This window comes from Cajanus cajan, chromosome 4, assembly GCF_000230855.2.
Source record: "Cajanus cajan strain Asha chromosome 4, NIPB_CcT2T_4, whole genome shotgun sequence".
NCBI lineage: Eukaryota > Viridiplantae > Streptophyta > Magnoliopsida > Fabales > Fabaceae > Cajanus > Cajanus cajan.
Genome location: NC_138520.1, coordinates 52,875,172 through 52,947,260, shown reverse-complemented (window position 1 = coordinate 52,947,260; position 72,089 = coordinate 52,875,172). Strand labels below are relative to the sequence as shown.

Genomic DNA, 72,089 nt, shown 5'->3' with positions numbered 1-72,089 from the left:
CTTTGTTACAGTGAAATTAATTTGAGATCAACCAATAATAATTATCAAAGTAGAGTTTGTTGTTGGTTAATCACGAGACTTAATGGTTGAGAACCTCTTTGCAAATATTCTGTGGTTGAGAACCACTTTGCAAATATTTTGCTAGGAATATAAAATTTTAAAAATGTGTGATATAGCAATTGCTTAAAAAATATTTAAAATTATTATGTGTAGTCAATAATAGATTTGGTCGATCCTTTGACTTTAAACTCCCTAGGAAGATATTATTTATGAAACATTGAGAGTTAGTTATAAACATCGAAGGGAATTAGATTTTATTTAAGCCACTTGAAACAAATAGTGATGGTAACCCAACTTTTGTGATTAGTGGTCCCATGAAGATTCAATGAGAAAAATAAGTCACTTGTTAGTTCTTCCAGTACTAAAATTTATTTTAATCAAATTAATTTTTTAAACTTTTCCTGTGGCGTGAGAAAGTGCTAAAGCTTCATTAATGAAAGGATAATCTTTATTATTGAGCTTTACATGATTATCAGAAAGCTTAACCTCTTATAAAGATTTTAATAATTTTTATACCCCTTGTACTATCCGTACCGCTATGCCCAACAAAACCCTAATACACACAAAGGTACATGCATTACTTATACGAGACTCATACACCCACAAACACTAACTTTAGCATCAGAGTCTCTTTTGCAGGTACCACCCCCATCTTGGAACACCAACGTACCCGCGAAGGAGGCTCACCAATCTTACTCGGCGGATCACCTCTACGGCAAATCTCCGGTAAGAACATTTGGCGCCCACCGTGGGGCCGATCAAGACAGCTCTTATCGGCCACGCTTATGGTATTCACCAGAAGCCATAGTAGACGCGCAACAGACAATGCAGATCCCACAACTACCATGGATAACGAAGCCACATTGAGGAGACTGATCGACCAGGTCGAACAGATGCGGCAACAACATGACGCTGATCTGCGAAACATGCGTGCCCAGCACGAAACTGACCTAGCGGCGATGAGGACCTCCAATGAAGCTGACCTAGCGGCACTACATGCCGAAAACGAGCGTATTCACGCTCAACTCCCTCGGCGTCCCTCTGATCAACCCCCTCAACAAAGCAACCTGCATGAGGAAGAAGGGCACTCGGTTTCTCAACCGCCAACAGCGGCTAGGGCACCAACCCCCAGGCCTGCCACACATCGGTCTCACATACCGACCAACAGGTCGGCACATGACGTAAGCAACGCTCCTGCCCACGTCACGGGAAATCAGGCGACCTTCCGCCGTCATCCTTTTGTGGACGGCATCATGGAAACACCTCTCCCTTTCGGGTGGAAGCCTCTCCACATCGACCGTTACGATGGCACCACGGATCCGGACGAGCACATCGATCTGTATACCACACAGGTAAATCTTTACACTAATGAGGATGCTATCCTGTGTAGGGTTTTTCCGACCTCGCTCAAAGGGGCCGCGCTCAACTGGTACACCCAGCTACTTGTCGAGTCAATTGACAACTTCAGCACCCTGGTCAGACGGTTCACAGCACAGTATGCGACGAGCCGACCTCATCACATAACATCAGCTGCCCTGGCCAGTCTCAGACAAAGTGACGATAAGCCACTCCGGACGTTCATGGAACGATTCGCCGCCATCTCGGTAAAGATCCGAAATCTGAATCTCGAGGTCGCTCTGCACTCCATGCTCATGGCATTGAAGCCAGGACCTTTCGTTGATAGCCTTTACCGACGACCTCCTCCCGACATGGACGAGCTCCGAGCTCGCGCTGCTGGGTACATCCAGATGGAGGAGCATGCCGAGTTCCGCAAGGCAATTCGCGAAAAACCACAAGGAAAGCAAGACCAAGGTCAGGCCACGAACATTTAAAGTTGGCGACCTTGTTTGGCGATTACGGGGAGAAGCAAGAACAGACCCCTCCAAAGGAAAATTTGGAACTTGGAATTCCACACACCTCAAAATTTATTTCTCTTAACTTGTAAATTCAGGTGATGTACTCTTTTTTCCTCCTCGGCCTTTTTTCCCACTAAAGAAAAGGGTTTTTGGCCAAGGAAGGTTTTAACGAGGCACACCTTAGAAATAAATCAACAAAGCAACTTCATTCCCATACATTTTCGGTATTGGCACATTAACCATGACGACTTGCCAAGGTCGAGTTCGAACCTTGATGTTAAAGTCGGGTTCGAACCTTCAAATACAAATTACGTTGACAAGGTCGAATCCGAACCTTGATGCCAAGGTCAAGTTCGAACCTTGAGATCACATTTTCTTAACCAAGGTCGAGTTCGAACCTTGATATGCCAAGGTCGAGTCCGAACCTTGAGATCACATTTTCTTAACCAAGGTCGAGTTCGAACCTTGATATGCCAAGGTCGAGTCCGAACCTTGAGATCACATTTTCTTAACCAAGGTCGAGTTCGAACCTTGATATGCCAAGGTCAAACCTTGAGATCACATCTACTTAACAAGGTCGAATTTGAACCTTCAAACAACAAATTTGGGAACTCCTCAGAAGCCCCTTTGCTCTTACATCGCTTGGGGGGCAAGTGTACTGGCCAGCCGAGTTGCCGACTTGTCCCTCACCAATCTACTGACTCGGTCAAAGGTTTACCAGCCTAACCAAGCAGTAAGCTCATTATTGCCGAGCTCCTCAGCCCGACCATGAAACATGGACATCGAAACACCACATCGGCCCAAAGAGGCCACGTCATCAAACAAATAAAAATACAATCTTGTCACCGCGCCGCCCACGCGTTATGGGAACGAGGTGACAGTTATGACACATGGCGTCATGACAAATAGGCATACGCGAAAAGTCACGACCCCTTGTCGAGCTCGGTCTTAACTCCTCGACCTACGGTCTTCGGAGCTCGGGGGGCTAGTGTACTATTCGTACCGCTATGCCGAGCTCGAGCTCGGCATCACAACGCGGAGTGACCTCGGACACGCGCTAGGAGACATCGGCTCGCTATCCAATTAGGTCATAAACTGATCTCGGGCCCAAGGCCCAACAAAACCCTAATACACACAAAGGTACGTGCATTACTTATACGAGACTCATACACCCACAAACACTAACTTTAGCATCTGAGTCTCTTTTGCGGGTATCACCCCCATATTGGAACACCAATGTACCCGCGAAGGAGGCTCACCAATCTTACTCGGCGGATCACCTCTACGGCAAATCTCCGGTAAGAACACCCCTTATGAGTGATGTATGATTTGCAACATACACTTAATAAAATCACCTATATGAGTGTAAAGTCAGGCTACTTGCATGGGATCTTGGAGAGATCTCTAGAACACTCAATAATACTAGATGTGTGAATGGCCTGAAAGCCCAACACAACGATAACAACAAGGATTTTCGGGGTGTATTATGATTGGTTAACCTCTAATACACACAAGGTGTTTTGGGTTCAATAGCTTGTTACACTCACTAGATTGTGTGTTAAGTTTTATTAATCTAGGTTTGATTCAATAGCTTACTACACAAAATTTGATACATTATATCCTATATGAGAACCTAAAATGACTTTCTAAACTTTTTAAAATATGTGAGAGATTGTTGTATATTTTGAGATATTTTAAACGGTTAATTAATTCGTGAAATTATTTTAAATTTAAATTTAAGTTCAAAATAATTATTTTATTAATTACAAGTTTTAAAACAAAATTAATATTGATTTTACTTAGATATAATAACTTGACCGCTGTAGTTTTAATTAATTTTAATTATCAAAAATTTTAAAAATTAATTGGTTTTAATTCTCATAATTAATTATAGTCACAACGGTCAGTATCTCCTTAATATAAATATTAAGAATCAAAATGAGTCAGATGTACTAAGCATTATTCTCTTCTCTAAGTTAAGAACTTGCTAGTCACATATCCTTATAAATGTAAATTTTATCGATCTAACCATTAAATTATAATTACATATCACATTGTATGTCTATGTTAAATTTTGTTAAAATTGAACAATAATTTGAAAGGTAATCAAAATGTTCATATTTTTGTATATTTTGAAATGAATATATTACTTCAATTTTGATCTATAAGAATGAGGTATCAAATCATCTTGGATTAATATAAAATCTTGTATATATGATCTTGGAGTTACAAACTATTAATCTAACGACAAATTTTAAAAAATTCACATTTAACATAAAGTTATTGAGTAGAATAATAGTTGATAAAAGTTACGTTGGTATCGGTTGAACCATCCTTATATATATGTGTGTGTGTGTGTGTTTGTATATATATGTATGTAGTATATGCATGTATGTATGTATTTGTTTGAATTCATTGAAACTTACAAAATTGAGTCTCGGAGATTATTTATTAAATTCATCAATTTTGTACTTTTAAATAATTTTTAATTAATATTTTATATTTTATAATAATTTTAGCCTATAAATATATGTGTTATTAAATGTCAGAATGTTTAAATCAAAGTGCAGTAAAAAATTATTGCACTATGGCAACAATGTTTTACTTTTCCTTTAAGTAATTGTTCCACTCTCATTTCATTCCTTAAGTATTAAGTTTATATTTTTCTATTAATATTATATTAGGTTTCTTTGCCTATAAAAGGGTCATACATGCATACAATGTTTTGTATTTAATGAGAGAGGAATCAAGTAAATGAATTGATTGAGTTTTAGACTCTTCCTCCTTCTCTCTTGTTCCCACGATATATATGATATTTATTTGTTTGAGTGATAACAATTGGTATTAAAGCCTATGAGAATAGATATAGTTGTTATTTCTTTGAGAGAGAGATATGGCCATCAGTTACAATATTACTTGGTCTGGTCCTAAGTTAGATGGGAAATTAGATTTTAGCTATCGGGAGACTTTGATGGCTACACATTTAAGAGCTCACAATATTTGGAGCTTTGTTGATCTGGGATTAGTAGAAGGAATTGATGATATTGATAAGAGGAGAGACCAATTGGTGTTGTCACAAATTTATCGAGGAGTAGATTATTCTATTTTTGGCAAAATTTCAAATACCAAAATTGCTAAAGAAACATGGAATATTTTGAAGCTGGCATATAAAGGAGTAGAGAAAGCTCAAAAATCTAAGTTGCAATCTCTGCAAAGGGAATACGAAAGATATGAAATGACGAATTCTAAATTTGTTGAACAATATTTTTCATGAGTTACCTCATCAACAAAATAAGAGTATATGGAGAAGATATTCATGATAGCAAAGTGGTGGAGAAAATTCTTCAAACAATGTCGATGAAGTTTGATCATGTGGTGACTACAATAATTAAGTCTCATGATATAGACACCATGACTGTAGCAGAGTTGTAGGGAAGCATTGAAAGTCATGTGAGCAGAATCTTATAGAAGACAAAAAAAGTAAATGAAGAAGCTTTAAAAAGTCAAGCAAATCTCACAATGTAGCTAAAACCAATCAAAGTGCAGAAAGTATAAGTTGTGATATTACAATAATGGAGGAAGAGGAAGTTACAAATGAAGTGGTTGAATAAATTATAAAGGTAGAGGACGTGGAAATTTCAATCAAGGATGGTATCATAATTTTGGATCATTTAACCAAGGAAGATAAGGAAATATTTTTGGTGTTGCCAACCATGGAAAAGGACGTGGTAACAATTACCAATAAAGAGCAAATTTTAATTGCTTCTACTATGAAAAGTTCGGACACAAAGCTACAAAGTGTAGATTTATACAATAGGCAAACGTGGCAGAAAGTTATCAAAATATTGGTGAGAATTCTTATAATCCACAAAGTTTATTTTTGAAAAACAGTACATTTAGGATGAAAATATTTGGTATCTGGATACTATATGTAGCAATCATATGCGTAGGAAAAAAGAGTTATTTTCATCTCTAGATGAAACAGTAGAATTTACCATGAGATTTGGAAACAACATAAATATTCGTATTTTAGGGAAAGGCAAAATTAATATCAGATTGAAAGATGGTTCGCAAAATTTTCTCTCTAATGTTTTCTATGCTCCTGATCTTCATCACAATTTGTTAAATATGGGACAACTATTAGAGAAAGGTTACAACATGTAGATTCATCATGGATACTGCATGTTGATAGACAAAAGTGGAAGATTTATAGCTAAGGTAAAAATGACCCCCAATTGCTTTTTCCCTTTGCAAATTTGTCATGAAAAGTTTTCTTGTTTAAGTTCTATTATTTCCAATGATTATTGGTTGTGGCATATGTGCTTTGGACACTTTCACTTTTCTGGTTTAAATTATCTATCAAGAAAAGAATATGTTTCTAGTTTGCCTATTGTGAACATTCCTAATGGTGTATGTGAGACATGTGAGATTGGGAAGAAGCATAGAGAATCATTCCCAACTAGAGTGCCTTGGAGGGCAAAGAAGCTATTGGAGATAGTTCATTCATATTTGTGCACAGTTGAGATCCCAACTCATGGTGGTAGTGGATATTTTATTACTTTCATTGATGACTTTAGCAGAAAGACATGGTACACTTCTTGAAGCAAAAATCAGAAGCATGTGATGCCTTTAAGATGTTTAAGGCATTTATAAAGAAGCAAAGTGGTTGTAGAATCAAAGTATTGAGAACAAACAGAGGCCAAAATTATCTTGCTTGTTCAAATTTCTTTGAACAACATGAAATTCAACACCAACTAACTAGATACATGCCTTAACAAAATGGAGTCAGTGAAAGAAATAACAGAATAATCATGGACATGGTGAGATGTATCCTAAAGGCCAAACAAATGCCTAGAAAGTTTTGGGTAGAAGCAGTTGCTACCATTACAAAAAATGAAGTCAATTTAGCTACCGAATTTACCAACCAATTTTTTTCGTCGCTAATAGCAACATAATTAGCTACCAAATTTGATTTGGTTGCGATTTTTACTTAGGGACCGAATTAGCAGCTAAATATTTTCAATGGCAATTTATCCATCGCTAATTTCGTCGCTATTTAGTTTGTAAATTGCATATCCTTTAGTAACTGAATAGTCACTAAATTATATGCTGATTTGCAACCGAATTGTTTTCGGTGGCTAAAGTAGTGACGAAAAAGTTTCAGTCGCTAAAAACAATACAAAAATATTATTATTTATAATAATGGTAGCAACCAAATGAAAATCAGTCGCTAAATGTAAACTTTTTTAAAAAAATTAAGAATATATTTTTTAAAAGAAAGAAAATATTAAAATATATAATATTATTTTTATAATGATAAAAAAAATAATGATAAGAAATAAAAATCATGACCTCCCAATAAAATTATTTTATTTTTTAAAATAATACATATTATATAATTTAAAATAGATAATATATGATGATGTATTAAAAATGAGAAACATAATGCTATAAAAGAAATTTAAGTAATAAACTTTTTAATTGAATCTTTTAAAAGACTTGGACTAATTTGAATAATAATTTATCTATCAAATTTATTTATTTTTCTTTTTAAAATTTTATTTCTATTTTATCATACTTAATATTTTATTTTATTAGATAATATGAAAATACACAATTTATCGTACTTTTCAATTTTCTTAAGGTAAAAAAAATTATTTTTATAAATCTTATTTTATTTTCAATTATTGTTTTAAAAATTAGACTTAAACATCTAGTTCACTTGATATAAACGTGTTAGTTCCATCAACTTAAAAATAATTGATTTATATAAGGATTAATAAGAATTTATCAAATAAATCTAAAATCGATCAAAAAATTATATTGTTTTTAAAACAATTATTGTGTTAACTTAACAATAACTATCATAAGATTTTCAAATATATTTATAATTTAATTATTTATAAAAATACTTTTAAATTAAGTATTCACCAAAAAAGATACTTTTAATTAAAATATATATTTTTTAATTTTATTAATTCATTGTCATTCTCTCAATCGATTAAAAAGTGATAAAATATAATTAATATTCAATTAGCTTAATAAATGAAATTATAAAATAAATTATATATAAATATACACACCAATAATACATGAGATCAATTACTTAAAATACACTACCATCTATCTTCGATTATGGTTGTACTACTTTGAGGTGGATATTGCTCCTTTAAGGAGACATGATTTTACTATTATATATGAATATGATCCTTTTCAACAACAGCTATATATTTTGAAATATTTTTATTTTGTTTAATGATAAATTTTTAATATAAAAATATTTATTTAAAAATAAATTCATTTAAATATTATAAAATATTTTATTTGAAACATCAATTAACATATTTTATTATCTTTTCATTTTAATTTATTGTAAAATGTTTAGAATATTTAAGTTAACATCATTAAAAAAATAACCATTATAGGATTGTAAAAAAAAAAATATATATATATATATATATATATTAATTTTAAATATAACTTATATATTTAAATATAATATTTATTTGTATATAATATATTATTTATTATAAATTTTAATTATATATAATGAATATAGAATGCATTTAACAAGTTTGTCAACTATTTTGTTTCTTGGGAAGAGGCGTGGGCCTTTATTAATTTTTTGGCCAGGTCACTACTATAACTTTAGGTTCATGATGGATTCAAAATTGAAATACATAATAAACAACATTTACTTTATTGTATAAGTTGCTGTCATCAAACCAAATATCATATACTTTTATTTTGGATGCTTTATATTAGTTATGGTTTAGAATACTTTATATGATTTTTACTATTAGTTATTAGTTATATGTCATTTTTATTTTGAATTCTTTTTATTAGTTGTGATTTTGAATATTATATCATATATTATATTTGTTAATTACTTTTATTGTGATATTAGTACTATATATGCATTAACAATTTTAGTGTTATTGTTTATGACTATTAAACAGGTTCAAAATGGAAATTAAAATAAAACCAAATAAATAGTGCTTTAGGTAAAAACTTAGCGACCGATTTTTCTATCTCTAAAAATAAAACAAATTTAGTGACCAAATTTGGGACGAAATAAAACTTATAGCGACTAAATTTGCGACAGAATATAACTCATAGTGATTGAAAAATGTGTCACTAATAATTTAGTGACAAGAACAGCAACTGAATTCGCAACGTCTATAAAATTTAATAAAATAAATATTTATCGACTGATTTAGAGACTAAACTGAAAATCATTTTTATTTTATTTAAAAAATAAAAACATACTTAGTGACCGATTTAGTGACGTCTCATTCGGTCACCAATTTGGTCTCCATATACAACAACGACCAAAATGATAGTGACCATTTTCCAACTGAAAGTTTCGATCGCTAAATAGAAACCTGTGATATTTCCCTCATTATATAGCTTTGCGACCAGGATTTTTGCAACTACTTAAATTCGATCTAAGGTAAATAACAACAATTTAGTGACCGATTTTGGTGGTCGCTAAATGCCTTTTGTTTTTGTAGTATACTGCTATCTATATCTTGAACAAGTGTCTCACAAAGAGTGTTCATTACAAGATACCAAAAGAAGCTTGGAGTGGAAGGAGACCATCGATTAGACATCTCAAAATTTTTGGATGCATATCATATGCACATGTCCTAGACCAACTCAGAAAGAAATTGGATGACAAAGGAAAAAGATGTGTTTTCATTGGCTATAGCTCAAATTCAAAGACATATAAAATTTACAATTCAAAGACAAAGGTGATTATTAGTAGAAATGTGACGTTTAATGAGAAAGGCATGTGGGATTGGTCTCCTAAATCCCAAAAGGAGATAATGGTGATCTCTAACAACTACGAATATTCTGAAGGACAACCAAATCTAGTTGTTGATGAATCAAAATCTTTTAACAAACCAAGGAGGCATCATCAACTACCAGCTAGGTTGGAAGACTATGTTATGGGTAATGATAATGACCTATCTGATGAAAAGATTATCAATTTTGCTTTATTTGCATATTGTGAGCTTGTGAATTTTGAAGAAGCCTCAAGTGTTAAGAAATGGAGAAAAGCAATGGATGATGAAATTCATGCCATTGAGAAGAATGAAACGTGGGAATTAACATATTTGCCAATAGATAAAAGGCCTATTGGAGTAAAATGGGTGTACAAGATCAAGTACAATCCCAAAGGAGAAGTTGATCACTTTAAAGCAAGGTTGGTGGCTAAAGGGTATAAACAAAAACTAGGTATTGATTACTTTGAAGTATTTGCACCTATTGCAAGGTTAGATACAATTCATATGATTATTTCTCTTTAGGCTCAAAATAATTGGAAGATATATCAAATGGATGTTAAGTATTCATTTTTGAATAGTATTTTGGAAGAAGAAGTATATGTCGAGCATCCTACGAGATATGTAGTAAAAAATGGAGAAGATGATAAAGTGTATAGATTGAAGAAAGCTTTATATAGATTGAAGCAAGCACCAAGAGTGTGGTACAAGAAAATTGATTCTTACTTTATGCAACATGGTTTTTAGATATGTCCTCTTGAGCACACTCTATATGTTTTGTTGGTACTGGAGATATTCTTATTATGCGCCTATATGTTGATGATCTAATATTTGCTAGCAACAATTCAAAGATGATTGCAAAATTTAGGGAGGCTATGATCAAATGTTTTGAGATGACAAATTTATGCCTGATGTCCTATTTTCTTATCATTGAGGTCATTCAACAAAAAGATGCGATTTTTATCTCTTAAAAGAAATACGCAAGTGATATTTTGAAGAAATTCAAGATGGAGAATTCAAGATGGAACTTTCCACGCCGATTGAAGAAAAGTTAAAGCTAACAAAAAAAATGAAGGCAAAAAGGTGGATGCAACCTTTATAAAAAAAGTTTGATTAGAAGTTTGAGATATTTGACTACAACTAGACCAAATAAAATATTTGGAGTCAGGTTGGTTAGTAGATTTATGGAGGAGCCACGTGCTTGTCATTTGCAAGGAGCAAAGAGAATTCTTTGTTTCATCAAAGGTACTCTAACTTATGGAGTTTTTTTTACGCTAGTAATGATGATGTGAAACTTGTTGGATACACAGATAGTGATTAGGCATGAGACGTGAAAACAAAAAAAAAGCACGTCAGGATATGCATTTCATTTAGGTATTGGTGCAGTTTCATGGTCTTTAAAGAAACTATTGGTTGTTGCATTTTCTACCGCTGAAGTTGAATACATTGCAGCAACCAATTGTGCTACACAAGCAGTATGGTTGAGAAGAATTCTAAAGTTGATGCACCAAAAGCAAAATACTCCCGCATAAATATCGTGATAATAAGTCTACAATTGCATTAAGAAAAAAATCTAATTTTTCATGGACGATCAAAACATATTGATATTCGATTCCACAAGATACAAGAACTAATAGTATATAAAGAAGTGGAGATTAATTATTGTCCAGCTGAAGAGCAAGTTGTAGATTTTTTACCAAGTCATTGAAGATTGATTTATTTTATAAATTGAAGAAAATACTCGAAATGATACAAGTTTGATTTAAAGGGAGGCAATCTCAGAATGTTCAAATCAAAGTGCAGTAAAAAATTAATGCACCATGGCAACAATGTTTTACTTTCCCTTTAAGTAATTATTCCATCACCATTTCTTTCCTTAAGCATTAAGTTTAGATTTTTTTATTAGTATTCTATTAGGTTTCTTTTCCTATAAAAGTGGCATACATGCATACAATGTTTTGTATTCAATGAGAGAGGAAATCAAGTTAATGAATTGATTGAGTTTCAGACTCTTCCTTTGTGTCTCTCGTTCCCATTGTATGCATGATATTTATTTGTTTGAGTGATAACATTAAAGAATAGTGCATAGATCATTCTATTGATGCATGTGATTACAAACTTCCATTTACAAATGGGTGTTCACGGGTCCAAATAACTCATGAACTCGAATAAAACCAAATTAACTCAATTATTTTGATCTAAAATTTTTAAGTGTCTAAATCAAATTCAATCTAACCCATTATGTATGGATTGGATAACATATTATGATTTTTAAATTTAAGTCAATCTAATCCAATTTGTAAACATAACATATTATTAAATAATATATATATATATATATTAAACTAAAAAATACAAAAGTGTTTAATCTAACCTCAAATTATCTTTATCTCACATGATATGATGCATGAAAATATATAATTTATTTTTCATAAATTATAGTAATGGGTAACATTTAATTTAGAGTTTTTCTTTTATTGTTAATTTTTGTGAATTTAGTCATTGTTGAAAGTTTTCTTTAGCTAGATTCAAATGACGTATACATGACTACTTTTTTATGAAGGTTTTTGGATGAGTTTTTCTTTTTTGAAAAAAATAGATGAATTTTAGAATAAGTCAAATACATATATACATTGATTCAGATCGCATATATACACTTTATTTAAATAAAAATAAATAAATTTTAAAAAATATTATTTATCATATTATTTATATTACTAATGTATTTGATAGAAATATTTTATATTAATACAAATAAAAGCTTGTATATGTAAAATCTACTTAATTTTTAAAAATAAAAATTATAATTTTTAAAAATTTAAATAATTTTAAATAATTAAATTTTTTATCCAACTCAATTTAATTCATTCATTATCAGGTTAATTTCCTTTGAATTTGAAAAAAAAAATACACAATTTCATCCATAAAATTTTGATTAAATTAAATAATGAGTCTAAATCTAACTCAACTCAAACTCAATCTAACTCAATCCATATTTACCCTTTACTTTTTATTACACATCAACTTCCTTGATCATAGTCTTTGAGTTTCTCCCATATGTCTTCTCTTATTTATTTATTTATTTATTCATAATTTCCTCACTCATTTCATTCAAATCATTTTCATATCTCCTTTTATCATCCAGTCCTCACCAATATCATTGTATTGTGTAACAGCTCGATTTTCACAAATTGTTTGAGGGCCCAAAGACCCAATAGGGGTGATTTAGTAGCCCAGAACGGGTCGTTCCTAAATTGGAACGGGTCATTCCAATCTACTAAAATGAGAGTGATTTTGTAGTTCAGAACGGACCGTTCCCAAACTGGAACGGGTCGTTCCAAAATACAAAAATTGTCTACAAGGTTTAGATGGGAACGGGGCGTTCCCAAATTGGAACAAGGCATTCCAAATCACCAAAAATGTCTATAACCCTAATTGAGAACGGGTCGTCCCAGATATGGGCGTTGTGAGTTTAGTGCAACCCTAGAACAGGTCGTTCTGGTTTGAAAACAGGCCGTTCTGGATGTGAATTTTACACATGTCGTCAGAGTCCAGAATAGGTCGTTCCGGATTTGAAACGGGTCATTCCGACGATGCCTAATGCTTATAAATAGAGAGTTCTGGCACTCCCAAAAATCACACCTTTCAGTTCTGACTTTTTTCTTCTACATTCTCTTCTTTTCCTTCTACACTCTCTGAAGGTCGAGGGGCACTCAAAGGAGGAGACTAAGGAGATCTCTGTTTTAGTTCCAGCTACTGTTTATCCAGGTACGGGAGAAAAGGAGATTATTTTTATGCAAAGTTACATGAGGGAATTGGGTAGAGGAGGATTATGGGTAATTTTATAATTAATTTTGTTTGAGAAATTGATGATCCCTTTAGATTTTGTATGTGTTAAGGATTGTGAATATATGAATAGTTTGTACAAATGATGATCTGGGAGAGAGAACGAAATCGTAGAAAAGTGGATGTGAGTTAGGTTTTGGAAAAATTGGGATTTTTATTGTTTGGGTTAAGATTATATTAAATTAGTGATTTAATCTGGTTTTATATTAATTTATAAATATTATTATTACATGATTTGGTAAAATTGATGATCTAGACGAGGATTCATGGTGAATTACTTGAGGGGTATGTGAACCACTATTTTGTGTGGATTGTGTATGTATTGTGGAAATGTAGATGTGGATGTGGATGTGGATGTGGATGTGAATGTGGATGTGAATGTGAATGTGATTGTGGTTTCTCACACTTGTGACCAGGGGTGGCATGACCTTAGGCAAGAGATGCTACAGGCGTGACCTTGGCATAGTATGGGATGGGTGATTCCTCATGCTTATGTCGGGGGTGGCACGACCTCGAGCAAGAGATGTTGCAGGCGTGACCTTGGCATAGTGTAAGAGTGTGATTTTTCATGCTTATATCGAGGGTGGCACGACCTTGGGCAAGAGATGCTACAAGCGTGACCTTGGCATAGGGTGGGATGTGAGGCAATTAATGCTTATGTCGGGGGTGGCACGACCTCGAGCAAGAGATGCTACAGGCGTGACCTTAGCATAGGGTTAGTTGCAAGATTTGTGTGGATTGTGATGTGATTGTGGTTCCTCACATCAATGACTAGGGATGGCACGACCCCTGGGTAAGTGATGCTACAGGGAGGGCGTGACCCTGGCATGGTGTGAGATAAGTGAGACAATTAACACGTATCACTTATATCAGTTGTGGCGTGGCCTTGGCATAGTGTTAATTGTAAGATTTTGTGTGGATTATGAGTGTGAAAATGATAATGTTAATTACAAGATTTGTGATGAATTGGTGTGATTGCGAATTATGATGTGAAGATGATGCATGATTGATAGAGTTATGATGAGATTATGTTGTGACTTTTCCCTTATGTGCTTTACATATAGATGTTTTCTTTTCTCACCGTACAATTTGTGGATGTTTTAGGTGAAGAAGATCTGGCTATGAGTGGCATCTAGAATGCCAACAGTTGAACTATGGGTATACTCTGATATTGTGACATCGGGACAGAGAATTTAGAGGACATGGATTTTATTTGCATATGGAGTTGTACTTATTATTTTGAAAACATTTTGTAATCTCTTATGTTTTATTTTTCAAGTTTCATTTTCAAATTATTTTGGATATTGAAGAATGTTTCTAAAACTTTTTATGTGAACCCTTTTACCGATGTTAAAAAGATTATTTCCTTAGTTTGTTTATATTATTATAATATATGTGTTGGGATAGTAAGGGTGTCACATATTGCACTTAGCACTACTAGAAATTTTTTCTTATTACATGTAAATTTTTTTGCAAATTGTGCATAAAAAAATTACAAGAAACACATTTCTTGCAAATTTTCCTACAAAGTAAAATATGCAAGTAATCCCTTTGTAGATAATAGACTCCAACAAATATTAAATTCGTAGTAAATTTTCCTACAAAATAAATCTACACAAAACTTTCTTGCAGAAAAAATCGCAAGTAATTTCTTACTGATTATAAATTCATAAGAAATTTTGCATTAAATTTTGTGACACCCTTCTACCCCATAATAGATAAGTAACAACAATAAGAATAATTCAATAAATATAACATCAAGAAGGGTTCACATATTTTAATAAAAACTCATAGGTTCACAAGTCTTGAAATAAATAGAAATAATAATAATAATAATAATAAAGTTTTACTCTTAAAAGAAAATTATCAAGGTCTCTAAAGAAAAATGAAAGGGATCCAGAATTTACAAATATAAGGTGAATATAAAACTCCTAAAAATAAGTCTCCTCAAACGACAAATAACAATTCATAACTAAAGCATCCTAAATTCATGCCCCAATGTCACATCCTATCAGAGCAGAACCCTTTCCTTTTAGAACTCAACACTATGAGTGTCTTCATCTTCACCTAAAAGAAAACCACATAAAAACAGGACGGTGAGAGATAGATAACATCATATATGAACATAGAGCTACCCAATTCCCACCCCACACCGTGCACCAAAATATCATCATTAACTATAAACAACAAATACATCTCATATAATTACCAAACATCATTTTTTTTCAATCATACAAGCTTTCATACACATGCTCACTATATGCTCATACACATCTCCTCTCCTAAGAGTCTCAACTTGGCACTCCGCACAATGGGCGTACCTCGTCAATTCCCTTAGTTGTTGCCAATGCGGGCATACCGTTCTCACACCCTCCCAGGGCCGGTATGTTGCACGGTTAAACACCCAGCGGCCCGTGCAAAGGCAATTCACCCACCGTTAAACCCTCTATGGCCAGTGAGCTGCGCAGTTAAACACCCAACGGCCCACGCATGGAATGCCTCCCGTCATGGTCCCCCCTGTCTCAACCCCTCTCTGGGCCCAGGGTCTAATGCAATATAGCCACGTCTGGCTTCTCAAGCACCACATGCAACTCATAAGTCTCATGCAACTCATGCATCCCACGTAACTCATAATTAATGCATCTCCATTATATAACATCATCACATGTCAATAACAATCCATGCAATATCATCCTCACATGCTAGGTACCTATCATTAAGTTATCAACATCATAGACCACAAATTTCACATAATTCTTCACACACATCACAATATCTATGACATTCAGTTAATAATTTAACCATAACTCGAGATATACATATCCTTTATAAGTGATCCCAACTCCATTAGAATCCTAACATCAATATCTACAACTTTCATGAAGAACACAAATCCTAATAAATTCGTTTAGGTTACCATTCAGGGCTCACAAAAATTGATGTTGTGGTTCGCACACAGATTGGAAGGCTCAAATTGCAACTCACATAACTTGATCAAATATTAATATTTTTACACGATTCCTGTGTCTAAATGGTAGCCCCAGATGTCTAGTTTCTAACAAAACAAACGGCACTCGATTTGGATAACTACACAGAAAGATATAACAAAATTACAAACGTATGTCGGGGTCCCGACGCCCGACGCTCAAAACTGGCGCTGAGCGCCCAAATCTCTGCCCAGACTCCCCTCTGTGAAATTAAACATGCGTTTTACGAGTTCCAACAAGGTTTTTACCAATTTTCACTACTTCTACACCCCGTTGGTTCAGTTTAACTTCATTTATATTCTTCATACGTTCCAAATCAATTCATACACATCTCAAGCCTCAAAAATTGGTTTCCATTGGTTTTACAAAAAAAAAATCTAAACTCTTCTTAACACATAAAATTCAAGTCATCAAATTTAAGGATAAAGAATTAACAAGAAAGCCCCAATGGAATTCAAAGACAATTCAAGAAATAAGTTCTTCCAAATGAATTAAGAATTTAGAACATCGATTGCACAGATAATCGTTCAGAATTTTAAATAGAATTCCTAGAGGGACTTAGGGATTGCCCTCACTACCCGAACACCACTATATTCACATATGAAGAAACCCATCTCTCCCGTACCTGGATGAGCAGAAGATGAATGGTCTTGGTGTGATCTAAGATCGTTCTTGAGTACTCTTCCTTAGAGCTCTTTGTTTCTCCTCTTTTTTTCCCTAACCCTTCAGAACGCAAATGAGGCAGATAGGGTTAACACCACCTGACTCCTTTCTTAAAATTAATCCATTGGACTGGGTCAACCCAACCCATTTTCCTTCTCTTCTAACCCACTTCTAATTTTTCTCAAAATAATTAAATAAAATAAATACATGTATATTATAAAATATTTTTTCTCTATAATAATAATATATTTCTGACCCTAAATATAATAATATAATTTCAATAACAAAATATCATATAAAATCAACCTTCTCTTAAAACATATAAATATTTATTTAAAAATGCTAATAAAAATACTTATTTAATACGTACAAAATAATTGTCCAAAATAATAATTATTTAAAACGTACAAAATAATATTCCTCTATAATTATTAAAATAATTATGACCAAATACCATCTAATAATAATAATAATAATAATAATAACCTTTTTGAAAATTGGGGTGTTACAATACTCCCCTCCTTTAAGAAATTTCGTCCCCGAAATTTTTGTAATGGTAGACTTCTCTCTTCTTACTTTCTAATCCTTATGCAACCTCACTACCTTATTGATGTACAACTCTATCAATTTCACCAAAGGATATCTAAAGGTAAAACAAGTAAACTTGGCGAGTCTATCCACTAAAATACAAATAGAATTGATCTCTTAAGTATCTCAGACAAACCTACAATTAAGGTCTATCCACTCACCATTACAGTTCCAAAATGGGACGTCTAAGTGCTACAAAATTCCAAAAGACTTCTTGCATACTAAACACGAGCATACAATTTCTCTACTCCTCTCTTCACCTTAGGCCACCATGCTTCCACTGCACCACTCTGATACATCCTCCTAAGGTCCCGATACATCTCAGTAGCTCCTAAATGAATGTCCTTCCTCTAAAATCATCTTTCTTAATTGAAGGTTACTAAGCACCCAAATTTGTTCTTGCACCTCAAAATAACATCGATTCTACTCAAAAAAATTATCTACACTCCTACCAATCTTTTCCACTTGGTTCCCTAAGAAAGGCTCTAACTCCTAGGCTTCTCTAATCTCATCCATTAATTCACTAGTCACTTTCAACATAATCAATTCAATGCTCCTAAGGATAATCTCACACACAAAGCATAAGTCTCTAAATTCTTCAATCAAATCCAACCCTTAAATCATCATAAACGATATACCAGAGGTTATCATAATCAAGGCATCTGCTACAACATTGGTTTTACTTCTATGATCATCTCTAAAGATTAAGCACCTAAGCGTAAGTTCACTAGGTATACATATCAGATCTCTAATTTCACCACTCCATCTACACCCAAGTCAAACTCTTATCCATCACCTTATCCTATAGCCTCATATCTTGTCACCAAAATAGTGCTTCTCCAATTTCCTTCAACAATCCATTCGTTACTCAAGTCATACTTAGTCTCACACTACTAAGAGTAACCTTATAAGCCAAACTTAAATCTCTAATTTGAGCCAAAAGGATTCATCTCTCTAATCATAAGGGAAGATAAATATAAAGGTTTCCTACACAAAACATCGGTCACCACAATAGCTTTACTCAATTAACAACTAAGTTTGAAATATTAGTCCTCTAGAAATTAAACTATCTCTTTAGTCACATAATTAACTACTCAGTCAACAGATAATTAAGGCTCTAACGATCAAAAAATACTTCAAGCTTAGAATCATATACATAATGTCTCCAAATCTTAGTATAAATATTAAAGCTACTAACTCAAGGTCATAGGTAAGAAAATTCCTCTCATGAATTTTCAATTGCCTAAAATCATAACCTACTACCTTTCCTTCTTGTCACAATACTCCTCCCAAACATATCTTTAGAAGCATAACTATATATCACAAAAGGCTTACTAAGATCGGCCAATGCTCACACTAGCGCACTAGTCGATCTTTCCTTAAGAATTTGGAAACTACCATCACACTTACTATCTCACACAAAAATAACACTCTTCTTACTCAATATGTTCAAAGGTAATGTTATCTTAGAAAGTTACTCAATAAATATCCAACAACTCAAAAACATCATTATAGCATATACCTACCTTCAACAACTGTCAAAGCAAATGACACACAAAGAGTTATACTCATCCAAATGATCTCAAACCTATCTCAAAAGAAAGCTAAGAAAATAAGATACAACTCTTATGAAGATATAAGATTCCAAAAAGATCATCTTCTTAGCTAAAAATTTCAAAAACCTTAGCAGATATATTCGGCGCTTACAGCTAGACCTTTGATCACTAAAGTAGCTATAACTGGAGTTCTAGACCTTCATTTTACCTAATTCCAGTTCCATTGGAAAGATAACGTCCAAGGCTATAACTTTTTGTAAAGACCATAAAATCTAAATCTGTCAATATGGTAGTCATAATGGCACAACAAAACTGCAGCCAAAATATCCTCTACACCAAACAGCAATAGTATATCAGTATATCTAAGGCCACAAAAATACACCAACCCTTCCAAACTCACACCTCAACTTCATATTCAAGTTTCCCACTACAATCCTAAACCAAACAACTCACATATTTAGCACAACAGACTTAGAAAATAAAACTCACATGCTACCTAAACCATAAACGGTAAACATGCCAACACCAACACTCAAGGGAATTACGAACATTTCAATCTCTCATCAAGGATACCAAAACTCCAATTCTCATATACAACCTCCTTGGATTCAATCGCTACAACTATAGATTCTAGAAACTCCATTAATCGTAAACTCTCGACAAATCAATGTCTCACCCAAATCTAAGGTCCCAATAATTTCTAGTTGATTAGCAAGGCTTCGTCCACTACTACTGGCACATATGCTTGCAATACGAGTGATACCACTCAACCACTACTTCTTACGTAAGCAAGAAGTATCAAAACAAATAAGCAATCATGAATAGCCTCAACTAAGCTATATCATGTCTTTCAGCCAAATTCTGAGAAAACAATATAAGTGTAAGCACAACACTAACAACACAAGGGAAACATCATCATCATCATCATTATCCTCATCATAAAGCAAAACATATTTCATCATTCATCTACCAAACAAGCATAGTAGACTTATAACTCACGGCCGATTGGATCGACCTGCTCTGATACCACTAAATGTGACACCCTTCTACCCCATAATAGATAAGTAACAACAATAAGAATAATTCAATAAATATAACATCAAGAAGGGTCCACATATTTTAATAAAAACTCATAGGTTCACAAGTCTTGAAATAAATAGAAATAATAATAATAATAATAATAAAGTTTTACTCTTAAAAGAAAATTATCAAGGTCTCTAAAGAAAAATGAAAGGGATCCAGAATTTACAAATATAAGGTGAATATAAAACTCCTAAAAATAAGTCTCCTCAAACGACAAATAACAATTCATAACTAAAGCATCCTAAATTCATGCCCCAATGTCACATCCTATCAGAGCAGAACCCTTTCCCTTTAGAACTCAACACTATGAGTGCCTTCATCTTCACCTAAAAGAAAACCACATAAAAACAGGACGGTGAGAGATAGATAACATCATATATGAACATAGAGCTACCCAATTCCCACCCCACACCGTGCACCAAAATATCATCATTAACTATAAACAACAAATACATCTCATATAATTACCAAACATCATTTTTTTTCAATCATACAAGCTTTCATACACATGCTCACTATATGCTCATACACATCTCCTCTCCTAAGAGTCTCAACTTGGCACTCCGCACACTGGGCGTACCTCGTCAATTCCCTTAGTTGTTGCCAATGCGGGCATACCGTTCTCACACCCTCCCAGGGCCGGTATGTTGCACGGTTAAACACCCAGCGGCCCGTGCAAAGGCAATCCACCCACCGTTAAACCCTCTATGGCCAGTGAGCTGCGCAGTTAAACACCCAACGGCCCACGCATGGAATGCCTCCCGTCATGGTCCCCCCTGTCTCAACCCCTCTCTGGGCCCAGGGTCCAATGCAATATAGCCACGTCTAGCTTCTCAAGCACCACATGCAACTCATAAGTCTCATGCAACTCATGCATCCCACGTAACTCATAATTAATGCATCTCCATTATATAACATCATCACATGTCAATAACAATCCATGCAATATCATCCTCACATGCTAGGAACCTATCATTAAGTTATCAACATCATAGACCACAAATTTCACATAATTCTTCACACACATCACAATATCTATGACATTCAGTTAATAATTTAACCATAACTCGAGATATACATATCCTTTCTAAGTGATCCCAACTCCATTAGAATCCTAACATCAATATCTACAACTTTCATGAAGAACACAAATCCTAATAAAGTCGTTTAGGTTACCATTCAGGGCTCACAAAAATTGATGTTGTGGTTCGCACACAGATTGGAAGGCTCAAATTGCAACTCACATAACTTGATCAAATATTAATATTTTTACACGATTCTTGTGTCTAAATGGTATCCCCAGATGTCTAGTTTCTAACAAAACAAACGGCACTCAATTTGGATAACTACACAGAAAGATATCGCAAAATTACAAACGTATGTCGGGATCCCGACGCCCGACGCCCAAAACTGGCGCTGAGCGCCCAAATCTCTGCCCAGACTCCCTCTGTGAAATTAAACCTGCGTTTTACGAGTTCCAACAAGGTTTTTACCAATTTTCACTACTTCTACACCCCGTTGGTTCAGTTTAACTCCATTTATATTCTTCATACGTTCCAAATCAATTCATACACATCTCAAGCCTCAAAAATTGGTTTCCATTGGTTTTACAAAAAAAAATCTAAACTCTTCTTAACACATAAAATTCAAGTCATCAAATTTAAGGATAAAGAATTAACAAGAAAGCCCCAATGGAATTCAAAGACAATTCAAGAAATAAGTTCTTCCAAATGAATTAAGAATTTAGAACATCGATTGCACAGATAATCGTTCAGAATTTTAAATAGAGTTCCTAGAGGGACTTAGGGATTGCCCTCACTACCCGAACACCCCTATATTCACATATGAAGAAACCCATCTCCCACGTACCTGGATGAGCAGAAGATGAATGGTCTTGGTGTGATCTAAGATTGTTCTTGAGTACTCTTCCTTAGAGCTCTTTGTTTCTCCTCTTTTTTTCCCTAACCCTTCAGAACGCAAATGAGGCAGATAGGGTTAACACCACCTGACTCCTTTCTTAAAATTAATCCATTGGACTGGGTCAACCCAACCCATTTTCCTTCTCTTCTAACCCACTTCTAATTTTCCTCAAAATAATTAAATAAAATAAATACATGTATATTATAAAATATTTTTTCTCTATAATAATAATATATTTCTGACCCTAAATATAATAATATAATTTCAATAACAAAATATCATATAAAATCAACCTTCTCTTAAAACATATAAATATTTATTTAAAAATGCTAATAAAAATACTTATTGAATACGTACAAAATAATTGTCTAAAATAATAATTATTTAAAACGTACAAAATAATATTCCTCTATAATTATTAAAATAATTATGACCAAATACCATCTAATAATAATAATAATAATAATAATAATAATAATAATAATAACCTTTTTGAAAATTGGGGTGTTACAAATTTTCCTTCAAATTTTTAAATTAGAGATCGTTTTCGTATGAGTTTAACTTCATAAAGTCCACCTATATATTTCCTACAATTTTTAAACAAAAAAATCATTTCTTTTTTCAAATAAATTTAGAAATTTTAAAATATTCATATAAATTCATATATTTATTTATTCTTTAATATCCGGAATAAAATGTTAATTAAATTGTAAATAATATCATTTATATATAATATACTTAATATAAATTTACAAAATAAGTTTTACACAATTTTTTAATTTTATTGTTATTCTAAAATTTTATAAATTATTCAATTCTTTGTATTTTTTACGTATAGTCTGAGTTAGGATATTTTCCTTTCTAAAATCTTATAGTTTTTTTTTCTTAATTAAGTTATAGATGAAAATATAAAGAATTCCAATTATTTTATTCAACACATGATATTACTGTAGGGTCATTTGTCATCAATCTCTCTTGCGTTCCAATTTCTTACCTTTAACTCATTAATTTATCGAGTGATGAATTTGAACAAATAGCTTTAGTGAATGTAAAATTGGAAGCAACCTTCAACACAGGCATACATACAAATGATACAAAACAAAATGTCGTGGGTCCAATGGCAATGCAGAAAAGAGCATGATTTTAAAAACCTTAGTATTTGCAAATGGATCTCCAACTTCCTCGACACAAATACACAATAATAATCCACATCACTTTTGTTCCAGGAAACTCAGAATTCATGTAGTTTCTTAAAACACCAAAATAGGTGGGGATAGGTCATAGATCATGTAACAAAAATAGTAAATACAAAAAACCATTTCTGAACACCCAAAATAGATGTCAAGTGACAAATATTTCAATGAATTAGTGCCAAAGATAATAATTAGTACAAAAATAACCATAATAATTAGTGCTACTTGTGGTGCTATCAACTTTTGATCTTGAAGATATGCAACTCCCAAAGAAGCTAAATCTAAACCACCATTTTCTTTCCTTTCCACCATCCTCCTTTTTCTTTGACTTGTCCGCATCCAAACTCCCTGCCTGAACTGCATTACCACCAAACCCCACCTTCCAAAGTGTCTCAAAAACAAGCTTCCATGCCCTTAAGTCTCACACTTTAGATACAAAGCAACTTCAAGTTCATCATTTATATATGTCCAAGCTAAACTTTTATTACTTTGATAAAGTTCAAATCTAGTTTTACCTCCGTCCTCATGAGCATAATTGGTCTTCCAAGAAACATCTCAAGCCAACAAGCATCATGCACTTGAGAGATCAATTGCATATCTACAATCTATTGAACGTAGAAGAAGTTTAGGAGCCCTATACCAAAGTGCTACCACTCAATTTTTAAAAGGCCCTTCAGGTTTAATAGCAGAAGAATTGTCAGTCCAAAATCTGAAATTTTTAGCACCTTTATTCAATCTACTAACAAGATCAAACCTTTGCGCATAGCTCCCTTCTCAAGACAATGTTGGAGCTCCAAAAGCTGCTGCCACATATAACACTTGATCTGCATAAATTATAACTAATAAAATACTGAAGTGAGGATATGCTTATTATTTATTTTCTTTCTTTTTCCTTTTCCATGATGCTAAATAAATGGAGTCAAAACAACACCTGTTATTCTTTATACTTTCATTTTATTGTCAACCAAACCAACTAGAAAATAAAAGTTATCACTATTGTCATTTTAATTCTTCTTAGATTCTTCCCTATCATATTCTTTACACTTTCAAACAAAGGGGCTTATGAGGAAGAATTAAGTGATAGTCCAAAAGAATACTTGATCGTAATGGAACTTTAGTAGAAGATATGAGTGAGATTTAACTAGTATATATATAAATACTTGTATATTTATTCTCTTTTATATTCACTGCCTCAACTAATTGGTTTGACCCAAGCAAGAATAACATACATGAGCGTGACTGTTATAAAAAAGTATACAACAGAGTAAATAAATGGTAATGTTTAGAAATTATAACAATTAATGAATTTTAGTCAACACCGAGTATGTGCTCAACACAGTTCAAAGCACAATATGATTTCTTGATAACTCAGGTCACAATCTAGCCATACAAGCATCAATTTGCTTACCTCAACCATTCTACAATCATCTGCAATGTACCTCTGAGCACATGGAGGATTAATTCAAGAAGCAAAGGAATTTTCACAATTAAATAAATGTTTCAATATACATAATAAAAGTCATCAATCTACAACAAGCATCACATTTATGGAAAGAGAATATTATTCTTTTTTCACCTCCCACTCTTTCTCTTTCCATCCACAATGGCTATCGTAAATATATCATAAAATTGCCCTTTTCCTTTTTCTTTTTCCTCTTTTTGTTTCTTCAAACGTACATTTGAAACATAAATGCAGTAAAGCTAACAACATAAAGATAGAGAAGATCACAGAAGTTCAGCAAATCAAACAAAAAGTACTCGGCATTGCACTTCCAAAGAAAGCAAATGTATACAAATTCCAAAAGAAAAATCCAGCAAGTCCCACTCACACATTGAACAACAAAATGTAAAACAGTTGAACATGTTAAAAACTGTTTGGATTGAAGAAAAAAAACGACAAAGAGAAAACCACAACTCCAAATGTTCAAAGGATTTATCTTCACAATAATTAAAATAGAAAATATGAACTATATCACTAGTTTCATTAAATAAATTATAAAATTAAAAAAAAAAAAAAAAAAAAAAAAAAAACGAAGAAGAAGAAGAAGAAGATATTTCTAAGGTTCTGGACACTGGACTGGACTAGAAAAGAACTGAACATATTCCTTTTCTATCTTTCCCATGCCTTTTTAGTCACTTAACATAGAATAAAGCACAGAAATTCCAGCAAAAGAGATGGACAAAAGGCCAAAACCAGATTCTATATCTCCACTTTAGTTAAATTAAATTCCAAAGAAATGAAAATTAAAAATTAAAAAAATTGTTAAGAACTTCCTAGCCCTTTCTGTCACACTATGATAATTTATCTACTCACTTTTCTAGGTACCCAGGTATCCACTAAAATTAATCACAATAATAACAACAACCTAGTTTTGTTTCATTTTGGTTTCCCTTCTGTTTCCAACCTTTTCCCAGAAACCAAATACAGGCACACAGCAAAACTGCTATCATTAATAACACAATTTCTCTTAAAAAAAATTATAACACTATATAAAAAAAATTAAATATAAAAACAAATGCATTTACTGTCTTGAAAGTTATAAAATTCAATATTTGTTTATTTAGTAATTAAGGAAAATCTGTAGAATTTTTTTTGTACAATTCTGATTTTGTGATACCAACCTGATCAGAAGCCACAATGACAGGACTCTCATCAACTCCTTGGAAAGTGGACACTTGAATTCATCAGGGCAAGAGGTGACTCTCTTATTGTGCAGCTTCAAAGACAGTGAAGACCTTTTTCTGAGCTTCAACTCCTTGAGAACACAGAGAGTGTCTCTTGCTTGATCATCTAAAATAGATTTCACCAGCCTCTGCAGTTCCCTCTTCAGCTCTATGGCCTTCTTCACCATCACCCCTGGGCCTGGATCAGACTCCAACACCCCTGGCTTGGCCATGTGACTCTGATTCTGATGATGATGATCCCAATGGATCAGACCCAAAAGCCTTCAACTTTAGACAATCCCAAAATTTTTATGTATTGAAAATTGAAATTTTAGCTCAGGGAATGGAGAAGCAGAGAATATCAGTGGAAGCACTATGTCTAATCCCCATGGAAATAATTTCGTGAACCAACACTCATCCTCTTTTTGTTTTTTTTTTCTGGTCCATCCCCAAATATAGAAATTGGTTAGGAATTGGGATACAAATGCAAAAGTCATGTCTCATTGCATATTTATGCAGCTGGAGTGTGCAAGTACTTACAATTCAGTATAGCGTTATGGCTGTATCAATGGATTTTAACATTTCATTAGATGATAATTGTGCATCTACCACCATTCAGAATCATTGTCGTCTTGAATCTTGATGAACTTGAAACTAGCCTTTAGATGTCAAACTCACTATTCTTTTACCAAGGATGGAATCCAAGAGATTGGATTAGTAGCTATTAAGAGTCACCAATCATGACATTGTAGCTCTTCACAAAAGGCTCCAACCAGCCTCTTTCTTCATCCCAGTTCCCGTCAACAAGCTTCTAATCTTTGTGACTTCTTCCCACTGTCCTACATCTGCACAGATGTTTGAAAATGACACATACGCTCCAGCATCACTTGGCCCCAATTCCAATATCTTTTTGGCTGCTAACATGCCAATCTCAAAATCACCATGGACCTTGCAAGCAGCAAGCAAAGTTCCCCATATTAAAGCATCAGGCTCAAAGGGCATCATGTTAATGAAACTTTCAGCTTCCCTCAGTCTACCTGATCGACCAAGAAGATCAACAAGACAAGCATAATGACGATGTCCTGGCTTAATATTGTAGTCTTTACACATTGAATTAAGATAGAAGAAAGCTTCTTCAACCAGCCCACTATGACTACATGCTACTAGAATCCCAACAAAAGTTACTGCATCAGGTTGGATGCCTTCTCTTCTCATAAGTTCATAAGCAGCTAAGGCCTCTGCACCTTTACCATGTTGAGCATAGCTCACTATGATTGATGTCCAACCTATCAGATCAGGCTTCTCAGCATCATCAAATGCTTTCTGGCAATCCTCAAGACTTCCACATTTTGAGTACATTGTCACTAGCGAACTACCCACAGATACATCTGCTTGTAAGCCCAATTTCCCAATGTAGGCATGCAGTTGAGTTCCAATGTCTGATCGATATAAAACTGCAGCAGCACTAAGAATGGATGAAATTGTGAAGGTATCAACTGTTACATTAGTCAAAAGCATATCATGGAATAACAAGAATGACTCTTCAATTAGACCCTTTTGGGCATATCCCGAGACCAAGGAAGAGCAAGCAAAGGCATCCTTTTTGGGAAGCTTATCAAACACTGTCCTTGCCAAATTCAAGTTTCCACATTTAGAATACATGTTTACAAGTGCACCACCAACAACTATGTCTGTTCCCATTCCTAAACAGAAAGCATAACCATGAATTTCTTTACCTGTTTTTAAGAAACCAAGATCAGAACATGCAGTTAGAATTGAGATTAAGGTAATGCTATCAGGCACATTTTCTTGATATAGCATCTCTTTAAATAACTGAAGTGCTCGATCTGCACATCCATGCTCTGCGAAACCAGAAATCATGGAGGCCCATGAGACGTTGTCTTTGACAGGAAGTTGCTGAAAACCTTTATAAGATTCCTCTAAACAACCACACTTTGAGTACATGGTAAAAAGTGAACAGCCTGTAGAAACATCAGTGTCTAAGCCAGACTTCAAGGCATAGCCATGTATCTGTGACCCTAGACTTAAGCAGCTCATAATACTTAACACACTACTAATACAATACTCATCAGGTTTCACTCCTTCTCGTAACATATCATGGAATAATCCTACTGCCCTTCCAAAATTTAGGTTCTGAGCAGAAGAAGACAACATGGCTGCCCATATGCAATGATCCTTTATGTTTTTCATCTCACTGAAGGCTAACTCAGATAGTCCAACTTCTCCTATTTTTGCATACATGTTGACTAAAGCTGCCCCAACCTTGGCATCCATATTCAACCCTAATTTTAATACCAAGGAATGAATTTCCCCGGCCTCCTTAATCATCCCTGGTTTAGCACATGCAGAAAGTACACTAGTAACAGTATAGCTATTTATCTCCATCCCTATAGCTCTCATATTTTTGAAAAGCTTTAGTGCAAAAATAATATCATCCTCTTGCACAAACCCAGAAATCATAGCAGTCCAGGAAACCACATTATGAACTTTCATCTGGGAGAATTGTCTAAAAGCTTCATCCATACATCCAAATTTCACATATAAATCAACAATAGCAGTCTCCACAAAGACATCTGTTGCACCACATTTGATTGTCAACCCATGAACACCTCTCCCAACATGCATCTCTTTAACCACACAACATGCAGTTAAGATGCTTGGAAATGTATAACTATTTGGCATTAGAGATTCATGGCGCATTTGACGAAATAGATCCAAAGCAACCCAGCTCTCTCCACTTTTAACTGCCAACGAAGTGATAGCATTCCAACAGGCCACATTATCACTGGAAGCATCATAGAAAAACCTTAAAGCCTCCTTGAAGTTACAATTTTTGGAAAACAAATCCATCATTCGAGTCTGAACATAACCACTGGAAACAAAACCATTCTTCAGCACAAGTGAATAAATTTGCTTGCCAAATACTGAAGCTCGCAAAGCACGACAGGCCGAAAGAACACTCCCATAACTGAACTCGTCAGGCTCAACACCAAGCATATGCATCCTACAAAACATCTCAAATGACTTCTCAAACATTGAATTATAGTCACAACCAGATATCATGATGTTCCAAGAAACAAGATTTGGAAGAGCAATTGTATCAAACACCTGGTGGGCAACAACCATGTCAGCAGATTTACAGTACCAATCAAGCAAAGAGTTCATCAAGAAGATATCAGACTGTAAATCGTGAGTTTTAGTCAAATGGGCATGCAAGATTTGCGTGTTCCTAACACTGCGCTGCCCTGAAAACATGTAATCACGTAAGAACACAAGAGGGTTGGAAAAGGTGGAGTTCTCTTCATGTTTAACAAGTGAAACAAATGGGTTTTGTATAAAAGCGAAGGAACAGGAGAATCTGAAAACAAGTTGTGAGCTTTTAAAGTTGAACTTTTTATTAATTTGATAATTCATGAAGATCATACGAATGGGGCAGAATGCCAGAGCCATATCCCCTATAATAGCAGAGAGTCTTAGTTTAATGAACTGATAAATTTACATTCTATGTAGGTATCTATCTAGCAACTAGGGTGGGCAGGGCCATAATAGCTTAATCCGAAATAAACAGATACAGGGTTTCAAATTGTCGGTGTGATTGAAAATCACGGAATTTTCCGCAACGCAACAAAATTGAACTTCTATTGCGTAGTCACGACCTTTCTCTCCCCTGTGGCTCGTTCTAGAAAGTATTATTTTGGACTCTGGAGTTTTGGGTTCGTAGGGTTTGTGATTTTTTTTTGGGAGGGGGCGTTCTCATACAGGTCTAAACGGAGAGTGGCATGAATTTGGGGTTGGCTGAGTGGTATTTTATGGGAATGGAGCTTTAAATGAAAATAGGTGAAAGTTTTGGGTTTTGAATTTTCAATTATATTAATAAAGGAAAAGATTAATTAACAGAGAAGATAAAATGGGTAAAAATTTAGAATTAGATTAGAACCTTAGAAGTGAAAATTTTGGATTTTAATGAAAATGAGAAAGAAAAAACTTAATTTATGGAAGGATTTTAGGGAAATAATTAAATATATATATATATATATACAAATTTTTTAGAAAAAAAAATGTATAATCTTAAAAATAAAAGATATATTAATAGTTATAAATTTTTATTTTATATTTAGAACAAGTATTTAATAATTTCACAATGCAATAGTCAAAATCCATATTTCAAGAGTTGCAGTATATATTTTTTTTACTTTTCATAAATATCTAACTAATCACTTATCTTTGTATTTTTTTTAAATTAATAGAAACACATAACTTCTTCCCATTAGTAATAAATTAATAAAAAACCTCAACCCTGTAATTTAGCGGTAAGGTTGATCCACGCTTAAGAAAGGTCAGGGGTTCGAATCCTGCCTTGTGTATTGAGGCCAGCTATCCCACCCTTTGAGGTGTCTCCAACCTAACGAGGAGATTAGTCAGTGGATACTCTAGGAACGAACTAAAAAAATAATAATAATAAAAATATTCATACATGATAAAAATAAAAATAATTTATTTAAATTGTATGTATCTTTAAGTTTAATCATATATGATAATAATATATTTTAAAAAAAAATATCATATATTATAATTTAAAATAATTTTTTAGTTTATATAATTTTACTTATTTTACTTTTCAATTTCTTTAATTTAAAACAGATATTTTTAGACTTTATACTTTTTTATAAAATTATTTTTAGTCATTATAGTTAAAGATAGATTTTTTTTATAACCTTAAACTTGTTTTTTTTTATAATTATTTTAGTCTCTAACATTAATTTCTTTGTAATTTATTTCTTTTGTATTGATGTGAGAGAGATATTTAATTTTGTGTTTTTTATGTCAAATTTTTTTACTAAAGTTATCTTAAATTAGATTCTTCGACACTTTGTCACTTTTTTGTCTTCACCTATAATGGTCATTGCAAGTAAAGGCTTTAAGCATAGTTATCACGACCCGTTTTTAGAGAGGCACCAATTTTTATTTAATTTATATAAATATAAAAATAAAATTTGCATAATTAAATTATATAAGAAAAATATTATTATAAAAACAAATTGCTAGTTCAAGATGAAGGCTTTAAAATAAACATCAAGTACTATTATTTCATCTTATTGTCATTTACTTATTAAAGATTCATAATTTCAATCATATATTATAATTTAGTTTTTTGTTTATCCTTGTCTAATTGTTTGGATTTGAACATGCACAAAAAATAATCTTTTGGTCGTCTAAAATGGAAAAAGAAATTAAAGTAAATAAATAAAATTGATATTGATTCTCAATAAAGTGCTCAAATAAATTTTTTGTTAAACATTCAACAATTTTTTTTTCTAAGTGATGCAAATCTAGATAAATAGACTTCAAGGCTAAAAATTTTTAAAATGAAAACCTATGTAAGAATAATGAAGCATCTAATATTTTAATTGAAAATATTAAAAATAAAGATAATTATCATGATGAAATTAAATATAAAAATCATAAAAATTAACATGTTCACACGTTAGATAACTTAATCAATATAATTCATTAAACATTTATAATCTAATAACATGAAATAACTTTAAAAGTGATTTGCTAAAAAATGGTATTAAATGTGATATGTCTATTGTGAATGGTCCTAAGAATAATTTTTATATTCTAACAATTTTGAAATAAAAAAATACAAGGATGATACTTAAATAATTAAGGACATCATATTTTGTGTTCATCCTGGGTCTTAAAAAATTCAAGGTTGGTCCTATCCGTTGTTAAGACACTTATTTTTTATTTTCACAAAATTGAAGATCAATATAAAATAGACAATTTTCAAATGAATAATAGTAGTGATAAAAATGGATCAAAAAAGTAGGCAAGTATAGAGAGTTAAAATTATTTATTGATAAATTATTTTAAAATATTAATATTTAATTAATAAATAATTATGAAAAATAAAAATTGAAATTGGTTGAAGAAAAACTCCTAAAATATTATTACAAGATATAGATTTGTGTTTAATATATAGGAATTGATGTGAATTTTTCAAATTTTAAAATACAAATATCTTAACAAAATATTTCCTTTCAAAAGTAAATAATGTGCAAACATTTTTTTTAAGAATGTTGATGCTTTAGATTATTTTTATTATTTTTAGTTGAAAGTAAATTATGTACAAACAACCAATGTCATCATCGTCACCAACACGACTATTGCCACATTATTATCACTATCACCACCATAACTTTTACTATCATTATTTTCGCCTTACGACTATCACTTTATGAAATAAAGTGACCACATCTTTCATTTAAATATTTAATGGTTCAGATTTAAGCATATATAATTTAATTTTTGAAAACTTAAAAAAATAACAAAATGCACACCAATTGAAATTTTAGAAAAAATTAAAACAAAACATCTTAACATTATTTTTTTTGTGGTAATACAACTACCATCATCATCAACATCGCAACGACCACCATCATCACCCTCTCCACCACAATTGTCACTGTCATTGTCACATAGTCATCACCACTGTCATGGTTGTCACCATTGTCGATGTGGTGAAGGTAATAGTGATGGTGCTAGTGACACTAGTAGTGACTATGGTGGTGGTAATGCAGCGATGACGGTGGTGGTGGTGGTGTTAGCATTGATAATGACAATAGCAATTGTTTGCACATAATTTACTTTCAATCATAAATATTTTGGATGATCAAAATTCTTAAAGAAAAGTAGGTTTCACATTATTTGATGGGAAAAGTCCAACACAATAACAACAACTAATTGAGAAAGGGTAGGGATGGCAAAATGGGCCAGTCCAGCCCATTCTGGCCTGGCTCACTAATGGCCCACCAAAAACAGGCCAGACTAGGTCGACCCACTAATGAAAAATAGGTTGAAAATGTGGGCCCACCTTGCTTAAGGGTGGGCTGGCAGGCTGGCAGGCCAGCCCATATACCACAAAAAACTACAAAAAAAAATATATCTTATGTTCAAATAAAAACTATTACAAATAAATAAATATAACCACATGAAATTAAAAATACATACATATTGTGCATAATATATGTTCAACAAAAGAAAATTACAAACTTAAAACAAAATCAAATAGAAAATAGTCCACTTACACCAAAATCAAAACTAAATTATAAACTTACAAATTACTAATAATCTAAATTTTCTAATAGTGCACAAAACAAGTTCAAACACAATTAATCAACTTTGACTTTCTATTTCAAGAACATTAGAAGCTCCCTTGGAAGAAGTTGTCTCTCCTTTTTCATCTTGGTCATCTTCATCCTTATCTTTTACATCAAAATAAATAAAACATAAAAAAAAATTAAAGTAAGAATGTTGAAATAGATATCAAAATTATATAGATAATTACATTTAAAAATTAAAATTAGATTAAATGAATTATCTTGATTAAAATCATACTTCCAACTAGAAACACAAATAATTGCTTCTACATTTTCAGGCAAGAGATGGTTTTATACTTGTCAAGGATACGAGAACTAATACTAAATGTAGATTCAGATGCAACTGTGGTAATAGGGATGCTTAACAAGTCCCTAGTCATTAAGGAGAGATTCATAAAATGTTGACTATTATTCTTCCACCATTGTAGTATATCCATATGCTCCGTAAAATCAAGATCTAAAGTGGGTTCATCTAAATATATATCAAGCTGAGTCCTTCCGGATTTATTAGCAACTTGAAGCTTGGGCATTTTTAATTCCTTATATGATAAGAAAAAAAAATAAGTTAGAAATATACATAATATTTATATGAAGGAAATCACGATTTCAAAAAATTAAAGTAAACAACTTACATCAAAAAGGCCTGGTTTGCTATTGATTGAAGATGATGGAACATCCTTACGCTTTAGATTTTGAACATTTAATTTAGAACCTTGGCTAGAATAATGGGAGAAAAGCATGTAAACTTTTTCATTAGCTTTCTCCAATTTTATTTCCCAAGTAAGCGAATCAATTCTTTCATAGCAATAATCCAATGTTTCCAACTTCATCCTTGGGTCTAAAATTGCACCAAATGCAAGCACAACACTATACTCATCCCAATAATTTTCAAATTTCTCCATCACCAATTCAACCATAATTCTTGCAACTTTATCTTCATCTGTTACACTTCCCATTAAAAGGCATTGGATTTTCCAAACTTGTAAAAAATACAAGTTGGAAGTAGGATAACTTGTACTAGAAATTAATGTAATTTCATAAAATGGTTGCAAGAATTTACAAATCTTTGTTGCTCTTTCTCATTCTTCATCTGAAGGACAATATTTGTAATTTTCATCAACATAATGTAGACTTCCAAAAATACGTTGATATTTAAGAGTACTTTGAAGCATCAAAAAAGTTGAATTCCATCTTCTAGGAACATCTAGAGACAACCCACTTGATGAATTAATGTCACTAAATTTTTAAAGACATTGTTTGAATTTAATCATTCTACTCTCTGAACCCCTTACATATTTTATGCTAGTTCTAATTTGATCCAAAGTGCCATCAAGTACCTTTAATCCTTCATGAACAATCAAATTTAAAACATGAGCACAACAACGCACATGAAAAAATTCACCATCACATATCAATCCTTTTTGCAAAACAAGTTGTTTTTTTAATGTCTATTGTAAAACATCATTAGCAGAAGCATTATCCAAAGTGATAGAGAAAATATTTTTCTCTTCCCCAATCTTGTAAAAAGTCCCCAATCATTTTAGATAACTCAAAACTAGTGTGAGGGGGAGGCATATGATGAAAGTTAAGAATCTTGCTATTTACCTTCCAATTTAGATCAATGTAACGACCCACCCTAGGCCGTCACAACAATAACCAACCACAATAAAATAATATAAAATAAAGAAAATAGAGCAAAAGCCAGCTACGCTAGAGTGTAATTATTGTTTCATAATATCAAACATAATTATATCAGAGTCATTCTTAGTAAAATTATACAGTAATCCAATAGTAACATCATGAAATATAAGTTAGACACCCTAGGTGCTGGTCAAGCTCTACGTCTAGCCACTTCTCAAAGCAGCTACCCCAAAAGACTCCTTGCTATCCCAAGGCCTCACACCTGATCTGCTCCCCCACATAGTGAGATCATCACAGTCCAAACCACATGGAAACATAAGGGTTAGCACATATAAAACCAACCATAGTATATCATAATAAAATATCATTAAACAAATATTTATCCACAGTATTTATCCAGACCAACAAGTCATTTTCAAGCTAAATATAGATCAACCCAACATATAATGTATACACGTCCATGCCAATGTATACATATTTTATGATAATAAAATAATCCATAACCAATGTATACAATCCATACCATATGTATACATATTTCATATCCAAAACAAAGTCACACCACTGTATAATCCATGATGTAACCAACACATCCAAACCAAATGTTGGCCTCAACACCATCCAAACCAAGTGTTGATACGGTGAAACATGTCAACAACCCATGTCTCACACCTAACCTCTCATGAAAAATATACAGTTGGATTACGTCGTCACGTAACCCTGGTGAGGCCACCTCAACCATCGGTATGACTCGGCCTAGACCCATACCGGTAGCAAATAGAATACTTAGAGGAGTACTTCAGAATCCACCTAACATCTGAAGTGGTTTATTATATAACCTTTGGAAAAGTTCCACATTGGAATCCTCACCATGGGATTCCCAAATTTCATATTTTTCCAAAGATTATATCCTGATCTCACCAAGAGATCTAATCCATACCATAACCTTACTCCTTTAAGTCCTATTTACTTTTCCAAACCACATACACATAGCATATTCCATAATTACATATAAACATAACCATAACCATACCAAATCATTCAATATAATAACATAAATAATTAAATATCCAAAATATCCAGCAATTTAACCAAATATATGAAATGAAAATCTCCACATAAAATAGCATATTAAAATTATACTATTCCTATCATGCTCATATATACTAGATTAATTTTATAAGCACTACCCTTACTTGGATAAACCTGAACTGAAACTCGGGCAGAACCTCCTCCTCTCTCTTGCTTAAACAAGAACCGAAACTCGGGCAGAATCTCCTCTTCTCCCTCCTCTTTTCTCTCCCCCGGCAGAACCTCCTCTACTGGATTCCTCTTTCTCTCTCCTCTTTTCTTTTCTCCTCCCCTCTTTTCTTTCTCTCTCCCTCCTCTTTCTCTCTCTAGAATTCTCTTCTCTCCAGTTATATTTTTTTTTTCACCCCCCTGGTCCCTATTTATAGGCAACCAGAGTCACCCGGAACGGCCCGTATTGAATTCGGAACGGCTCGTTCCGAATCTTTCAAATGTACGCAAATTTTTAAACTGGAACGGCCCGTTCCAAAATCGGAACGGCCCGTTCCCAAAAAGCAGAACGGCCCGTTTTAAAATCAGAACGGCCCGTTCCGAGACTCATCCAGAACGGCCCGTTCTCCCTCCGGAACGGCCCGTTCTCCCTCCAGAACGGCTCGTTTCAAAACCAGAACGGCCTGTTCTCCTTTTGGAACGGCCCGTTCTGGGCCCGTTCTCACTAAAAAAAATTTAGTATAATTTTTAAGATTGGAACGGCCCGTTTTGCTTTTGGAACGGCCCGTTCCAAGTTTCCAAAACACCCCTTAAATTTTTTTGAAAATTGCGAAAATGCCATCAGTAATAAAATTACAAGAATACCCCTATACCTTTACAAAATTTACGAAAATGCCATTGATAATTAATAATAAAAAAATGGGTATTACAATCAACATAATGAGCAATTAAACTAATGAATCCTCAATATTACAAGATGTACATAAATAAAAAGTTAAACAAATCTTATTAGGAATGGTAGCCAACTCACTTTTAAGCCTTGCCTTGTCTCTAATAAAAATTCTCCACATATCAACCTTAGAAGTATTTCTAGAAAATGTATTTGCATCAAGATTCACATAAGCTATCAAAATCCTAATCTCAGGACTCTCAATAAAATTGAAGGGCAAACCACGCCTCATCATTAAATGACAATACAACTTACGAAAAACCATTTGATCTATCTTTCTTGATTTCAACTTTCCTTGCATGTCTAAGATCATTTGACTCACATCTTCATATTTACTTTTCTCACATTTGGGAATATGACGATTTAAATGAAAAGTTCCATATGTTTTTCTACCAACTACATAAGTTTTTCCACAACCATTACACTTTGCCCTTTCTTTTCCATCATCACCCTTTCCCATCCTAGTAAAAAATTTCCAACAATATGATATTGTGGACTTGACCCTTTTCTTATCATGTTGAACATCAGTAGATTCAAAATCTTTTTCAATATCCTCTACCTCAATTTCATTATCACAAACAGTAATAGGTTTACTAATTGACTCGTCCATTTCAGTTTCCAAATCTAAATACCCTTGTTAAAGTTATTCAACACACACTACTAAGTACTAATCAACACAACTAAAAATAGATCTCACAAATATCACAAAAATAATAAGCAAGTGGTTGGATTAAATTATGAAAGGCATAATTTATCAATACTAAGTAGCTCACTTTTATCAAATTAAATATTTTCAAACTAGTTTCAATACATCCATAGGTTGACTCATTTAAGTTAGTTTAGCATAATTAATTAAGCATGCATTTTAAGACTGTCACATTTAATATTAAAGGCTGCAAGATATATAATTTTTATTACTTGGTCAAATTAGGTAATGTTAAACATGATCAAAACTAGTGCCATATATATACCTTAATTATTTGTCCTTGCAGCTATGAACCGGTTTAGCTGGTAATAGTTGTAGAGAAGATTAAATTTTAGTTACATAAAGGAGGAAAAGAGTTTTCTAATAAGACATGTGTTTTTTTTTTCTTAATCCAATTTTTGTTAGGTTAATGTAACGTGAAGTAAAACATTAATATCCAATTGCATTAGTAGCCTTGCAAATATGCAATTTACAATTGCATTATCCTCGTGTACAATATAACAAAGTATAAATTATTAAATTACATGCTAAATACAATAGTTTTAATTAAATAAATATAGTGTATTAAAAGTATTAAATAATTTTACAATATCATTTAAACATAACACTCATCATCTAAATATAATAATCATGTATATTTAAGTAGTACATGTCATGCATATGGATGTTAGGAGTAGCAGTAGTACCTACTTTGATACAAATCATATTAATGAGTATGCTGCCAAAAGAATCATTGTGTTGCCAAAATCACATTTCGCATTGGTTTTCTATTGAATAACAAATAAGAGAAGAAGAGGGTAAGACAATTTTAAGGAAGATTTATCCACCTCATGAAGTTGAAGAAAAAATTAATACACTAAGTGAATCAGTTGAAATGGAAATCAAGGAAGTAGAGGGCACAGATAAAATTAGGAGAAAAAAAATAATGAACAACATGAAGTTACCAGAGAGGGCTTCGAAGAGGAGAAAGGTGACAAACGAAATCACCGAGGGTCTACCAGTCTGCGTACTACGTGGAGTGGAGCTGTGGAAGAAATGGAAGAAACCCTTCTAATCTTCTAAGCTAGGGAGAAGAGTTAGGGATGGCTGGACCTGATTCTTTTAGCCGCGAAGAAGAAACCCTTACAATTTGGGATGTAGCTCTATGCTCTCCCCTAGATGGCTGGACCTAATTTTTTAAATTTTATAAAACCCAATTACTTATGCAAGCAACTAAAGCCCAATTACTTATTCAGGTTGGCAAGTTGTGACAGGCCAGCTAGTCATTTAGCCTGGCAGGTTGCCAGGCTTTGCAAGACGGGTTTGGCGAGTTGAAATGATGGGTTCAGTCTGCCAATTTTTGGTGCCCAACAGGTAGGCCCGTGGGCCATAACTCATTTTGTAAACCCTAAGAAAAAGTAATAACACAATGAAAATTAAACCCCTCCTACTTGCAAGAATTTGTGAGGAGCACCAACAAAATATAGTAAAAAAAATAAGTCAAACACACAAGAGACACAAATATTTTAACATGGAAAACCCTTCAATGTAAGGGTAAAAACCACAAGTCATCCAAACCAAAGAAAAAACTCTACTATGATCAATAAAGGGTACAAGAGAGTCTCCAAAGAATGCACCAAATAGTGCTTACAATCAGCCAAAGTAAAATCCGGCACAATTGCTTATAATTGAATAATACGAAATGAAAAAACCTCCAAAATAGAGTTGTTACTGCGAGATATTTTTCTCCCACTCCAAACTTCCTTTCGATAATCCAACCGTTGAATATGAAATGTAGCTTCTTATGAACTTAGCGTCCAAAATTCAACTTGATCCAACAGTAAAAAAAATCTCCAGTTACAATTCAATAAATGTTGTATAGTCGATATGCAATCTGTAACTTTCTCTCTCCTCTTCTCTTTACATTTGGCTATTATTTTCTCAAATTAAGTCACTCTCTATCCTAATCTGACCCCTCTCCACCTAGTTAAGTGAGACATGATGGGCTTACATAACTTGGGTCTATTCTCCACATAGGAAAGAAGTCTAAAATCCAACAAATCTCCCCCTCACAATTATGTAAAGATGACCATCAAACCAATGATTTCACTACAAACTTCAAACTTCCCTCTTGGTAATGTCTTAGTCAGCATATCAACACCATTATCCTTCGTGTGAATTTTGGTTAGCTCCAACAACTTAGCATCCAATGCATCACGTATCATATGATACCTCACATCAATATGCTTAGACCTTGAATGAAAAGTTGAATTATTACCAAGATGAGTAACACTGTGACTGTCCACAAATAGTAAATAGTTATCTTGAATAAAACCAAGCTCTTACAAGAATTTCTTCGCTCGTAGCAACTCCTTGCATGCTTTAGTAATGGCAATGAATTCTGCCTTTATAGTAGATTGATAGACTATGGCCAAGGCCAAGGAATCCAAGAGGTGATATACTAAAAGAACCAAGAAGAATGGGATGATCTTAAAGACCTTTTTCTTATGTTTGTACATATAGTAGTTCTTTTGTATAGGTTATTTTTGCCTTTGTATTTGTGAGGCACTTTACGTACTTTTTCTAGTGTTTGTATATTGATTTTAAGGTAGGTTACTTGGAGAGTTTAGCTCCATTTAACCTCCCTAGTTGATACATTCATTTTGTATTTTTTCAATAGGGAAAAAGGGGTGGCATTTAGCAATGCTTGAGGGTGTGACTAGTAATTGGGCCAGAACTGGGCCTAGGCAAAATTTTGCATATTGGACTCATTTTGCTCCTAATTTTTCATAGATTTGATTTAGCTAGGTCTCATCATCATATGATGAACCTAACTAAACCAAATCAAATATTTTTGAATTAATTCATGGAGCCAAATGACCCCAAGGCCGCCTAGGCTACTTCCTTTGTTCTTAGCCGAATTTCATTGTCTACTCTTCAAGGTTTGAAGCTTGCCTTGCAAGCTTCTAAACCTTAGTAGGTTAAGCCTACCTTACCATGGTTCTTAAGTGAACCATGGTCAAGGTTAGCTTCTCCTACAAGCTAGCTAAACCGTGGGAGTTAAAGCTTACCTTACCATGGTTCCTAGTGAACCATGGTTAAGGTTAGCTTCTCCTAGAAGTTACCTCTCCCTATATATTTGTAAATACCACTCTTGTACTCACTTTTGACACATTTGAGAAATAAAATCTGAATTTCTCTCCCACTCAAGAGTCATAAAACCGTAGAGAGTTCTCTCCTAGGTTTTCTATCCAAGGTTTTCAACCTTAACTTTGGTTCCTCAAGCTTCTACACAAAGGTAGAAGTAACCGAATCAACTTGAAGACTTCTCCTCCATGGAAGGTTTCTTCGTGGAGCTTCAAAGTCTCTAAGAACACCTCAAGAGTTCACGGTCCTAAGCATGGAACTACTTGGAGAACTTCACTCCTCTCTTAGAAGCAACCTTGACTTTGGTCACTCCTAGGTGTTTTCTTTCTTCACTTACCCTATGGCAAGCAAAGAGTTGTTTTACCTTCATCTCCCAATCAAGGTAGGCCTCCACATCATCCTTCCCAAAAAATTGAGGGAGATCCACCTTGGATTCCCTAGGTTTAATAGTTTCTTTTGTGGAAGGTTGATAATGGTTACCTACATTAAGGCTTTCATTAGGAGATGTGTATTGTGAATGTGAACTCCTACTCTTTTTTCTATGTTTTCTCATATTTTCTTTCAATTTTTCTTCTTCTTGTTTTAAAATTCTCAATTCTTCCTCAAGGTAAGCAAGTTGTCCTTCTCTTTCAATCTTTTCTTTTTCTCTTTGAATGGACTCTTGCTTTTTCCATAGCTTAAGTGATTTGAGCTCTTTAGTGATATATGAAAGACTTTTTGGAGAGCCATCACTTTCATTATTGGAGGAATTTTGAGACATTTTAATTCAAGAAGATTTTTCCACACAAAAATAGTTTTTATGAAAATAAGATTTTTGGTGTGCTTTAGACTTGGCACTTAGAGGTCTAAGAGTACAAATTGAACTTTGGAGGGAGGTGAGCTACTAAAGAGCCACTTAATAACCAAGCCTCTTCAAGTAAAAATCTCTAAACCCCCTTATACTTTTGCCTTGCACAAAATAATTTTCACAAAAATATTTTTCAAAGAAAAATAACAAGAAAGTGCCTAAAGTGTACAATTAAACAATGCTTGAAAACATAAATGGCAAGAAAACATAAATTGCTTGAAAACTTAAATTGCTGAAAACATAAATTGCTTAAAACATAAACTAGGCGTGGAAAGCAATTTAAACCTATGTGAGAGCTTGAAAGGCACCAGAGACCTTCAAGGACCACTCTCACTAGTACTAAACGAAATTGCTATGAGAACACTTAAGGAGAGATGGAGATACACCAAAGGCACTCCAAGACACTCCTTAATAAAGGCTTTGTACAAAAATGGAAAATTACAAAAATTACAAGAAAATGAAATTCAAATTTTCTTCAAATGAAATGCAAATTCACACTCCAAATGAAATGTAAATTCACAATCAAATGAAATTAGTGGTTGCACTTAATTTCAAGGAAAACAAATTAGCCACTAATTAAAGACAAATTTTAGAGACGGATTTTGTAAGAAAAAAATAGGTTTTAGAAACCAAAATTTCCGTCACTAAAATTAGTATCTAAATTTTCTAAAAATTTTTTATAGATCCTATATGTCACATGAGAAGTAAATTGATTCATGTTCTTGCTTGTTCCTATTAATCCGTGAATCAATTGTATTGTGCTTTAGGTTCCTATACTTGTGCATTTTTTTTCTTTTATTTGAGTATCTCCATTCTATAACATGTGTCCGTGATTGGACAACATGCATTGAGTTTAGATTTTGTTTTTGAATCAATTGTTTTGTCTTAGAAAGTCATGTGTAGTCCTTTGTATGTTGAAACTTCCTAGAGTTAAAGCTTACCTTACCTTCAAGGTTGCTTCTAAGAGAGGACATAATTTCTCTTGGTTCACGGTCCTAAAGCTACACACCTCTGTAGTTTAGACTACTAAGACACAACTCCCTCTACAAATTTAATCAAATAGCTCGAAGTGGACTTCCTAGAACCAATGTCTCCAGCCATATCAGAGCTTGAGTACCCCACCAAAGTAGGCTTATCACCACCAAAACAAAGCCTCATATTTGTAGTACCATGAAGATACCTCAAAATTCATTTCACAACATTCTAATGCTTTCTACTTGGGTTTGAGAGAAATATGCTAATTGTACCAATAGCATGTGCTATATCTATCCTTGTGCACACCATTGCATACATCAAACTACCCATTGCAGATGCATAAGGAACCCATTGTATATCTAATTTCTCAGTTTCATTTGATGGACTCTGTTTAGAACTCAACTTAAAATGAGTAGAAAGAGGAGTGATCACCACCTTAGCCTTTTCCATCTAAAATCTTTGCAATACTCTTTTAATATAATGTTCTTTTGACAGCCAAAGTTTTTTCTCCTTTCTGTCATGCTTGATTCTTATTCCAAGAAACTATTTAACAGTTCCCATGTTCTTCATGGAAAATGACTAGTCCAATTGTCTCTTCAACCTATCAATTTTGAAAACATCTTTTTCAACAATAGGCATGTCATCAACATACAATAAGAAGATTATGAAGTCATCATAAAAACATTTTCTAACAAAGACACAAAGGTTATAAGTAGTCTTCTTGTAGTCTTACTCACACATAACAAACTCAAACTTCTTATACCACTACCTCGGAGCTTGCATCAAGCCATATAAGCATTTTCTCAACCTACACACATAGTTTTCCTTTCCTTTAACAAGAAAACCATCAATTTTCTTCATGTATATCTCTTCCTCCAAATCACCATGAAAGAAAGAAATTTTTACATCCATTTGCTCTACTTCCAAATCAAGAGTAGCAACCAAACTCAACATAGTTCTAATGGACATCATTTTCACCATACGTGAGAATATCTTGTTAAAATACATCTTTTCTTTTACTAAAGCCTTTCACCATTAATCTGACTTTATACCTTAGAGACGTAGAGTTACTCTCATGTTTCACTCTATAGATCCACCTGTTATCCAAATCCCTCTTACCCTTAAGTAACTTCATCAAATAAAAAATGTGATTATCATGCAAGGATTTCATCTCATCCTTCATAGTATCCAACCATTTTTACTTGTCTTCACTCTCTATGACCTCTCCAAAGCACTCAGATTCTCCCCTATCTATCAAGATCACATACTCATCAGAAGAATATCTTATAGATGGTTATCTTTGCCTAGTAGACCTCCTGAGTTGGGTTGGTGGTGACTCAAGTGTATCATCAAGACTTTCATCATGTGATATCTTAGTTCCTCTTCATCAACACCATCAATAGGAACATCTACCTCATTTCCAAATCATTACTCACCAACATAGTCATGTTGCTCACCATTCTAAATATTGGTATCCAAATTATGAATTGGAAACCGAATTGGATCAACATGAACCATGCCACTATCACCCTTGGGTATAAACTTCTCCACCTTACCAATGTCTTCAATGATTTGGTCTTCCATGAACTTAACATCACAACTTCTAACTAGCTTCTTCTCAATAAGATCATAGAATTTGTAACCAAATTCATCCTCACCATAACCAATGAAGATACATTGTCTTGTCTTTGCATCCAACTTGGATCTCTCATCCTTTGGAACATGCACAAATGCCTTGCAACCAAAAACTCTCAAGTGATCATACTTGACATTCTTGTCAAACCAATTCTATTTGGTACCTCAATGTTCAAAGTAACAGCAGGACTAAGGTTGATAACATGCAATGCTATGTACAATGTTTCACCCCAAAAATGCTTAGGTAACTTAGCCTTAGAAAGTATACATCTCGCTCTCTTAATCAATGTCTTGTTCATCCTCTCTACTAAACCATTCAGTTGAGGAGTTTTAGGAGGAGTTTTCTCATGTGCAATACCATGTTGCCTAAAGTAAACATCAAACAGTCCATAATACTTATCACTATTGTCAATACAAATGCACTTTAGCTTCTTGCCTAATTGCCTTTCAACCAAGGCATGGAATTCTTTGAATTTCTCTAGTAGTTGGTTTTTTGTCTTCAAAGCATAGACCCATAGTTTCCTAGAACAGTCATCAATAAAGGTAACAAAATAAAGTGCATTGCCAAAAGATTTTACCTTCAATGGACCATAAAAATCTAAATGCACCAATTCAAACAACTCAAATTACCTAGAAGAAGGATGCTTCTTGAAGGATATTCTAGTCTACTTACCAACCATGAAATGAGAACATTTCTCCAACTCTACGTTCTTCAATCCCTAAAGCACATCCTTTTTAACTAAACAATTCAACCCTTTCTCAATAATATGACCAAGCCTTCAATGGCATAAAGATGCCTCCATATACACAACATTCACATTATCTTTAGCAACCAAAGTTTTTGTCAAGTAAAGTTTAGAATTTCTCTCCCCTTTAGCCATAATCAAGTTACCTTTGGTGAGTTTTCACTTTCTAGAACCAATGTGATTATCATAACCACCATCATCAAGCACCTGCACAAAAATCAAATTAAAATGAACATCTGGAGCATGCTTTACTCCTCTAAGCAACAACTAGATCCCCGTGTTGGTTTACAAGCAAACATCACCAACATCAATCACCTTGAACATGCCATCATTACTCATCTTCAATACTACAAAATCATCCGGAGTATAAGATATGAAGAACTCCTTTTGGCCTATAACATGAAGTGTATCACCATTATCTATTTTCCACATGCTCTAATCAGATACAAGATTAATTGCATCAAGATCACGAAGAAGAACAAGATCATCACTAGTAGTAGTAGTTGTAACACGATCACTATCATCATGATCTCTCTCTACTTATCCTCCTTGTCTTTATTCTCCTTCTACCACAGAAAGAAATTCCTCTGTATATGTCTTGTTTTGTGAAAAAAGTGACACTCCACATTCTTGTACAAAGACCTAGACTTGCTCCTACTTTTGTCTCTACCACCTTTTTTCTCTCTCTTCTAGCTTCTCTCCTTGTTCTTAGTAATAAACACCTATAAATGAGATGAAGTACCCTGTGTCTTCCTTCTCATCTCCTCATTAAGCACACCACTCTTTGCCTTTTGCAAAAAAAAAAAAAAACATCACCATTAGGAGCAACACTATTCATGGAAACCCAGAATGTCTTCCATGAATCAGGTAGAGAACTTAATAGAAGCAATCCCAATAAATCTTCATCAAATCTTATACCTACTCTAGATAGTTGATAAAAACTCCCTTGAAATTCATTTAAGTGATCTGTAATGGCAATCCCCTCCTTGTATTCAACTCCACAAAATTCTTCAGCAAATACAATTTATTAGTCCTTGATTTAGAAGCATACAAGGACTCAAGCTTATCCCATAGGGTTCTCACATATGTCTCATTAGCAATAAAATTGTAGACATTATCATCAATAAATTGTCTGATAAATCCATACACATTTTGATGCTCAAAATCCCATTCTTCATCATACTTGGATTCTGGCTTATTAGAAACAATGACAGGAAGATGCAAATTCTTCACAAATAGCAATTCCTTCATATTGCCCTTACATAGGTGATAATTTGCTCCATTCAAAGAGATCATATTCATATGTGCCTCCATCATTCAAGCAAGCCAAACAACCCCTTAACCAAAGAGCTCCAATGCCACTCTGATGGGGAAAGTCCAACTCAATAACAATAACTAATTAAGAAGAAGCAATAATGTAGTGGAAATTAAATCCCCCTACTTGCAAGAATTTGTGAGGAGTACCAACAAAAAAGAGCAAAAAAAAAATAACTCAAATGCACAAGAGACACATATTTTTAACGTGGAAAACCCTTCAATGTAAGAGTAAAAACCATGAGTCATCTAGATCAAAGAAAAAATTCTACTATGATCAACAAAGGGTACAAGAAAGTCTCCAAACAATGCACCAAACAATGCTTATAATCAACCAAAGAAAAATTGAATACAATTGCTTACAATTGAGAAATACAAAGATGTAAAAAAAAAAACCCAAAACAAAGTTGTTACTATGAGATACTTTTCGTGCACTCCAGACTTCCTTTCAACGATCCAACTGTTGAATATGAAACTCCACGTCTTATGAACCTACTATCCAAAAATCAGTTGGATCCAATAGTAAATGAATCTTCAGTTATAATTCAACAAATGTTGTCTGGTGAGTATACAGCCTGTAACTTTCTCTCTTCTCTTATCTCTATATTTTGCTGATGTTTTCTCAAATTGAGTCACTCTCTATACCCTAATCTAATTCCTCTCCACTTTGTTAAGTGAGACATGATAGACTTACATAACTTGAGTCTAGTCTCCACATAGGAATGGAGCCGAAAACCCAACATTATTTACTTTTAAAGAGTAAAAATATTTTGTTAAGATTTTTGTATTTCAAATTTTAAAAAAATTGACATATAAACTAATCAGAATTATTGAATAATTAAATGGTAGGATATAAATTCACTTTATTCTCTAAAGTGATAAGCTCACTGTAGAGGATATTAATCCTTCTACAAGAGCATCTATGTTCAAGTTGGGGAGAACCATAATTAGCAACAAAGTTCTCCCTTCAAGTATAACACAATTGCATAATTAGGATTCGAATTTGAGACTACTTATTAAGTTTAAATAACCACACGCTAGTTGATTTACACGCTCAATGATTGTCATTTTTTCCATAACCATAAATTGGATGAGTTCTACACTATATCATGTATATGGACTAAGGACTAAGAACTCGTTTGAATACAAGTTTAAAAGAGTTTTTTCTTGAAACATTTTTATTGAAAAAGTTACTTATTTTCAATAAAGAAACAAAGGGTGATAAAAACAAGTTAATCTATTATGATTTGGGATGTCCTGTCGTTGTCGTAAAAAATAAGGTAGAAAGGATTGACTTGCTTGCTGAAAGTGAACTAAAAATCCTAATCCATTCTACTTAAGTTCAAGTTGATGGATTGGCCCGCAAAATTATTTTTTTTTTCAATTAATTCAAATCAACAAATTTAATTAAAAGATCCATGACTCAAATTTATTTTTCAACTTCAATATTACAACACAAAAATAATAAATTACAAATTACTAATAATCTTTCTTCTTCAATCAAAATTACTACTAATGATCTTTCAATAACAAAATTATAATAGTTCTTAAGAACTATAATACAAGTACTAATAATTTTTTAATAATAAGATTATACCACAACATAAAACAATACATAACATAAATTATAATATAAATATAAATAATTTAATTAAATAGCCTGACAACTCAACTCACCAATCTTAACATTTGACCGGCTAATAGGCAAGCTAAGTGAATTAAAATATCCATCCTATTTTATCAATTTTGGCGAGTTAATCTGCATGTCATAATCTATTTTATCACTTTAAAATAACATCATATGACTCTTTCTAGTTTATTACTAGCCGACTTTCTGGAGACCGTGTTTCAGAGAGGTTGGTTTTCTTTGTTATTTTCTTCTTTTTTCGTACAAAAAAAAATCTATTTTATCACTTTAAAAGAAATTGTTAAAAATCCTTCAAAATTTGTATCTAAATATATTTAAAAGCAAAAGGAAACAAGAGAGTGAGAGAGAATTTGATTCCTTATGAGCAGTGAAGTGATATTTTCTTTCTGTCAATTTTTTTCAAGTGCATTTGGTTTCTTGTGAGTTGCGAAGTGATATTCTTCTAATTCTAATTCATTTTAATTTTTTTTTTATCCTTTTGTCTATGTAGCTCGCTGCTTACGGGTCTTTCCTCATCCGATTCTATTTTAATTTACGGCCATTAATTACCGATGGAAAGAGGAATAATAGACACCTTTCTAATTTCGGCCACCTATCTACGTAGAAGCCGTGATTTGTTTCGTGATCGTCACAACATGTTAGTTGTCTTTTTGCTTTTTTCTTTTTTTTAAACATGATAGTTCTCTTATGATATTTGCAATTTGATTTTATAATGATTTCGTTAGAGAGATTCCATCGAACTATTATGGTGGATTTATTAGTGAGAGTTAGAATACGGTCCTAATTATGTTTTAACGTGTGTTAATGGGGATGTTAATAGGATATGGTAAGTACGGACAATAGCTCTATGTTATCTTTTTCATCAAATAAATATCTACTTTATATTAATTTTGGTATCCTATGTTATCTTTTTCATCAAATAAATATCTACTTTATATTAATTTTGGTATTCTTTGAGTAGGTACTTACATATTATTTTAATATATGCAGATATTCATAAATATTTAATAATATTTATTAAAAGAATGTCTTAAAAATATTTAATAAAATATTTTAACCATACATTTTAGTTATTTATAATAATTTTTTCTTTTAAAAATTATAAAATATACATAAAAAAGTTTGAAGAGTATAACTAAAATTCAAATAAAATCTTCCCAAAATTTTTTTTAAAGGTTATAAAACTAAAATTAAATTATTTTTCACAATTATACTAATAATAATAAGTAAATTTAAAAAATAAATTTTAAACATTCAACCATATAAATTTAAAGTTTAAATAATAATTATTAAAATAAAATATTTCGATTACACATAAATTCAAATAAAAGATCATAAAGTACAATACTTAACTATTATAAGTTCAAACAAAGCTCTCTCAAAAATTTTATTTCAAATAAAATCAAAATCATACAATTTTAAATAAATTGAATACTAACGGGTACATAAATCTACAGATACAGATACTATGATACTTGTATCCTCCTCATTAACATGCAGGTAAAAAAAATATCCGTACATATTACCTGTGGATACTCATTTATAATATTTATTTTTATTTATTGTAAATTTTATTTCAGATATCCACATGTACGAATTTTTTTTCACATCCCTACGTGTTAATCTAATTGATTAAAAAAATTAATTATCTTTAAATAGTATTAAAATTAACAGATAAATGAAAAAGAAAAAAAAAAGCTCTAAAAGTAAAAAGCCTTGAATAATGAATCCATCAACTCTCATCAGAGATTACGCTAGCTTAAAAAAAAAACAAAGGTATCGAATATAAAGTATCAACCAATTACGTGGACCTCACCTCTTAAAATTAATGCCAATTATACTTTAGAGCTACAGCCCACTTGTTCCGAAAATTACACAATTTTTTATTTTATGCATTATTTTTATATCTATAACATGTGAATCTCGTGTTGATTGAGTGAAACAAAGCACATTGATTTTTCACATTTTCAAGCTTAAAGGGTTGTATATCATATCAGTCTCTCAATGATCAAATAGTTCAATTACTTAAACTTTTCACATTTTTAGTACTCGAACTTAAAAGATTGTGTATCATAACGGTCTCCTATAGATTGAGTGAATCGACCCAACCCTCTTATTGATGGGTCGTTAATTTGTCAAATACACCTCATAACAAAACTTGATTAATTTTTAAACCATTTTCACGAGTAGTCGAGATAAGGCACTATAATTTACGAAATAGACACAATAATAATCATAAATACTAAGATTTATTTGTCTACTAATGATAATAATGATATAACATGATTTAAGAGATCATAAAAAGAAATAAAATATTCACGTCCATAATATTATTACCTTAGTGAATATATAAGGACTCTTTAACCTAAAAGAAATTCATATTTACACTCACTCAATACTTTGACTAAGACAACCACTAAATCTTTCTAGAGAAAGTTTCATACCAAAATAATACCTAAACCCATTAATTTGAAAATATTTGATCTAATTTTCAAAACAATTTAAAGGGAAGTTCAGTGTAATATACAAAGCAAGTATGATATAAATGTAATTAGCGCTAATTCAATTAATTTCAATGTAATTAAAAAAAAGTAATCTTTATAATCGGACCACATTACCAAAATCATCATAGAACTCACTTTATACTATTGTTAAATATTAGATTTTTTTTTTGAGAGGGCGTTAAATGTTATATTAAATTATAATTTTTATCCTCTTTATTATTCAATTCTCAATTTTAATCTGACTTTTAATTATACAATTTCAACTTTTAATTTTATAAAATTTATAATTTTGATAAAACAGTTAAATAATTATCATAACCTTTAACATTAAAATTAAGTAGATAATACTAAAATTAATATTTAATAATATTCAAACTAAATTATATTTTTTATCATCGTTTCATCTCATTTTGTTACTTTTTGTGCGGTTAAAATGTAGAATAAAATACAATTTAGTCTAAATCTACTTAATGTCAATATCAATATTATAACTTTAATGGTTTGTTGAACCAAAATTACATATTTTATAAATTTGAGAAACTAAAATTACACAAATTAAAAATTGAAAGACCAAAATTATAAATTAAATATTATATAAGAATTAAAAGTATAATTTAAATTAAAATTTATTTTGGCCCTTGTAACAATTTATAAGAAAATTGTTCAAGAACAATCAACAGTATAATTTTAAATTAAATGAGTGGAAGGCAAAGCAAAAGTGAAAGAAAAACTTAAAAAAAACTGAAATATTTTACCAAAAATAGAAATAGAAACCGAAAGAAACTAAAACACAATCGGCCAGAATCGTGAATTTTTAACGTAAATAATATTTTTTTAAAAAAAATTTACCAAAATAACACCTGAACAACTTTATTTACACAACTAGAACCATTTACTGTTCACACTCAGAATTCGGTTCCCCGGAAACCGAATTCTGAGCTTCAAAATTTTTTTTTTCTTTTTTTTGTGCTCAGAATTCGGTTCCCGGGGAACCGAATTCTGAGTTATTTTTAATTTTTAATTTTTTTTTTTGATTTATGACTGATTTTCCGCGAGTGTGGGAAGTGGAACGGGCCGTTCTGAAAGCAGAACGGCCCGTTCTGCTTAAACACACGGAGTGTTTTTTTTAACATTAGAACGGGCCGTTCCAATTTAAAAAAAAAACACTCTATGTGTTTAAGCAGAACGGGCCGTTCTGCTTCCCAGACTTGCGCAAACTAGCGGAAAACGCAAAAAAAAAAAAAAAAAATTAAAAACAACTCAAAATTCGGTTCCCCGGGAACCGAATTCTGAGCACAAAAAAAAGAAGAAAAAAAAACTTGAAGCTCAGAATTCGGTTCCCGGGGAACCGAATTCTGAGTGTGAACAGTAAACGGTTCTAGTTGTGTAAATAAAGTTGTACAGGTGATATTTTGGTAAAAAAATTTAAAAAAAATATTATTTACCTAAAAAATTCCCAGAATCGTTAAGCTCAATATCCTCGGACGAGATAGCTAGCTAAGAAATAAATGCATAGATGAATAAATAAATAATAGAATTGTGTTGTTCCATTGACAAATCACATCAAATAGGTATACAATTTCTACACAACCAAATTTCCAGTTATTGACAGTGACAGTGAAAGTAAACAAATTAGTTTAGTTTGTTTTTCTTTTTCCCCATCATAATTACCCAAAAATGTGATTGATTAAACATTGTACAAAATGGAGTATATCATGGTTAATTAAACAGGTACAGTGCAGTGATGCCAAGAAAGTATGAAAGCATAAACTAAACTAGTTTGTGTTTCTATCTTAATGTTCTCCACAGCACTAATAAATAAAGTAAAAATAGAGATGATATATTATTAACATAACTAAAGTTTTAAGTCCAAATATCCATGCAGAACCCTGTAGAAGTTTTTGAACAATTTGGAGCCAAAGAGCACATGACTTTATTCAGTCACTAACCGATGAACATGAGAATTGAGAATGACTTTGTTAAGAAAAAAGAATGTACAAAATTGGTGACTGATTTTAAGTTTAAACAACTGAAAGATCTTGAGACAGATGCAGAATATACGATGTAATGTACCTTGAGAGAGGGCTCAAGAGACATTATGCAGTGTGTGTGATATTAACAACCCTGTTCAACCTCTCAAGAATTCCACTAGCTTTTCTCTTGGCCCTTGATGTTCCATTCTGTGCAAGCTCTGAGATGGTTTTGTGGCTGTTCTCCTCTTCCCTTATTTCCTTCAACTTTGATCTATCATACAAACAAATAGTTTGAAGGATTGCCACACAATTCTCCTTGTTGCGGTCGCACGCGCTTTCTCTGATGATCCTCAGCAAGCTAGGAACGGCTCCAAGATCTCCCATGTCATGAACAGCCCTCTGATGAGTAGAAAGCAGTGCAAGGATAGCCAGAAACTCGTCCACATGAATCTGGTTCTTTATTTTTGTCAAAATCACCCTTATCGCGCCGTCCTTCACTGCTCTAGCCTTGTTCTCATGCATCACACATATGTTGAAAATTGCTGAAGCAACATCCTTCATGGCTAAGGGATGCCCTTCTTCCAAGAGGTCGATTAACGGCTTTAATGCGCCGGATTTCCCTATGAGTTCCTTGTTTGAGTCAAGAGCTGACAAGGTGAAAAGGGCTGCTGCAGCATTGCTTCTTGTTTCAATTGTGCCTGATCTCAATGCTCTCATAAGGAGTGGAATCACCATTGGAGTTTCAGCCACTAGTTTTTTGTTGTTGTCATGAATAGAGATATTGAGGAGGGTTGTGATCACATCTTCTTGGAGATCAGGGTGAATGCTACTAAAAGAATCACTGCCACAAATTGGTTTAAGCAATTGAGGAATGGCATCTGCAGAATCACAGAAAAGTACACGGAAACAAGGATGTTTCTTTGTCAACAAGCGCAATTCCTTCGCTGCTGTCTTCTGATCAGAAAGTGTTGAAGACATTTTCTTGAGCAAACATAGAAAATGTTCGCGATCGGCTTCGTTTAAACCATCCTCATCAATGTATTGAACTGTATTTGACAACTCAATTCCTTGATTTTTAGTCCATTGTTCTATCATTTCCCTTATGAGGTGATTTGGTATAAGCAGTGTGTGTGAGAGGACTTGATGTGTTCGAGGGCAAGTCCTATTTCCAGCATTTAGCCATTTTTGGATGAAAGGTCTATCATATGTCTGCATAATTGAAACCAAAAGATGCCTCGTATTAACAACCAAAAGAGGAAAAACAAAATGAACAATTATTCATAATTAGACAGGGAAGAAATCAGCACAATCTGCAATTTGTTCCAAACCATCACTTATTCACTCAAAACCAATCAAAAGTATCAATGCATAGAAAAAGGCTTAGGACAGAAAGAAAAAAAAGGTAGTTGGGGTGGTGGAAGACATCACTGTAGTAATTTGGAAAAAGAAAAAGGCCAAGAACACTAGAGTTTAATTATTCCCTTTTGAGAAAACCAGTCAAAAGTTCTACACAAAGATACAATCACCACCGCCACTCACTCAAGCATCACATTTATGGACAGAGAATATTATTCTTTTTTCACCTCCCACTCTTTCTCTTTCCATCCACAATGGCTATCATAGATATATCATCAAATTGCTCTTTTCCTTTTTCTTTTTCCTCTTTTTGTTTCTTCAAACGTACATTTGAAACATAAATGTAGTAAAGCTAACAACATAAACATAGAGAAGATCATAGAAATTCAGCAAATCAAACAAAAAGTACTTGGCATTGCACTTCCATAGAAAGCAAATGTAGACAATTGCAAAGAAAAATCCAGCAAGTCCCACTCACATTGAACAACAAAATGTAAAACAGTTGAACAGGTTAGAAACTGTTTGGATTAAAAAAAGACAAAGAGAAAACCACAACTTCAAATGTTCAAACGATTTATCTTCACAATAATTAAAATAGAAAATACGATTACCTTCATTAAATAAGTAAATAAATAAGAAGATATTTCTAAGGTTCTGGACTGGACTAGAAAAGAACTGAATATATTCCTTTTCTATCTTTCCCATACCTTTTTAGTCACTTAACACAGAATAAAGTACAGAAATTCCGGCAAAAGAGATGGACAAAAGGCCAAAACCAGATTCTATATCTCCACTTTAGTTAAATTAAATTCCAAGAAATGAAAATTGAAAAAAAAATGTTAAGAACTTCCTATCCCTTTTTGCTACACCATGATAATCCATCTACTCATTTTTCTTGGTACCCAGATATTTATTAAAATTAATAACAATAATAACAACAACCTAGTTTTGTTTCATTTTGTTTTTCCTTCTGTTCCCAACATTTTCTCAGAAACCAAACACAGGCACACAGCAAACTGCTATTATTAATAACACAATTCTCTTATAATTTTTTCTAACACTTAATAAAAAAATTAATATAAAAACAAATGCATTTAATGTCTTAAAAATTTATAAAAATTCAATATACTTTGTTTATTTAGAAATTAAGATAATCTGTAGAATTTTCTTTGTAGAATTCTGATTTTGTGATACTAACCTGACCAGAAGCCACAATGACAGGATCTCTCATCAACTCCTTGGAAAGTGGACACTTGAATTCGTCAGGGCAAGAGGTGACACTCTTATTGTGCAGCTTCAAAGACAGTGAAGACCTTTTTCTGAGCTTCAACTCCTTGAGAACACAGAGAGTCTCTCTTGCTTGATCAATGATCTCAGTGCTGCAATCCTCATCATCCACAATGGACTTCACCAGCCTCTGCAGTTCCCTCTTCAACTCTATGGCCTTCTTCACCATCACCCCTGGATCAGACTCCAACACCCCTGGCTTTGCCATGTGACTCTGATTCTGATTCTGATGATGATGATCCCAATGGATCAGACCCAAAAGCCTTCAACTTTAGACAACCCCAAAATTTTATATGTATTGAAAATTGAAAATTTGGCTCAGGGAATGGAGAAGCAGAGAATATCAGTGGAAGCACTATGTCTCATCTCCATTCACTCTTTTTTCAAAGAAAAGAAATTTGTTTGTGTGTGTGAGTGAGACTCTCTCTCTCAATGTGCTTTTATTATTCTGATGGCTTCTATTACCAGTAACATTTAACTGTTGAGAGGAAAACAAGGACATTACCATAAAGACACAAGCTCATAACTCCACCTTAGTTTTCTCTCACTAGACTTTATTCCCCTTATATTATAAATATCTCACTTCCTTGGTTTGGGCATTGCCATATTTCATCCGCAAAGTCATTCACTCAAAAATGTGAGAGTTAGAGAGAGAAAAAAGTGGTAATATTCTCATAGGCTTATCCCACAAGTTTCACCTTGGCTTTTTCTTTCATTTTACTAATCTACTGGTTAAAAATTTAAAATGATCATGTGTGCTATATGTTAAAATATAAAATAATTATGTAATTGTAAGCATTGGATGTACTGTTTGGTCATTTAGATTATTATTTTTTTCATTTTGCAAATTGACTATTCAAGTTCTTAATCTACAAGAAATTTACCTTCGAAGTTATTTATCAACTTACTCATCTGTTTGAAAAGTTATATATATATATATATATATATTAAAAAAAACTTAAATGTGTAGTCCTCTTTGAAATATAATAGTTGTTGAGATTTTAATTTTTCAAATTTTAATTCAACAATTTTAGTCTTTTAAATATTGTAATTATGTAATTTATGTTTTTAATTTTTAATTAATTAATTTTAGTTTCATAAATATTACAATTATATAATTTTAGTTTATTAAATATTGTAATTATACAAAAATTTTATCAATTTAAATTATATATATTAGTAATTTTAGTAATATATATATATATATCATTTAATATATGAAAAAATATAATATATGCAATTTAAATAGGTCAAAAATTACTTAATTGTGATTTTTGAAAGATTACAATTACATAATTAAAATTTGAAATACCAGAATCATATAATTTTTATATTTAAAAGGTTAAAATTGTTCGATTAAAATCTTAAAATACTAAACTTACACAATTAGAGATAAAAATGTAATTAAATAAAATGTAATAACACTACTTTTAATATATATGTTTTCGGTTAAACATTATATTAGCCTTGTTCAGAGAAAGTGGACCCAAAGGAGACTCACGTAAAGTTATTAATAAAGAAAATTTAACTTTAAAATCCAACCAAAATAATTCTTTATGTATCTTTTCTTAGTTTAAATATTTTTAAATTATTTAAACTGAAAACAGTCATACAATGAAAAATATTTGTCAGACCATTATACTTAATATGCCATCCTGAGTTTGACTTCATATAAAAATTAATGTCATAATTAATTCATTTAAGTTTTAACTGATGACCTGTCAATACATAAATGAAGTGCAATTAATAGAGTTGGACTTTCTATATAGATATTTGAGTTGTTATATACACTCATGGTTAGTATCAACAAAAAATAAATTCTAATGGTTAGTTAAAATAAAATTAAAATTAGAATTATGAAAAAGTTAATTTGATAACTAATAAATAAAAAAATGATTTAAGTTTATGTATTACAGAGATACTTATATATACGTAAGGTGAGTTTTTAATTATTTAATGATGGTTGATCTTGTTCTGATAAATATGTAAATTTTAACCATCAAAAATAGGTTTAGTGGGTAAGAAATAAATTTATATTTACAAAATCGTAAATTTGATCCTAATTGTAAATGTCCTTTTTAAGTCTTAGATGTGGTTTGATTTTGAAACCTAACTTACTTAAGTTTTTATTAACTTTGTTTTTATATATAAAATCTAAATATTTAATTCACTAAGATTAAAGAAATTAGTTAATATAATTGATAATAATATTTTTTTTCTATTTTTATAATCTTTTCCAAAATTACTCTTATATTATTTTACTCTTCTAGTTAATATTTTTATTTTTCTCTTAACTAATTAGAGTATGGCTTGTATTATTTTTCTCCCATTTTTAATATTATTCTATCTCATAACCAATTAGAATGTGTATTTTTATAAATAAATAAAAAAAAAAGTTTATAATTAATTTATTTTATTAAATTAAAAAAAATATTTTTTAATTAAAAATATTTTAATCTAAAAATAATTAATATATAAAATAATATGGATTGAATCTTATATGAAAAATTAAATAATTCTTTAAAGTTTCGTCTTATAAATAAGAACTAAAATAGTATTTAATAATTTTTTTAATTTTATTATAATAATAATTAATAATTAATCAATAATGAATGAATTGCGAGACAATTTATATAAATTCCGTATCATTAAATTAATTTATCGACTATTTTAATGTTCATTTATATAACTATATGATAATATATAGTATAATAAAATGTTGACTTGCTTTTAAAAGACGAAAGAAAATATTGATTTTTTTTCTTAAAAAATGTTTAGTTGAGTTGAGACTCAAAAAGAAAATGTTAACTTTAAAATGGAATGCATATTGTTGAATAAAAACATTGTGGTAGAAGTTTGAATTTCAAATAAAATTGAAAGACACCAACATTTAATATTTCTTTCATCTTATAATAAATGTCTAGAAGAAAAAATTCATTCTAAAAATAAGTGTTATATTAAATTTTTAATGTAGTCTTAATTACCTTTTCATTTATATATTTAATAATATTATTGGATCTGTTTATTTAAATTTAAAAATGAATGATTCTAAATAAATTCTTTAAAAAAAAGTAACTTTTAAAGAAGCAACTAAAAGTTGTTTTTTTTTTTTAAAGCAAAAATTTGTTTATTTTAAAAAGAGTTAATCACCTATATACTGCTAGTGTAAAATTTTTTACACTGACAACCAATCAAATATTTTAATAATAGTATCATGTCAGTTACTTATTTAATGAAATAAAAATAAAATAAAATAATTTAAAAGATCTAATTAGTTGCCAGTGTAAAAAAATTTTACACTAGCAGTGTTTTGGTGATTAATTCTTAAAAAATATCAAACACATCAAAAAATAAATAAAATAAATCTTTATTTTAATAAAAAGAAATTCTTTTAGAGGAAAAAAAAGTTTTAACAAATAGATTCATTATGTAAAAAGTTGTTGTGTTGCATCGGTTCTAACAAAGAAGATTAATTCTAAAATTATTCTCTTTCATCAATTTATCTTTTATTTATCTATATAAAAGAACCTAAGATGACGTTAATTAAATTGATTGTACATATATTAAGAAAATTAGTTATGTGTATTAAATTTTAGTAATCTTTTATTATTCTTCCTAAATTGTCCTTTTTATAAATGTTAAAAGAAGTAATATAACTTAAATGTCATGCATTAAATGAAGGATATTTTAGAAAATGTATCATTAGATGAGGTAAAACTAATTGAAGTTTACTTATATTTAAGAACAAAAGAAAATGTGTAATTTTTTTCTCCTTATAATTGATATCAAAAAGAGTAACTTTCGAGTAAGTAAACTTTTTATTGGTAACCCGAATATTTCATTTTCTTTCTCAATTTTAGGGGTATAAGTGGGTTAGGTTAGGTTGGATTTGAATGAATTCATTACTTGACCCAATCAAAATTTAATAGATTGGGTTGGATTGGGTCAGGTTTGTGAAATTTTTTAAAACCCAACTCAATCTGATCACGATAGCTTGTGTTAATCAAGTCAACCTAATTAAATTTATTTATTTTTGCAAAAAATTAAATATTTTAAAATAGATGTAAATCATTTGAGACATTGTTGCAAATATAATGGTATAAACCTATAAAGCAAATAATGATACAAACTAAATTTCAAAATAAATTTGTTACATTATTATCAACTCAAAAACTAATATTAATTAATATAAAATAAATTTTAAAATAAATATATTATATTATTATAATATTATTAACCTAAAAATATAAAGTTCGTTATTTAGTAAGAGTGATAATGAGTATTATCCTAAACAAATGATCATTCAAACATTATTATTATTATTATTATTATTATTATTATTATTATTATAATATATGATTGGGTCCAATAAAGTTGGATCATAGGTTAAAAATATAAAAATTTGTTATTCAACTTATACAATATTAAATTTTGATCGAGTTAAATTAGATTTGATCCAAATATATATTATAAAAAATCTAACTTAAATTCATTAGATGAACTTGAATTAGTTCGGATTAACAAGTTATATATATCTATTTACACCCTAGTAAATTTACCTCACGTTTTAGCTGGTAAGTAAATAGTAAAATGGATTTAAAAATATATATAATCCTATTGGATATAGAAACAGAGCTTACATTATTTTTTATATAACTAATTTTACAATATATATATATTTTGGTGGACAGTGACGACAAGCTATGGTGTCGGTAACATATGCATAACGTCTTGCAGAAACATATTTTTAAAGGTGTTATTCAACTACTATATTGGCGCTAATGAAATTTCATTCACCAAGCATGGCTGTCAAAGAAAAATGCATATCTTGCATATGAAGATACAGAAATGTTCACCAACAATAGTTGAACAGAACATTTGGTATAAAACTAATTTTAACCATAAATTTGATGAAAGTTCATTCAGCCAGCATGTGTTCATATGCAGTCTGAACCCTGCATATATGAAAATATAAAAAAAATGTTGAATATTAATATAAACTAATTTTAACCCTAATTTTATATTAAAACGTGTGTTTTCTATTAAAAAATATTGTCAACAGATGACTTTTCAACCGTGAAAATAATTTGAGTTAAACCGTGTTGTGCTGAAAAGTAATTAAATTTTGGGTTAAATAAACTTTTAATCCCTCATTAATTTTTTATCACATAAATTAATTTTTATGGTTAAATCTTCTCTATTAATTAATAATGTATGTCAATAAATCATGAATGACTTAATTATTAATATTTACCTAGCTATCTAATAGATGTCAAATTATATAACACATGTAATTTTTTTATTTATTTATTCATGGTTAGATATTAATCTTCAAAAATAAAAAATGTTATTAAAACATATTTTTATTCATATAACTATAAATCAATAGTAAAATTATATGTCATATAACTTGACATCTATTAAACAATCATATATGTATCAATAATGGAATCAATCATAATTTATTAATATACATCATCACTTATCAAACAAGAGTAAATTTTAAGAACTAATTTTTGTAATAAAAAATTAATAAAAGACTAAAAATTGACAAAAAAAAATTATTTAAAAAAGCTTAAGAATTGAATTCTTAAAAGTTAAAATACTTAAAAACTTATTTAATCCTTAAATTTATTTATTTATTTTGAATGAAACATAACAAAACTATAAAAATAGGTAAGATTACACATTAGAAAAGAAGAATGAAAGGTATTATTGAGATAGATTGGTGACAAGAAGGAAGTGGGTAGTGGCCAGCATGACAGGTAAGTGATAGTTCATCCATCCACATATAATTTTTTCATTTAAAAAAAAATAGTAATAATATTAAAACACTTGGATAAATTAGCATATGATTAATGAGAGAGGGAAGTGTGTAGTGTAGCGAAACTGAGGGAATAGGTGGGACCCCCATGGTCCACCCTGCACGCAATCACGGACTCCACGGCCCTTACAGCTGGCACGCCGCGTGGGTAAAACTTGTTTTGTACTCGTCTCCGCCACGGGGAGCATTCCCCTGCGCCCGCTACTACACTAAGACGCTGTACCCGCTTCCGTACATAAATAAACAACAACAACGACGTTTTGCTTCTACTGGCTCGGCTTTCCCTGGCTCGTGTTCGTTCTCCTTCGCTTCTCGCACTCGAGGGGTTTTGTTTCGCTACAGTCGCTACCATGGTCGAAATGCTGTACCCGCATTTCCACGTGGCGGAGTTGTTTGATGTTGTACACGTAGGTTGCTGGATGAGGACACGTGGCGTACTCGTGTCATTCTCCGACAAGAATTCTGGGGAATGGGAACACGTGGGTCCCACCAATAATTTTGATGTGTTAGTAGTAATCTGAGAACCGGGTCGACCGGCAAATACTGGTCGAAGTGAACCGGAGAATTTAGAATTTGTTGTTGTTGATTTACTCTTATTTTCGGTTCGTATTTTTAAAACATACCTTTACATAGCCATTTTGCTCGGAAAATCTTCAGTTTTATGTTACAATTACAAATGTGTGAATACTTTTATCCGCAAGCAAAATATGTGTGAATATTTAACCGGTATGGTAACTGGTTCAAGTTTTAATATTTTTATTTATGTTCTCACACTTTTATTGTATATTTATTTTAGTTTTTATATTTAATGAGTATGAAATTTGTATTTTTTTTTCTTTATCATTTATTTATATTTATCAAATATTAAAAAATAAAAAAATTAACATAAAATAATAATTACAAATTAATTATATTAATTAAGTTTTATTTAAAATAAATTTAAAATAGAGTATAAATTATATAAATGTCACATAAATTTTAAAAAATAAACTAAATTTCTAAAAATTTAAAGTGGTTAAAGATACAAGTACCATAACACCCCAATTTTTCTATTAAAATTATATTTTTGTTAATTATGAATCATTGTATTTTTTTAATAAATGGGTTGATTTTGATAATTGTTTTAGTTATTTTATATTTATATGGACATATTATAAAGTTTTATTATTAAAAGATTTATTTATTTAATTATTTTGAGGGTTTAAATATGTAATTTGGTTTAAGGTCAATTTTATAATTTCAAGCTTCTCACTTTTTTTTTTACTGTACGTTGTGTTTTAAAGAATTTGGAGAACTAGAACTCGTGGTAGAACATCCCGGAGATCCACATCCATCTTCTAGCACCTATCAGGGTAAAGAAGGGAGTGAGTAGTCTCGTTTTAGGGATGCGATGTATGTTAGATAATGAGATTGATCTCCATCCCGTCTTTATTGTTTGTTTGTATATGGGGGATTTTCTAAAAAAAATGTGTTTTTGTCTTCTCTATTATTTTTTAATGTTCTAATTGATGTTAATGATATGTATATGTTACTAAATTTGCGTTTTCGGCCTATAATGTATCTTCTAGTTATTCCTATGAGAAATTCTAAGGGAATGCACTGATGATTATATAAGGAGATTACATGGATATGAGTTTGGAATGTATATTATGTGCCTTTTAGAATGTTTAACATGCATTGTAGAATACTTTTATTGATTGAAATGTAATTGTGTGTATTGGATACTTTGGTTCACAAATTTGTGATTCTATAAAATGAGTGTTTTTTGATACTAAGTGCCACGTTGGACTCGTTAAGTACCGTTGAGGTGACCCTCGTCGGGTGCGAAAGCTATAAACTTCCTTTTGATCCTTCCATTAGGCGAACTTAGCCACATTGGGGGCAGTTTAGACAAAAGATGATATGATTCTTTGGAGGTCTCGCACTAGGCACGAAATGTGTGTTGTCGGGTGCCATTTTGCATTTGTGACCTTTCTTTGTTAATTCCTTGGATTCTCCTTATGTAATTCTTATGCTACTAAATATGAGTATCCAATTGATGTGTTTTGAATTTATTAAGTATATGATAGAAAACAATTGATGATTGTATGCTATGAGAATATTGATATTTGGAATGACATGATATGGAAATGTATCCTTGCATAAAGTCTTGTTTTACATGCATCATTTGCATAAATGTTTTTGAAATATATGATATGAAATACACCGTTAAGAAAGGCTCCCTTGTGTAAAAGATTGAGGATAAGTCCTTGGGGACAACAAGTTTGTGAAACCCCAATTCTACTCATTATTTGCTTGGGTAGAGCTTGTGCAACTCCACTATCTTGATTAAATCCTTATAGTATGTCCTCTTAGTGAGAGTGCGTTGAGGGTGTGCCCTGACATGTACTTCTTGGTTACTTTATCTATTGTTTGAGGCAAAGTATTATGTTTTTTTACTGATGTCACATGCATGATTACTTGTAGCCAGTGTCCATTGCATAGTACATGTGAATGAATTTATTGTATTGACTTGTTCTAGTTATTAGAAATCATTTTGTGATATCAATTGGATTGCACTTTGTTATGTTTTAGATAATTATGTTATGTTTTAACTATTGTTATGATTAGGTCTTTGTATTATTGATTGTGTTTGACTATTTGACTGCATTCTACGTTGTGTGCTAGGGTGAGATGTTTCTCACTTCCTTTATTTTGTGTTATTCCTTTTGTATGTTGTCACAAGTGATTTACATCATAATGTTGAGGATGTTGACAATAAGACCTATTTCATGTGGTTGTGAGACCCGTGAACCCCTTACTCATTTTCTTCTTCTCAACTCACTCTCACTCTCACCCTCTCCTTTTTCTTGTTGCTGGTTTTCTTCTTTGGGGTGACCTTGGACTGAAGGTGTTGACCAAGCTTAGGCAGAGCTAGCTGAAGATTGTCTCTCTTCTCCGTTCGTTTTCAAGTTTCCTCTTCTTCTCCGATCTCCGTGGTCCCGAAGCTCGGATTTTCGCATCAAGGTAAGGGAAGCTAGTAATTTTCTTTCTTTTGTCGCTGTTTTTGGCTGTGGATGAGTTCTAGAAACTCATTAGATGCTTATGGATGGTTGATTCGTGGCTGTGTTGAATGAGAACCTGTTTTTGGGGGTTTCGTGGTTTTTGAGAAAATTTGGGGAAATCCGTGATTTGTTGTTGCATGTTGAAAAAGGTAGTATTTTTGGGTTCTTGGATGGAAATGTGATGCTTTGGACCGATTGCATGTGCCTGGGAAGTTGATTTTACAGGTTTTTGGGTGGAATTTTCGAACTGGGGAGAGTTGCTGTTTGAATTCACGCTGAGCGTAGTTCTTTGCGCTGAGCGCGACTTGAAATGGGGACTCACTGGGTGAATCGAGCTGAGCGCGGGGAGAACCGCGCTGGGCGCAATAGACCTCTGTAGGTCTCTGGTTGATACGCGCTGAGCTCGCATTTGAACGCGCTGAGCGCGCATTTGGATTTCATAATTGGACTTCATAGTCTTCATAAAAGTTGTAGCCTTTGATCTTAGCTTTCCAATGGCGTTGGAATCACCCAAAAAGGAGTTTTAGAACTCCAGATATGGCCGTTTTAGTGAAGAGGGGTCAGGCTGCCAGCTTTACCTATAGCTGTTGCGGTTTTTAGAATTTTTAAAAAGGTAGATGAAAGAATTAGGACTTGGTGTCTTCATGAGAGTTGTAGGAAATTTGATTATCTTTCATATGAGATAAGGATGAGCATGGTAGGAGTAGTATAACTCATGATGTGTTATTTTCTGTGAAGGTTGCCATTTTACATTTAGTGATTTGGTTAAGTTTAAAGTTGTTTTAGGTGCTTAGGTCGATTGGTGTTGTTTGGGTGGGTAATTTGACAAGATAGATGAGTTGTAAATAAGAGGATTGGGTTGGAGTATGTGTTGAACATGTCGTACGTTGTGAAATTGTTGATCATGCTATTTTATGTTGTTGATGATGAAATGCCACGCTGTAATGGATATATATGTATATGCTGATATTGATGCGTTGCGCTGAGCGCGGCCCTTGTCGCGCTGGGCGTGAGACTCCTTGGGAGTCCCTGCCCTGTGGGTGCTGGGCACAATTTGAATTGCACTGGGCGCGAGACCAAGGGGAGGTCTCTGCCTTCCCCGCGCTGGGCGCGGGTATGGGCACGCCGGGCGCGAGAGACTCCTGGGAGTCTCTGCCTGGCATGCGCTGGGCGCGTGTGAGCCTTGGGCTCTCTGGCTGAGTCCCGCCAGGCGCAGGCATACCTGCGCTGGGCGCGCTAGCCCCTGGTGCTCTCTGGTTGTACCGCGCTGGGTGCGACCATGAGTGCGCCGGGCGCGGAGATGAGAAATTTATATGTGTTGGTTAATGTTGTTTTATGCTTAGTTGAGTTGTAGACGAATATAATGTGATGACTAATGGATGATGTTGGTTGATTGATGTTGAGTTGTACAGTTGAGTTGTGTTGAAAGTTGATGTTGAGTTGTCCAGTTGTGTTGTGTTGCAAGTTGATATGTTGAGTTGCAAAAGTTGTGTTGTGTTGAATGTTGATATGAATTGTTGTAGGCCGAAAGGCTGAGTTGCTATAGGCCATAATGGCTGAGTTGTTGTAGGCCATAATGGCTGAGTTGTTGTAGGCCAAAAGGCTGAGTTGTTGTAGGCCGAAAGGCTGAGTTGTTGTAGGCCGAAAGGCTGAGTTGTTGTAGGCCATAATGGCTGAGTTGCTGTAGGAGATCTCCGAGTTGATATGCGTGACGACGCATTGTGTGCTGATTGCTGATTATGCTGTAAGATCGATGAGTTGTATGCTGAAGATGTGTGCTGTTATGGCTAAATAATGTGGTACTTTAAATGAATTTTGTTAAGTTGATTGATGTGTTGAAGTGCTGTGTTGTGCTGTGCTGGGTTGTGCTGAGTTGGGGGATATTATAGCCGCTAAGTCGGTGCTGTTGTTAGCCACATATGTGGTGCTGATTCTAACCGCTAAGGCAGTGCTGATATTGCCGCATTGCGGTGCTGATATTGTTGAGCGGTATAAGTTGTATAAGTGTGCTGATAATTGTATCTGTTGTTTATTTATATTGATATATATATATATATATATATATATATATATATATATATATTTGTATGTTGAATTTTTAATTACACTAGCTTACCCTTTTGTTGTCTCCATGATATTGGACTGCGAAGATCATACTATGTATGGGAGCAGAGCAGGGATAGGTGGGCGTCTAAGGATGAGTCTTCGGCAGACCAGTAGAGCTGATCGTTTTTGTGACTATTTTGTTATGTAGCTACTTGGGATAGTAGCATTGATTGGACTTTGTGTTGTACACTCTAACTCTAGTCGGATAGAGACTTTGTATATATTTATATTCTAGATCCTATATTTATATACTTGTCCTTTCTGTCTGGCGTTTCCGGTGTACAGTGGTGTGTGTGTAGTGACAAGCCGGGTCGTTACAGTTGAGTTTATGCTTTTGATAAGATGTGACATCAAAATTTAGTTAGAATTTACTTTTTCTTGTTATGTTTTAGGACAATTATTATTTCCTTTGTTCTACTGTTAGTTAGATTTTAAAATATTTTTTTGAATTTAAAATGCGGTACTCTTTATGTTGAACACAACAAATTTTCATTTATGATAAACTTTTTTATTCAAATTTTATTTAATTCATTGTATTATGGTATGTGAGGTACATATTATCATAGGTATGAGATGAGTATGTATGTACCCATCCTATTCTGGAACCCATTTCAATGAATTGATTATTACCCATACTGGTACTTATGCTCAATCAAATTAGATATTTCCCATCAAAATCGGGACAAGTTCGGACATTATCGTCAGGATACAAATTTACTTGTCATCCTATAATTAACCAACAAAATATGCAAATAAATAAAATTAAAATGTGAACTAAAAATATTTAAAATTATAAAATATTATATCTAACTAATTCAAATGGAAATTTAAAAATTTAAATTAGGCGAGATTTGTCAAAAGTTAAACAATATATACTTAAAGTTCTTTTAAAATAAATTTAAAATATAAAAATGAATAGTGTGCATAATTTGATTGATTGTCTATACGTGAATCAGTATTAATCAATTATTAAAAATAACTTTTAGAATTAATAAATATATCAATTAAAGAATTTATTAACATAATTATATATCCATTGATTGTTTGTTAAGAAGTCTTTGTTATCATTTGATGTAATTAAATTTTAAATTTTAAATTAGGCGAGATTTGTCAAAAGGTAAACAATATATACATAAAGTTCTTTTAAAATAAATTTAAAATATAAAAATGAATAGTGGGCATAATTTGATTGTTTGTCTATTTGTGAATCAGTATTAATCAATTATTAAAAATAACTTTTAGAATTAATAAATATATCAATTAAAGAATTTATTAACATAATTATATATCCATTGATTGTTTGTTAAGAAGTCTTTGTTATCATTTGATGTGATTAAATTTATAACATTTACTTTTCATTAGACATTTCGTTCCTTCAGTAGCTAGTAGGTGAACTTTAATTGTGAGAAACAGGATAATCATTCACACATTCTTAAGTGCTATATCATTTCGTACTAGGTTTGATAAATAAAAAAACTGGTTCTTTCTCTACTATGATATAATTCTAGTTTTTTTTTTTTTTTTTTCAATTCGTAAGAAAACAAAAACACGTCAAATGAATATTTACATAATTAAATTGACTAAAATATATTATAAACATTTTTAAAAGATTAAATTACACTTTTAATTTTTTATAATATTAAATTCATAATTTTGATATCTCTTTTACTTTTACAATTTTAGTCCTTCAATTTTATAAAGATTATAAATTTAATCATTTTGTTAAACACTTATCCGTTAATCATTAAAATTGTAATGTTAGTGATGATCTAAGATTCAATAGATAATATAATAATTAATATTTCATAATATTAATATTAAATTTCAATTTTATTTTTCATTCTTATCACATAAAAGTAATGAAATTAGATAAAATGTGATAAACATAAGAACTAAAAGTATAATTTATTTTAAATATTAATAAATAATAATTATTTTTTTCATTTATTTAATATTAAATTATGATAAATATTATAATTTTAATAATTAGTGAATGTACATGTAACGATAGGATCAAAATTATAAATTTTATAAAATTAAGATATTAAAATTACATATTTAAAAATTAAAAGATTAACATTATAAATTTGATATTATAGATAGATAAAAAATGTAATTTAACTTTTTTAAAATTACATTTAAATATTAGTTTACTATTAATAGTTTATAATTTAATTATTATGCGTATTTAATTAAATTAATAATCAACTTGGTTCTTAAAAAGTAATTATTATAATTCTCAAAAAATTATTAAAAATAATATCAACTAAACACACTTATTATGTTAAAGATGAGATGACCATTGATGCAATTGTTCGAAAGATGTGCGCGTGGCCTCATTCGCACATGCCCCTGAATTTTTGGATCTTTGCCTTTCACCCTCTTTTGCTTCTTGCTTCATCCTGACGGTGATAATTCATAATATATATATACGAGGAGAGATTTATTTATTTTGAAAATATATTTATATAGATTTACTCCGTTCAATAATTCATATTTTATATAAATTTTAATAATTTAATTATTGAATTAAAATTTTTTAATATATAAATTTTTAAAAAATTTAAAAACTATTTGATACTTTATTTCATTAATTCAAATTAACGTATAATATATATATATATATATATATAAGAAGAGATTTATTTATTTTAAAAGTATATTTTATTATTTAAATTTACTCCGTTCAATAACTCATGTTTTACAGAAATTTTAACGATCAAATTGTTGAATTAAAAATTTTCAAAACATAGATAAGTATGCAAATTTTAAAAAATTTAAAAATTATTTGATACTTCGTTTCATTAATTCAAATTAACGTATAAAATATTTTTATAATAATTCGTTAATTTGAATTAATGAAATGAAGTATCAAATGATATTCAGTTTTTAAAATTTTTTTTTGCAGATTTAATCTATGTATTAAAAATTTTAATTTCAACAGTGGGATTGTTGAAATTTGATGTAGAAGATGAATTATTGAACGGAGTAAGTCTAGGTAAACTTATCCATAGAGTAAATGGATTCTCTCTCTCTCTCTCTCTATATATATATATATATATAATAGGGTTATAATTATACCAGTGTAACTTTTATCAAGTATTACATCGCTCAATAACTTTAGATTAATTGTGAATTTTGTAAATCCAACCGTTAGATTGAAAGTTTATAACACTTTATATATGTATATCAAATTTTGTTAAAATTGAATAACAACTTGAAAGTAATCAAAATGTTCATATTTTAATATATTTTGAAATAAATATATTACGTCAATTTTATTTTATAAGAATGAAGTATCAAATCATCTTGGATTAATATGAAATTTTGTATATATAATTTAAGAGTAAAGAACTTTCAATCTAACGATTGAATTTACAAAATTCACATTTAATATAAAGTTATTGAGAAGTGTATACTTAGTAAAAGTTACACATGTAATTATAACATTTCTTATATATATATTAATCAATTAAAATTATAATGACAAAATTAGATTTCGAACGTAGGACTTAGTATACTACTCCAACTCCCCATCTAGGACCTAATGCAATTATGAATGTGTTCCGATATGAGAACTGTGACCATAGAATCCTCAACAAGATAATCATTAAGAAAACCTAGCAATTATTTTAATCCAAAACATTTAGCAAGTGTAACTTAGCCTTAAACTTGAGAATGTTCTCCTATATATTAATCATTTCTCAAGATCATAATCCCTTATCTTATCGTAACTCCTACATTAAGTCGGTGTATGGGTGACCTATAGGTACACAACCCCTCTAACTCAAATGCGTAAGCAAGCAAAGCCTTATTATGTCATTATAATTGAGTCGATAATAAAACGATATAATGATACATTGAGTCGGTATGTAGATAACCTGTAAGACACATAATGAAATATGATAATTCATATATTTATATTCTACTATAACTTTTTGTACAAAATTTTTTCATCAATACAATTTCTCAATTTTTAAATATTACCTATATATTTCATAAAAAATTAATGTATAAAGAGATTATCATTTTATTCAAAATAATAGTAGATTTTGAAATGTGGATAATGCTATATTTAACATTTTTCTGCAATTTATAAATTCTTATATGTTCGTATATTTATACTTATTTTATTACCGATAATTTAATTTAATATTAAACATTATATAATACAGGAATATATTAAAAAAAGTTCAATTAATCTTATCTTGAAACAAAATTATGGTTTTACATGTGTAGATACTGTTGAAAAATAATAATACTTGTGTTGATTATGATAATAATAATATATAAAAAAAAAAAAAAAAACTCATGATTGAAGTTTTCAATTGTATATTGCCTATATGATCATTCAATCCAAATTCTCTTTTGTTTCCATAAAAATACGATCGGCCACAATTATGAAACGCTCTTCTATGATTGCCAAGAGAATGAACTTGGAATGACAACGCCTCAAAATCTGTTTTCATTAGGGCCATATGCAACATCAATAATATCATTTATTCATGGTAACATGTGTTGTTGAGATTAAAAGTTAACATAAAATAAAAAGAAAATATCAAAATGAATGCTATGACATTATTCAACAAGGTTGAAAAAGATTTAAGGGCATGCACTTTAATTACTTGAATGGGTGATGGTGAATGAAGTTCATGAGGTGGTGTACCAAACTCGAAGGACCACTCGATATGAATATTTGTATTTGATATCCTAAGAGGAAGAAAAGGTGCTTATTTGCAAGAGTGGGGCACAAATATTGAAAGTTATGTCCCTCTCTTCCACTGCCCTCAAAGTTGGATAAGTTTTTTTTGACAAAAGGTTCTAATTCAATGGTGTCATGAAATTTGGGTTGAAACCCTTTGTTTTGGGACGCAAAAAGATCCAGAAATAAAGTCAATCTTACTGTTTAAATGATGTCAGTATTCCACCCACTAAAATTACTTTACCCTATTTTATTCACAAAATATTTACTTTATGTTTGTTTCTGTATCATATCAAATCTATGAAAGAGGTTCTAACAAATTGTGCCCTTTTATTTTGTCGGCAAGGTCTAGTGGTGATAAACAAACTATTATCTATAAGGGTCCGAAACATCACAATTTGTTCCTAAAAATTTAAATATTTTGGATAAAACGTGCAAATTGAAATGCATTCGCTAACCTTGTACAAAATGAATTTGATTTGAATAGCTTACAACTGGTGAGTTCAACTTCTTTATTGACAGTGAAATCAAACAAGAGAAAAATGAGACTCTCATAAGTTATTAGTGTTTGATTTGTTTGTATCACTAAAAGAGAAAAATGAGACTTTCATAAGTTATTAGTGTTTGATTTGTTTGTGTCATTAAAAGAGAAAAATGAAACTTTCATAAGTTATTAGTGTTTGGTTAGTTTGTGTCGCTAAAATAAATTGTGAAAAATACTTTTTAGTGAAACAATATTTATTATTAAAAATTATTTTTTATACATTATAGATACAATATATATTAGTGTATCATTAAAAATGTAGATATACACTCAATGTTTTGAAAACCGGATTGAACCAGCCGGTCAGACCGGTTGAACCAGGAACCGGTGGTCCAGTCAGTCCGAATCTTAAGTTGCATAGGTTATGCATTCAACCCGTTTCAAACCGGATTGAACTGGTTAATTTTCCAGTTCGACTAGTAAAACGGTGGGTCAAACCGGTTCAACCACTAATTTTTTTATTTTTTTTAAGGACCACAAACTACAAAAATAACAATAAGAATTGAGTCTATTAATAGAAGAGCAAAAAGTCTTATTAAACTTGTTCTAATGTATTTGCTTGTAATATATGCAACTTAAATAACTTTTATAGTATATTATTAATTTTAAATTATATATTTAATACTATAATATCTATATAGATATTACATATATTATTTTGTGATATCAATTGCAAGCATATTATATACGTATATATTATTTATATTTTTAATTTATATTAATATACAGTTTAAAATATAATTTTTTTAATGTAT

At 31.6% G+C, this 72,089-nt stretch overlaps 3 protein-coding genes and 1 long non-coding RNA gene across 6 annotated transcripts; 1 reads left to right on the top strand and 3 right to left on the bottom strand.

Annotated features, from left to right (window-relative positions):
- Positions 1 to 23,487: 23,487 nt before the first annotated feature.
- Positions 23,488 to 30,067, bottom strand: OTP87 (pentatricopeptide (PPR) repeat-containing protein). 3 transcript variants are annotated; one of them, XM_029274550.2, is made up of 3 exons: positions 26,162 to 30,067; positions 24,294 to 24,363; positions 23,488 to 24,210 (listed from the first exon to the last, which is right to left on the bottom strand). In XM_029274550.2, the coding sequence occupies exon 1, from the start codon at positions 29,672 to 29,674 to the stop codon at positions 26,960 to 26,962; it is 2,715 nt and encodes a 904-aa protein (XP_029130383.1). In that variant the 5' UTR covers positions 29,675 to 30,067; the 3' UTR covers positions 23,488 to 24,210; positions 24,294 to 24,363; positions 26,162 to 26,959. The 3 variants fall into 3 exon arrangements, with proteins under 3 accessions (XP_029130383.1, XP_020234266.1, XP_020234265.1); XM_020378677.3 differs by having other exon boundaries at positions 23,488 to 24,363; positions 26,162 to 29,228; positions 29,333 to 29,470; XM_020378676.3 differs by having other exon boundaries at positions 23,488 to 24,363.
- Positions 30,068 to 33,653: 3,586 nt separating this feature from the next.
- LOC145957361 (zinc finger BED domain-containing protein DAYSLEEPER-like) lies at positions 33,654 to 34,343 on the bottom strand. The gene is made up of 2 exons (XM_083073603.1): positions 34,020 to 34,343; positions 33,654 to 33,926 (listed from the first exon to the last, which is right to left on the bottom strand). Exons 1-2 carry the CDS (start codon positions 34,341 to 34,343, stop codon positions 33,654 to 33,656), a joined length of 597 nt encoding a protein of 198 aa, XP_082929729.1.
- A 17,974-nt stretch (positions 34,344 to 52,317) lies between these two features.
- PUB9 (plant U-box 9) lies at positions 52,318 to 55,673 on the bottom strand. Its single transcript, XM_020378678.3, has 2 exons — positions 55,026 to 55,673; positions 52,318 to 53,680 (listed from the first exon to the last, which is right to left on the bottom strand). Exons 1-2 carry the CDS (start codon positions 55,320 to 55,322, stop codon positions 52,595 to 52,597), a joined length of 1,383 nt encoding a protein of 460 aa, XP_020234267.1. The 5' UTR covers positions 55,323 to 55,673; the 3' UTR covers positions 52,318 to 52,594.
- Positions 55,674 to 63,465: 7,792 nt separating this feature from the next.
- Positions 63,466 to 66,358, top strand: LOC145957065 (uncharacterized). The gene is made up of 2 exons (XR_014433491.1): positions 63,466 to 63,944; positions 66,155 to 66,358. It is a non-coding gene; the product is annotated as an uncharacterized LOC145957065 (long non-coding RNA).
- Positions 66,359 to 72,089: the final 5,731 nt, after the last annotated feature.

What these genes read in the sequence shown, in the direction of transcription:
- OTP87 (XM_020378676.3), bottom strand. Translation starts at nt 29,674, where the DNA reads ATGGCTCTGGCATTCTGCCCCATTCGTATGATCTTCATGAATTATCAA.
- LOC145957361 (XM_083073603.1), bottom strand. Translation starts at nt 34,343, where the DNA reads ATGGGAAGTGTAACAGATGAAGATAAAGTTGCAAGAATTATGGTTGAA. An exon ending in GCAAACCAGGCCTTTTTGAT is followed by an intron (nt 33,927 to 34,019) that starts GTAAGTTGTTTA and finishes TTATCATATAAG; the next exon opens with GAATTAAAAATGCCCAAGCT.
- PUB9 (XM_020378678.3), bottom strand. Translation starts at nt 55,322, where the DNA reads ATGGCAAAGCCAGGGGTGTTGGAGTCTGATCCAGGGGTGATGGTGAAG. An exon ending in TCATTGTGGCTTCTGGTCAG is followed by an intron (nt 53,681 to 55,025) that starts GTTAGTATCACA and finishes TCAATTATGCAG; the next exon opens with ACATATGATAGACCTTTCAT.